The sequence below is a fragment of the Elephantulus edwardii genome, unplaced genomic scaffold (genome assembly GCF_000299155.1).
Source record: "Elephantulus edwardii isolate Elephantulus edwardi_28Jun2011 unplaced genomic scaffold, EleEdw1.0 scaffold00453, whole genome shotgun sequence".
Taxonomy (NCBI): Eukaryota; Metazoa; Chordata; class Mammalia; order Macroscelidea; family Macroscelididae; genus Elephantulus; species Elephantulus edwardii.
The window spans coordinates 779,820-848,045 of NW_006400203.1; the positions used below are offsets into that span (position 1 = coordinate 779,820).

The 68,226-nt window shown below is 39.7% G+C and overlaps 2 protein-coding genes and 4 pseudogenes across 3 annotated transcripts in view; 2 read left to right on the forward strand and 4 right to left on the reverse strand.

Moving 5' to 3' along the window:
- Positions 1-534: 534 nt before the first annotated feature.
- LOC102872166 lies at positions 535-794 on the reverse strand (annotated as a pseudogene).
- Positions 795-8,480: 7,686 nt separating this feature from the next.
- On the reverse strand, positions 8,481-40,402 carry LOC102873378 (DNA-directed RNA polymerase II subunit RPB4-like). The gene is made up of 4 exons (XM_006902800.1): positions 40,333-40,402; positions 28,341-28,521; positions 19,170-19,265; positions 8,481-8,569 (listed from the first exon to the last, which is right to left on the reverse strand). The coding sequence occupies exons 1-4, from the start codon at positions 40,400-40,402 to the stop codon at positions 8,491-8,493; spliced, it is 426 nt and encodes a 141-aa protein (XP_006902862.1). The 3' UTR covers positions 8,481-8,490.
- Positions 14,519-15,094, forward strand: LOC102872971 (annotated as a pseudogene).
- On the reverse strand, positions 30,160-32,418 carry LOC102872563 (annotated as a pseudogene).
- LOC102875663 lies at positions 34,273-34,987 on the forward strand (annotated as a pseudogene).
- Positions 40,403-64,363: 23,961 nt separating the features above from the next.
- Positions 64,364-68,226, reverse strand: part of AMMECR1L (AMMECR1-like) — a 43,520-nt gene continuing 39,657 nt past the window's right edge. Inside the window, exons 7-8 of one of the 2 annotated variants that reach the window (XM_006902801.1) lie at positions 67,132-67,228; positions 64,364-65,470 (exon numbers count right to left, since the gene is read on the reverse strand). In XM_006902801.1, the coding sequence (XP_006902863.1) occupies positions 65,359-65,470; positions 67,132-67,228 (209 nt within the window). In that variant the 3' untranslated portion in view covers positions 64,364-65,358. The remainder of the gene's footprint in view (positions 65,471-67,131; positions 67,229-68,226) is intronic. The other variant, XM_006902802.1, reaches the window with a different exon arrangement.

Genomic DNA, 68,226 nt, shown 5'->3' on the forward strand with positions numbered 1-68,226 from the left:
GAGATTTTTGGTGATCTAGCTGTTGGAAGTTGTGCAGCTAGCCCAAAGGCTGAGCCTCTGATACTCAATCCACTAGAGGCCCAGTGAGAAAATGATGAGTAATTTCTTCCTAGGTAATTTATAGCCTTCAAATACAATGGAAGTTCAGCTATATCTCAGTTCAAATTCAATGACAATGTGTGAATGAGCTTATTATTACAAATGAAAAATTACAAAGCAGACCCTCAATAAAAGATATTAACATTTTTACCATTCTCGTGTTTTTTAAAGTAACTTTCATAATTTTGTCAGAACATTAGTAATAAAAACAGAGGTTTTCTAAAATATAAAATATTGCTTACATGATACAGGGAAATAAGACTTACTGATAAGATTTTTTTTACTTTTTTTATTTTAATAATTATAATGAACATTTACAGAGATTTTGGTTTTCCATTCATTGCTACACTTCTCTCCCGCCCAGCCCCCGCCCCCATAAGATTTTTTTTAAAAAAATGTTTATTGTCTACAAATATATATTCCCCACAAAAGATGCTATTCTCTCATTTCCCCACCTTCTTCCTCTTCTTCAACAATTCTGATAGAAAGGACATTATTACATCTTATTAAAACTTACCGAGATGTCCAGATAATGCTCCATCTATGTATTCTTCTGTATTTACAAGCTGCATGTTCATATAGCCATCTACAGATACGAGGTAGCCCTTGTACTTCATTCCCCATTTACGTTTCAACATCACTGGCTTTCCCGTTAATCCATTCAGAAATGGTTTGGGATTGAGGGGTAAACTCATCGCAACTACAGGCTAATGATGCAGGCTTCTAGCCGCCAACCCAGCTGTCATCTGACCCTCGTGACAGGAGCAGCAGCCTAGGCCCCAAGAAGCGGTGCTCTCAGAGAAAAATCAATAAGCAGATTTTGAGGCTGATTTCCCCCTCTTTATTTTCACCTTGCTTTCAGAATTTTGCAGAAGATTTATGCGGGGAGCTAAGGGTTGTGCTGTTCAGTTCTGTAACCAGTGCTGGTGTTTTGTTCAGTGGAGTCAGAACTGCCTTATAGCTGACTCCCCAGTGTTTTCAAAGGCCGTAAATCACAAAGAGATTACTCATCTTTCTCCTGAGGAGAAACTCATGGATTTCAACCATTAGCCTTTGGGTTGGCAACACAACTCCCTACCAACAGGTTACCAGAGCTCCCTCCAGTATCGACTGTTGTTAGGTGCTGACCACGACTCATAACAACATTATGAGCATCAGAACTATACCATGTGCTTTCCAGTGCTATCTGATCATATATACTTGATATAATTGAGCCTATTGCTTCAGCCACTATATAATTTCATCTTACCTCTATCTTTCCAACCATAATGTACTTTAACAACATGCCCAAAGGACAGGAGATTGAATTCCATCATCTTTCCCTCAAAGGAGCACATTGGCTATACTTTCTCCAAGACACAAATGTTTGTTCTTTTGGCAGTCCATAAGATATTCAGAACTCTTTTCTACTACCACAACGCAAAGGTATTTATTCTTCTATTGTCATGCTTGGCCAGTCTCTGGTCCTATTTATACTTTTTATTAAAATGAGATGGAGTTTTCAATCCAGATCCTTAGCCAATGTGAAGTTTATCTTTCAATAAGATTTTTCCTATTATTGTTTGTCTTTGCTATGTAGACGGGTGGAAATATATGAATGGGACATATTAGCCTATACACTAGGAGATTGGACATCTATAATTCTTCAAGGGGATTGGCCACTCTCAACAACCTACAAGGGGATTGCCTAGCCTCAACAATAATTTAAACATCTCTAGCCACAGAGAAAGATCTTCTGGCACAGTTAAACAAGCAGCAAGAAAATGTAGCACTTCTAATCTTGTTCTAGATACTGAGCAACTGTTGTGTGCCTACGCAGCCTCAGTGTACTCCTCTGGCCATTTTAAAAATTCTCTTGATGCACATCCAAAAACTTCTCCAAAAGGGTAAAAAGGGAAGCCACAGACTGGGGAAAAGTATTTGGTGATGACATATCAGATAAGAGACTTATATCCAGAATTTATAAAATACTTGAGCACCACAACAAGATAAACATAAATAATCTAATTGAAAAATGGGTACAGCATATGAACAAACACTTCACCAGAGAAGACATTCGGATGGCTAACAAGCACATAAAGAAATGTTCAAAATCCCTAGCTCTAAGAGATGCAAATCAAAACAACTAAGAGATAATCATTTCACCCCAGTCAAAATAGCAAAATTTAACAGAACATCAAGCAACAAATGCTGGCGAGGTTCTGGAGAAACTGGAACCTTTATTCACTGTTAGTGGGAGTGTTAAATGGTGCAAGCCCGGTAGATGTTTTCTCAAAAGTTGGAAATAGAGATACCATTTGACCCAGCAATTCCACTACTGGGAATATACTCTAAAGACACCATAACTGACACCCAAGCAGATATATGCACATGGATGTTTAATGCGGCTTTGTTCACAATAGCAAGGAGTGGGAAACAACCTAAGTGCCAATCAACAAGCGAATGGATACAGCAGCTGTTGTATATTCACACAATGGAATACTACACTGCAATGAAAAACAAGGAACTCATGCAATATTATTCAAATGGGTGACCCTGGAGAAAAGTATGCTGAGTGAAGTATCTCAGTCACAAAAGGACAAATACTGCATGGTGCCACTGTTGTAAAACAGGACTGACCTCGGGGTGGGGGGAAACTGAGAAAGATGGGTTCAATAATGTATACTGCATTGAAACAGATGAGGGAGAAAACTGTTTAAAAGGGATATGTGATTAGGTATTTTTGTCAAGGAGGGGAGTCGAGAGCAAAGGCTGCATAGTGGAGTGGACCTGGGGGTGGGATTGTAAAACAATGAAAAATTTTTTCTTACCTTTCCAAGAGGGTAGTGTTCTAGAGGGGAAGGGTGGGTGGAGAGAAAAGTGTAACAAGGAATGAATGGAAACCCAAAGTCTCTGTAAATTTTCACTGAAATTAGTAATAAATTTTTTTTAAAAGAACAAAAAAGAGCAATGATTCTGAAAATTACTACATATCTTAGGTGAAACTGGACAGCATTATCCTGCGTGAACTAATTTGGTCTCATAAAGACAAATATTGCACAAGACCTTTATGGTAGAAATAGAAAGATAGCTATAAAACGTGTCTAAGGATCCAAAGGGGAGTGAGGGAGCAGGAGTGAGGATGGACAGCGAGGAACTTGAGGGTTACACAACTTGGTGGGGGTGGGGTAAAGGAAATGGGAAAGATCTGGTGGGGATCTGGAAAGACAGATGGGCATAATTCAATGGTGATTAATTTATAAAATGTAATTAATGTATTAAATACAATGTGAATAAAGGGTAGTGTGGAACATAATGTATATGAACAAATCAATAGAAAATAAAAATTAAACCAAAAAGATTATCTTGGGCAGGATTTTGCTTGCAGAAGCAGATGAAGGAAGGCCAACTTGAGTGCTATCTCACAGCCTGGCTTCAGACAACTTTTTTTTTTTACATACTTCACCACTCTAGAAGCCCCTTCTCCATTTGTGTAAAGTTATGTATGTACTTTGAGTTTAAATTAGCCCACTTGGTAGAGAGGACAGGGGCAATGATGATGGCGCTAGAGCCATAAGTGCTGTCCCTGGCTGTGGTCTCTAGTAGGGTGCAACATCTGGACATTGAAAGAGCTTTGGGGTGGGGGTGGAGAGCCATCTGGCCCCTGGGTAGGGTCACCCTGTCCCTGGGTAGAGCTGTCTGGTATGTATGAGGAACTTTATCTAAGCCTTTCCTCCATCTCCTCCTCCAGTACACCTGTAACACCCCCAAAGCCCTTTTCTTTGTAATTCACAGGTTTGTTCTCTTGGTTTGTTCCCTTTCTAACAGGTAACTTGAACCCTGAGCCCTGTTTCAGAGACAAAAGGGAAAATGTAACTGAGAGTTAAGGATGTGAAGGTGGATGGAGCTTCAGCCAGCCACTCCCAATGGACTCACGCACACAAAGACCTTGCAGTCCAGAGAACAGAAAACGTCATAAAAATCTACTCTAGCCGAACAAGAAAGTATGCAGGTTCAAATCAAAACCACCAATAATTCAACTTATGACCACCAGCAAAGTGTAAAAGTAGCCCCCCTTCATCCCAACGCCCCTGTTCAGCATGAAGCAGCCAGTCATCCCCCTTTTCCCAAATGGGGAACCCACAAATAAAAACGACAATCTCTTCGTTAAAAAACCAACCAAAAAACCCCCAACTAATCACTATTGGACTATGTCTACCATTACCCTGCTTTTTCCAATCCCCATTGCATCTTTCTCATTTCCTTGACCCATTCCCTCCACCCACCAAATTGTGCAACCCTGTGATTTTTATCCCAACCAGTGTCATCCTTCTGCTCCCACCTCTTCCCCATTTGGATACTCATACAGGCATTTTTACAATAAAAAAAAATTTAAAAAACAAAAAAGGGTGTTTGAAATGAATGTATATGTTATCTCCAGCTTCACTAAGGCCATATTCTCCAACTCCTAGGTTTAGGTGTTTGCAACATGTGCACTCTAGTCACCAATTATTATTAATCTTGATTTCATGTTCCATCAGTGTCAGACTGCAAAATTTGGTAGAAATTCTTAATTCCTTCATCTGTGGCTTCAGTGTCTAACTATTGTCTTCTCTGTATAACAGTATTCTAACACTCACAGCAATAACCTTCAGGATCATGAAATGCTCTTAACAACAGTGAATTTCCTACCATAGCTCCACATTTTGTCCTTCTCTGCATGAAAGATCTTATCAATGGTCTCATTCATAATGGCCAATAACACTTCATCTGAGCTAACGAACATCTAAGATGTCAACATTTGTGTTTCGCTTTTTACAACTTCCAACAGTTTCTAAATGCCTATCTCATACATTCCATGTTACAATTATTAAGGAGCGTTTGTACTTGATATTCCTCATTTTTTTAGTTTCTTGTAACTTGTAAGGCTCATACTTTGCCACTAGACATAACAATATTCCTGTTAGTCTGTTAGGGTTTTTGAAGGCCTGTTATTTCAGACACGGAAGGCCAGATCTGCTTTTTAGTCTTAGTCTAAAAACTGCATTGAAACCTATTCATCATTAATAATTTTCTCTACAAATCTAAATCCCCTCTGCAAATACATGGGCACACTCCAGTGTTACTCATTTTTTGTAACTGAGGCTCAAAGAAAAGAAGTTACTCAAGGGTAAATGGTTTCCTCCTAATACTGGTCAAGAATAATGGTTTTGGTTTACAGTGAGAAAAAAAATTACACTAATGAAGTATGGTAATATCTGTCCGTAAGTCATACACTTATTAAAAAAGTTTTGTGAGCTGTGTATTTGTATCTAAATACACACATATATACAACCATAAGGTTTCTTATTTACAATCAAATACCTCTTGCGACTAGGGAGTTCCAGTGGCTTAATGATAAGGAATTGCACTGCCAATGCAAACATACGCAGTTTGAATCCACCAGCTGCTTCTCAGCAAAATGAGCACTCTCCTGATGTGAGATTTACTGCCTCTGAAAACCCACAGGAGGGTTAGCTAAAGATCAGCTCTGATGTGACAGTACACAATAAATATCACATTGATCTGATTCTTCTGATGTTTGAGTTATGGTATATATCCCAATCAGTGAGCCTAATAACCTGTTTAGCTCTGATGGCCTAGAGGCAAGAAGCTGTGTTATAATAAGAAAGGCATGTGGTTTAAGGTCACCAGCTGCTCCTTGGGAGAATGGACAATCTCCTCTCGTGTGATTAACTGCCTCTGAAAACCCACTGAAGGGTCATTTACGACTTTACAGTACTCAATAACAATAATATATTTAGTGCTCCTTTTTCTATCTTTAGTTTTCTGTGTATATCTGATCTCTTAAAAGCTTACAAGCAATCACCTAAGGTACTTAAGTCTCTCTACCCAATAGGGGGAATGAAAATGTTAGAAACAGGAGGAAGAATATTAAATATATTGCTAACTACCTGCACAAACAACATAAACCTTTGCCATCAGTCTAGAAAAGGATCATGTACTACAACTATGACTGAACACGTTGATAAAAGAACAAAATTTCAAGGTGTCATAGATTTCCAATTTTCAGGAGCTAAAAGGGCCAGAATAGCTCTTGAAACTACTGCCCGGAGATAATTTTAGTATTTTTAAAGTCTTAAGAACCCCAAACACTCTTAAGTCTTTTTAAAACTGAACAGTATTGTTGTTATTTACCGTTAAGTTGGAACTGACTTATAGCTGACACGTCAATGGGTATTCAGAGATTGTATATCACAAAGAAAGAAATTGCCTATTTTTCTTCAACACTCAATGACCAGAGAACTCCTAAGAGATAGAGGAAAGAAAGTAACTGTGCAAAAAAAGGGCAACTACTGAGGTTGTTCCACTACACACCCAGGCTGCCAGAAGTGAGGAAAGATAATCAAGAAAATCTTACCTTGAAGCCTCCAGGGAACATCCTGAATCCTGACTTCTAGTCTCCAGAAGTGTGATACATTTCTGTTGCTTCATGTCCCAGTTCACAGGAACTCCTCATGACATCCCTAGTAAACAAATGTTCTACAAGAATTTCTGTGTTGTTGTTCTTGTCATCGAGTAGATCATGACTCATAGTGACCGTATAAACAAAAGACCTGAAGCCTTTCAGTAACTATTGTCATTTCTCAATATTCATAGTGTTTCCAGAGGCATGTTGTTTAGGAAGGGGATGCCATTCCTGCTCTTAAAGAATTTCTATACATATGGAAAAAAAGCTAATAAACATTCATAATAAATGAAATACAAATTAAAATTATAAACATACTACTTTCATATGACTAAAGATTTAAAAGGGGAAAAAAGTATTTCTATGTAACACTATAACTTTTTGCATACACCCTTGGATTCAGGAATTTATTGCAAGTATATATTTATACATGTCATAATCATTAACTTTTTGTTTGTAAACTATGATAAATCCAGCTACTCAAAAAAACCCCAAAAACAAGCTAATACAAGAAATATGCTATAAAACATGTTTTGCTAAAAAAAAAAAAAACAACCACCATGTTTTGCTTTGTTTTCAGTTCAATGAAAGGGAGACTTTATTGAGGGCCCAGAACCACGGGGCTCAGAATGTGGCCACCTGCAAGAGGCAAGGGAGCCAATGAAGAGGGAGCTCCTATTTGACCTTCTTGGAGTGCAGGTTGTTTGGTATACCCACACTTCTTCTTGCAGCAGCTGATAGCATGGGGGTGCAGGCAAGCAGAACACCGGCAGCAGATCATTTTGTCAGTTATACCTCTGTGCGAGCTGGCACAGGGAGGCTCGAAAATGCCACCACGCATATGCAGCACCAATGCAGGTGGACTCTATTGGGATGCTGTAGTCAGAGACTGGGTCGCCATCCTCAAGCTGTCTACCCGCAAATACCAGATGCTGCTGGTCAAGGGGGATGTTCTCCTTGTCTTGGATTTTGGCTAAATGGTCTTATCAGTCAGGGTCTTCTTCACAAGATGTGCATCTCTGAGTCTGTTACTCAACTGCCTTGTTGAAAAGAGCTAAACCATGTTATTTCAATAACTACAAGAGAGTATGAAAATGAGAATATTTTATTCATTACTTAACTAGAAATATAAGGTCAAATATGCTCCTTCCCCAACCTTTTTCTTGAATATAAGTGTAAAAAAAAAAACCCAACACCAAAACCTTCCAAAACTGTGAAGGAAATGGTCTCATTTCCTTGTAGAAAAATCAAAGCAAGAATATGCAGTTTTAAAAATGTCTATCACAGACAGCTGGAGGTCAAATGTCCTCCCTGCACTGGCTCAGGAGCATAGAAAGTCTCTACATCCAGGTCTAGTCCATCATACAAACTTCTGCTCCTGAACACATGCAGACATTTAAAATGGACAGACCTTCCCAATGTAGTGATAAAATCCTAACTTAGGGTTACAAAACGAGTTAATAATAAACATGTTCTCCAAATTCTCATTCTGTGACTGACCATGAAAAAGGTAAAACTACCTGCTCATCTGAAGGTTAGAGGCCTCACAATGCTCCACAGGTTAATCATGGTTCTAACTGCTTTCTGTGGTAAGCTTTACCTCATGTTCTTGTGTGGTTTAAATAATTAAATCACTTTTATAAATTAAAACATGAATTGCTAAGAATAAAAAATAATAGAAGCCAAAAAAAAATAATAGAGGCCAAATAGCAGGGGATGAAGCAGTCATCCCACCTCATATTTCGCCAAAGCTGGAGGCCCTGCAAAGCCTCTTAAAATGACATAATTACTGGGGTTTACCAGTTAGGTTTTAAACACCAACCGAACCAAAATCAATGTTTCACTCTGCCCAAAGAAGATCAAGTGTTTTCTGAAGTAAATTTTCTGTGTTAAGTCAGTCCAGATCCTGCGGAGGAAGCATTACGCTGAAGGGTATCTCGAGATTAATACTGGAAGCTACGCTTTGTCTGGATATCATCAAGAATCTGCTGCAGCTCCTCATCTTCAAATCGTCCCTCCAAGCTAAGAGAAGAAAACCAAAAGAAATAGGTGACTTAATGGGTGAATGAAAATTCGTCAACATTTCAATACATTCTTATATTTGGGGGCTCTGGTGGCCTAGTGGCAAGAAAGCTGCACTGCAATCCCAGAGGTATGCAGTTCAAATTCCACCAGATGCTCTGCTGGGAAAAAGGGTCAATCTCCTCCAGTACCAGTCAAGTCTGATTTGACAGTACATGCACAAAAATTAGTAAAATTTAAAAAATTTAAAAAAAATTCTGAGGGGAGCTCTGGTGGCCTAGTGGCAAGAAGCTGCACTGCAATCCCAGAGGCACACAGTCTGATGAATCCACCAGATGCTCTGCTGGGGAAGGAGGAACAATCTCCTCCAGTACCAGTCAGATCAAATTTGATGGTACACACAAAAAAATAATAATTAAATTTTTTTAAAGAATTATAAATATTTAAAAAAAACAAGTTTTAAAAAAAAATTCTGAAATACTTGATTACTAAGACCTTTAGGGGAACCTTAAATCCATTTCTAGAAGCTCTGATGTCATAATTAGATGTTCTCTACTAATCCAAAGACCACAACTCAGAGAAAGATAAGCAATCTCCTCTCAAGCAATGTATGACCACGGAAAGAAAAAAGGGTGAGAGGGTGAGATAGGAGTTGGTTCTCACATGGTAGTGAGTTTACAGCTTGAGAACTCCCCTTCTCTTTACCTCTAGTTCTCCCTGACTAGTGAATTAGTGATGTGATTTTACTCACAGGAAGGAGGGCTCAAAGTAAATAATAATCATCAGGAACAATATTTTAAAAAGAAACACAACTATTCACTGCCAAGTAGACTCTGACTCGTAGCAACTTTCTTACTAAGGCTGTAGTTTTTTTTTTTAAAAGCAAATTAAATTTTAAGTAGTTTGGGTTTTTTTTAAAAAATTCATCTATACTATATAGCATTGTGCACATTTCTTCATTCATATTGTGTTTCATATGCTCATTCCCATACCTAAGGCTGCAAATCTTACTGGAGCAACTGGCCATCATTCTCCCTCGGAATGGATTCAAACCACTGGAGATTCTAGCTGCCTTGTTTAGCAATGCAATTCAACACGTCACAAGAACAGCATTATTGTTATATGTTGTTCAGTGAGGTATGATCCTATGAAACAACAGATATGAACATTACCCTATCTTGCACTATCCTCATCATCACTGACACAGTGTTACAGTCACATGACAATCCATGTCATAGAGAGTCTTCCTCTCTTTGGCTGACCTCTACATTTCCAAGCATGATATACTTCTCTAAGGACTGCTCCCTTCTGCAACATGCCTGCAGTATGTGATATTGAGTTTCACTGTCCTTGCCTGTAAGTAGCCACTTGGTTTCACTTTCACCAGGACAGACCTGTTTGATCTCTTGACAATCCAATTCAATACTCTTATCTAACACCAATTCTAAAGAGTCTTCTTTCATCCTTAGTCATTGTCCAACTTACAGATGCACAGCAAACAACTGAAAAGACAATAGCTTGGATGGGATGCAATACCTTGGTTGGTCTTTAAACATGGGGTGTGGCAATCTGTCCTTCAGGCTTGAATGAAATAACATGTCAGGTGGCAGAAGCATCAGAGCCAATATTTAACCCAATAAAATATTTACTTGTATCCCAATCAATTTATTTTGTAAATGTCTATAATTAAACCTGCAATGATAATTCTTTGTGTTCAATAATTTCTAATATATATTAACACGCTGCCGTAGATTTTTAAATTGATAACCGTGCTTAGAAACACATTTTGCTGTCATTTGTGGCACCATGTTAAATAAAAAATAAATGTAGTTTACTAAAGAAGATATTCCATTTAAAATCTTATATACAAAACATACTTCTCAACTTTTTCTATAGGAAATTCAAGAGTCAAAAAAGTGATTTCTGGTGCAACCACTGTGGAAGGCGGTATGAAGCTTTCTCAAAAAGTTGCAAATAGAGATACCATTCAACCCAGCAATTCCACTACTGGGAATATACCCCAAAGAGACCGAAACTGATATCCAAGAAGATATATGCACACCGATGTTTACTGCAGCTTTGTTCAGAATACCAAGAAGTGGGAAACAACCTAAGTGCCCATCAACAAACGAATGGATAGAGAAGCTGTGGTGTATTCACACAATGGAATACTATGCTGCATTAAAAAAACAAGGGAACTCATGCAGTATTATTCAAAATGGGTGACCCTGGAGGACATTATGCTGAATGAAGTATCTCAGTCATAAAAGGACAGGACTGACCTCGGGGTTGGGAGGAGATTGAGAAGGATGGGTTCAATAATGTATACTGTATTGGCACAGATGAGGGAGAAAACTGTTTAAGAGGGAAAATTATCAGGGATTTTTATCATGACAGGAATCCAGAGCAAAGGCTGCATAGCAAAATGGACCTGTGTGGAAACAATGAAAGAATTTTTCTTTTACTTTTCCTAGAGGGTAGTGTACAAGGGGAGAGGATTGGTAGGGGGGAAAAGTGGAACAATGAATGAATGGAAATCCAAAGTCTCTGTAAATGTTCATTGAAATTAATAATAAATTAAAAAAAAAGAAAAAGTTACTTCATTCTATAACACATAAAAATGCTTTCGGGGGAGGGATGGGCAGGGAGAAAAGTACAACAATGAATGAATGAATGAATGAATGGAAATCCAAAGTCTCTGTAAATTGTCATTAAAATTAATAATAATTTAAAATTTTTAAAAAAATGCTTTCATGCCAAAATATACTAATAAACAGAACCAAAATGTAAATCAAAGGTTTAGGAAAATAGTCCACTATCTAAAAATATGAAGGATAATAATAAATATCATTAATTTACAAAGAACTCTTTAAGATGATTTGAAAAGGCAAGGACGATCATATTAAATAAGGAAGAAATAAAAAAGTTAAGGAGCTAAACAGAAGATTCTAAGAGGAAGCTTGGAAAGACAAAGCAAAGTATTTTAATGAAATGTGCAAAGATCTAGAGTTAAAAAATCAAGAATCAAATTCACTCAGCAATTCTTTTTTTGTTTTTAAAATTTTTACTTTATTATTTTGTGTGTGTACTGTCAAACTGGATCTGACTGGTACAGGAGGAGATTGCCCCACCTTCTCCAGCAGAGGTGGATTAGAACCCCATACCTCCGGGATTGCAATGCAGCTTCTTGCCACTAGGCCACCAGAATGCCCTACACTCGGCAATTCTTAAGCTGAAGGACGTGAACAACAAATTCAAGCCTTAAGATGCAATACTTAAAGATGCTATGGGCAAAATATTGAATGATACAGGCAGTATCAAAAGAAGACTGAAGGAGTATAAAGAGTTACTGGACCAAAATGAACGAGCCGACAAAGAAGTAATGTCCTTATCTGTCAACCATGGTGATCCTGTTAGTATTTGAAATAGCAGTGGCATAGCTTCCAATATCACAGCAACAAATAAGCCACCACAAAGAAAAATGATATATGAGTAGTTGTTTGTCTTTAATCTTATGCCTACAGGGCTGACTCACTGAATCCCATGACATGACCTCAAGGAAACTAAAAGCTAGAAAGGGGATTTTCTAAGTCATCTGATTCAACAATGTACCTCGCTTACAATAGCAGGTTCTTGCCTAACAATGTCAATAGCACTCACTGCCTCTGCTAAGAGATGGCTCCTTTCCACTGAGTGGTTAAAAGCCTGTTTACCCCCACCTACCATGTGACTTCCCTGCCCCTTGCTGCCTCTCTCCAGCCCAGGTTAACGAACCTCACCCCAAGAGCTCCCAATAAAAAGCTTCCTTGCTTACTTTCAGTTTCTGTGCCTATTTTACATTTAGTGCTAAAACCCAGGAGGAGCGTGTGCCCCTGGGCTGCTCCTTCACCTCAGACTGGGACCCCTCTGGAGTCCAGCCTCCTCCTGCCAGAGTTGAGTCCACATGGTCCACTCATCCCTCCTTTCCTGCTCTGTCTCCCGGCTTCCTGTCTGCAATCGTGGTAGTGAGAGGGACTCGCATTTCCACTAGACCAGGTCTAGCCCGGGCCTCAGTGTCTGTGGGGACACCCCACCTGCCTTGCTGCCCTTTTACCTTTCCTTCTTTGTGTAGACTGATTGTTGGGACACTGACACACATTGCTCGGGGATGGGATGGAAACTGGGATTACAAGTGTCTAAATTTGACCCTAAATCACCACTAGGCTGTTTACTTTCAAAGTGGCATGAAGTACAAAACCGCTTAGACATAAAGGGGGGGAAATCTAATTTTTTCCCCCTGCTCTGTTTTTACCTGATGGCTCTTTAGACTTTGATATCCTGAAGGCCTTAGACAACTACTGTCACAGGTTAGGCAAAGACCTGGAGATCCCCTATTTCCAGGCTTTTGGTTCCTTTGCTCTCGCCCAGACCTCTGTTCAGTCTATTCCAGTGCACATGTGTTTCTCTCCTGAAAAATTAAAAACTTTCTTTTCCTTCTGTTGCCGCTCCAACCTCTGGCTCTACCCCCTCTGACCTGGATCCTCCTGAAGATTTGGCCTCTCCCATCCATATCTTCTCCTCCCACTGCAGTACCCTATTTCTCTTCTCTCATTAGCTCTCATACACATACTCATGACTCGCCATCCAAGTGTTATCCACTCTCCCCATCTCCTGCATTACTCTGCAGGCACCAAAGATAGAGTTGTTTGTGTCCATGTTCCCTATTCTCTATCTGATTTGTCCATTACTTAAAAAATGCCTCAACATTAAAAAAAAATTAAAAAAAAAAAGCCCCAGCTTTTTTTTCATCTAACCCACACATCACCATAAAGAATTCTGCTAACACAAGCTTATGACCTTACCTGGCATGATCTCCACGTTATTCTCACCTCTACCCTCACACACACCTGACAAAAAAGACTACATTTTAGCAGCTGCCCACACATACACAGACCAGACACACCTCATAGACCAGACAGTGCCTGAAGACACAGTAGCCATCCCAGATGCAGAGTGCAACTGGGACTATCAAAATGGTCAAGAAAATAGGCACAGGCAAGACTGTATGATTCAGTGTCTCTTAGCAGGCATGCAAAGCGCCGCCCAGAAAGTAATTAATTATAATAAACTCAAAAAAATAAAACAAGAGCCAGATAAAAAACAGGAAGTCTTTTTAAATAGGTTACCTGAAGCCTACGGCCAGTGTACCCACCTAGACACTTCAACTGCATCAGAGTTTCCTGTTTTAGCCACCTATTTCATAACACAATCTGCACCTGACATAAGGAAAAAATTCAAAAAAGCTGAGGACGGACAGCAAACACTAATCCATGACCTGGTAAACATGGCCTTTAAAGTTTTTAGTTCCAGGGAGCTCTGGTGGCCTAGTGGCAAAAAGCTACACTGCAATCCCAGAGGTACACGGTTTGATAAGGTGGGGCAATCTCCTCCTGTACCAGTCAGATCTGATTTAACAGTACACACACAAACACACACACAATAAAATTTAAAAAATTTTTTTAATTCCATGGAGGACAGAGCTGAAGTGATAAAACGGCTTAGAAGCATCAAAAAGTAGGTCTCAAGACCCAAGCCACTGTAGCTGATCTCTGGCCAGCACCACAAGGTAAAAAAATAGCCTCAGTGGAACCACCCTTCAAAATCTGATACTTTTTCTTTAGGATTTGTTCATATTATTCCACATTGTTCTAGTTCATAAACTTCCAGAAATTCCATGTGGATTTAGAAGAAGCTGTAACACGAGGGATATCATTTCTTACATCAGCTGGATCCTGGGTTAAAGCAGAGAATACCAGAAGAATGTCTATTTGTGTTTTACTGACTATGCAAAGGCAGGTGACTGTGTGGATCATAACAAATTACGGCTAACACTGAGGAGAACAGGAATTCCACAATACCAAACTGTGCTTGTGCTAAACCTATGCCTGAGCAAAGGGTGATGTGCAGCATAATTTAGGGACTGTAAGAGCTGTCGTTTTAACACTCTACAAGATGGGCTTTCTTAAAGCTATCGTTTCATTTAGAATATTGAGGTTTTTGATAAATGATGACACAATTATAAAAAGGCTTCAGGTCTTTTGTTCATAAGGTCACTATTGAGTCATGCTTGACTTGATGACAATCAAAGACAAACAACAAAATTGAGTTTGCTCCAACCAGCTCTGCTGTTGGTGAATTTCAGGCCAATCTTATCTTTAAAGTGATTGAGAAGAAGCCTGAAGAGGAAGGGGAATAGTCTGTAAAGAAAATCGGTGGCATTTTCACATTTAAGGTTAAGGACGCCCTGTGAGTAAAGAAGCCACCTGGGTGGCAGATGTGAAGAATGACTAAGGATAAGTACATCCTCCTTAAGACAAGGCTGACTGCATCATCAGGATGGCAGGCGTGGACTTGCTGGCTTTAATGACAACCAAGATCAACCCTCAGCTGGCCTTCTATCATGGGAAACAGAAAACCATTGGCAACATGGGGATGGTTATGAAACTACAGAAGCTTCAGCTTCAGGCCGACAAAGCAAAGCTGTAAAGAACTCCCTTTCAGGACTTCTGAAAAATCAAGATGAGATACATAGAACTATAATCCCTCTATTTCATTCTCAGAAGTTAAACTGAAACTAAACATTAGCAAATAACATAGGGAAGATTTGTTTTTAAATGAGTGTGACCAAGCCTGCCTTTTTTAAGTGACTTAAGAATAGAGGCTCGTGGTGTACTACGCTTTTGCTGAACTGTTTACAACTGGACAATTACAAAGTTAATACAGTAATTATGCTTTGAGGTAACACTGAATCTCAGAATAAAACTGTTGCGTTATCATGTGCTGTTGAGTTGCTAGTGATTCATAGTGGCCCTCAGTACAAGAGCCCTGAATCCTGCTCTATCCTGTGCCAACCTCACGATCTCTGACACATCTACTCCTATGACTCCAGTCACTGAATTATCCATCTCATCTCTTGTGCTGTCCCTCCACCCTCCCCAAGCATGATGTCCCTAAGGACTGGTCTTTCCTTGCAACATGCTCAAAGTATGCCAGACGAAACTTCAGAATCCTTGCCTTCAAGGAGCAGCCTGGCTTCACCCTCTCTAGGACGAACCATGCTATATCCAACACTCTTCTCCAGCATCAGAGCTTGAAAGCATCAATTTTCTATTATCCCTAGTCATCATCCAGCTCTGTGATGCACAGCTGCAACTGGGAAGACTATGGCTAGATCAGGTATACTTTAGTCGCTAGCCTGATGTTGTTGCTCTTCAGCACTCTGGAGAGGTCCCTGACAGTTGACTTTCCAAATGCAATTTGTCTCTTGATTTCCTGGTTGCTGGTACCAAGAGTACTGAGTGTGGAACGAGGTGAACTGTTAACAATCTCAATCTCTTCACCATCCATCATGATTCTGCAAATTAGCCCGGTGATGAGAATCTGTTTTCTTGATATTGAGCTTCAATCCAAATTGAAGGCTGCAGTCCTCAACCTTCTGCAGCCAGCACTTGAGGTTTCAGTTTCAGCAAGTGAATCTTCCTCCTATCCTGATGCCACATTCCTCCTTGTACAGCCCAGGATCCCAGATGATCTGTTCTGAAGACAGATTGAAAAGGTGTGGAAAAAGAATACATCCCTGACAGACACTCTTCTTGATTCTGAACCATGCAATGTCTTCTTCCTATGTTCTGACGAGCTCCTCTTTGTTCAAGTATAGGTTTCATTCTGAAGGCTGCAGTCCTGGACCCTCTGCAGCAAGTGCATCAGGTCCTCCTCAGTTTCAGCAAGCAGGGTTATGTCATCTGCATAATGCAGATTGTTACTAGATGAATCTTCCTCCTAACCTGACAACACACTTCTCCTCATAGAGCTCAGCCTCTCGGATAATCTGTTCTGCATACAGGCTAAAAAGGTATGGAGATAGGACACATCCCTGGTATACACCTTTCCCAATTTTGAACCATGCAGTGTTTCCCTGCTCTGTTCTGACGACTGCCTCTTGGTCCAAGTATAGGTTTCACATTAGCATGATCAAGTGTTTTGGGATTCCCGTTCTTATCAGAGGCAGCCACAGTTTGTTATGATCCACACAGTCCAATGCCTTTGCATAACCAATGAAAAACAGATAGACTTTCTTCTGGTATTCCTTGCTTTCAGCCAAGATCCATCTAACAATATCCCTAGTACCATGACCTCTTCTAAACCCAGCCTGGACTTCTGGCAGTTCTCTGCTGATGTGCTGTTCCAGTCATTTTTGGATAATCTTAGTAGAATCTTGCTTGCATGTAAAATCCAACAACTATATAAATAAAGCTCGTATTTTGCTTACAAAGTATATATAAGATTATTCTGCTGAAGATGCAATTTAAGATTAGTTTCTTTTTCCTTGGGAGAACAAAGGTAGAAGTAAAATGGCAGGAGCTAGCTGGCCAGTACTTAGTATCATGCACTTAAGTACATTAAAACGTTTTATATTAATAGCTCTAAAAATTTTGTGCTGCGTGGTTTTAAAAAAACCAACCACAGACCAATCAACTGTTAAACTTTGCATTTCACGTAGTCAGAAAGTTACTTTCTTCCCAAAGTAAAATGAAATATGATTAGCGTTTGGGGGATAAATTGGCTATATCGGATCCAGATTTATTTTTAAAATAAGATTATTTAATAAATAGGTGTCCTTCTTAAAAAAGTAGGGTTAAAAACCTATTAAAAAGAATTGAAAAAAATTTGCTTTGAGATGCAGAGTTTCTGAATTGCAATCTATTCATTTTAGTAAATGTATAAAGCTCTCAGTTCTTTGTGAAAGTTTTCCTTTATATTTAGTTTAACTGATTATCCTCATATCTTTTTCATAGTTTTTCTAACACTGATATTACTATATCTTATAACTTAATAAGCTATACAGAGTAAAATAATGATTTCCGAAGAATGTCTAATAGAAAACTGAAATAGGGAGGTCTGGTGGCCTAGTGGCAGGAAGCTGCACTGCAATCCTGAAGGTGTGAGGTTCGAACCCACCAGATCCTGTATGGGTCAGATCTGATTTGATGGTACACATATTAAAAAACAAAAAAAGGTTTTGTTTTGTTTTGTTTTGTTTTAAGAAAATAAACTCTTCCTGGTCAAAAACCCAAAAACGAACAATTGCTATACCTAGACCAGGAAGCTGGTGTTCAAACATACCAGTGGAATACTACTTGGTTTAATAATCAAGAAAAGTGTGCCTCAAGAGTTTTATCCTTTCTCTAAACTGTTTGGTTTGGGGTTTGTTTTTTTGGGGGGGGTGGGGGAGGGGAGTTGTTATGCAATTCTTAGTGGATTCCAACTTCTCTCTATACCAATTTAATCTGTATTCAGAGCAAATCATGAGAGGTTTGACTCTATGAAGATGAATGTGGCACGAGATTCAGAGGAAAGCTCATCAACAACCTGAAGTACACAGATTACACAGCTTTGCTTGCGCAAAGTGAAAGGGAATGTGATGTGTTTCCTGCATTAAGGTCAAAGACAGCCTTCAATATGCATTACATTTCTGCATCAAAAAAGCAAAAATCTTCACCACTGGGCTAACAGGCAGCATTATGACAGCTGGGGGAAAAAATTGAAATGGTCAATGATTTCATTTTACTTGGATCCAAAATCAACAACCTTGGGTATCAGTAGCCAGGAGACATATAGCATTAGGAAATACTGTGGTCAGGAACCTTCTTAGAGTTCTGAAGAGCTCTAATGACAGTTAAAGACTAAGGTATGCCTGATTTAAGCCTTTTCAACTGCTTCCTATCCATCTGAAAATTGGACAGTGACTAGGGATGGTGTATAATTAGACAGAGTTCAGATATGCTGTTCATAGAATTGCTAAGAGTTGTGTTGAGTCAACAGCTTTTAACAACAACAAATTGTCAGATTATTCAATGACATATACTCTTGTTCACTGGTCAGACTGTTGATGTATTTCTGTTATTGATGAAAATTCTGCAATGAATAGAGGTCTTCTTATAAACCAGCATAGGCTGCTGTAGGGAAAGTACCCATGAACAATTCTGAAGTCACCGAGAATGTGTATGCATCTGTAACTTTTCTAGATTTTTGTCAGCTTTCTCTCCAATGTGATAGTATCAATTTTTATTCTTTTTTTAAATTATTTTTAATTAAAGTTTACAGAGACTTAGGGTTTCCGTTCATTCATTGTTGCACTTTTCTCCATGCTCCCTATCCCCCAATTCACTCTTCTCCTTGAAAAGTAAAAGAAAAACTCTTCCATTGTTATGCAATCCCTCTCCCCCAAGTCCACTCCACTGTGCAGCCTTCATTCTGGACAAACATATGGAATGCTTCATGAATTTGCATGTCATCCTTGTACAAGGGGCCATGCTAATCTTCTCTGTATTGCTCCAATTTCAGTTTATGTGCTGCCAAAGCAAGCATTCGAGTTGTATTCTTATCACCAATGTATGAGAATCCAAGATATTCAATATAATTGCTAGTATTTGTGGTATAAAATATAAAAAATACATTCTCATTCAATGTGGACAATAGCAATACAAATTTTAAATGCACACATTGTTTAGATAGAGTAATTCTATTTTCAGGAATTTATCCAATACAATCCACTACTAACCTTGGAATCAAAGCCTTGGACTCCTCAGCAGTTTCTGGACAAAGATTGGCCAAACAGGCCAACTCAAATTTATGAAGTTTTTTCTGGAGCAACAAGCTGACATCGCGGGAGGAGGGAAGGAGGAGAAAAAAAAACCCCAACACATTAACTATCAATATTTTAAAATTAATTAATTTTAACCAATAAGTTATATATCAGATTTAGCTAGAAAAATAAACAAGTTTTTAAAAAGAGAGAAGATAGAATAGTACAGTAATTCTCATTTCCTACAAGTGACTACAAAATTTTTCTTTGAAATTACCTCCTGTTCCTAACTATTCCTGAAGAATATTAAGTTCTGGTAAAGTTTAATAGACAATGATAGTTTCCCAGTGCAAACCAGCCCCTCCCATCATAACCTTTGAAAAAACCAAAATATCTCCCAAGAAATGTACAAAAGTCTTTATTCCAGAATTTGATATTGTTCCCTGCTTTTATCACTCTTCCTTGCTTTTTAAAAAATTAAGTTTTATTTGGACAATATGATCTTTCAAATTTACCTCAAATTAAGTAACAAAAACTCAATGTCATCAAGTTGGAACCAAGTCATAAAGCTGAGCCTCCAGGGAGGTTTTCAATGATGTTAACACGTTGCCACAAATGACAGCAAATGTGTTTCTAAGCATGGTTGTCAATTTAAAAGTCTGTGGCAACGTGTTAGAAGGCTGTCCATCTTTTCCCATGAAGCTGCCAGGGAACACACACAGAAGAAAGGTGTTACCTTTTGGGTTAGCAGCTCCCTATGGAAGATGCCAGCAAAGTTTCCCGTGGTATATATTTATCCAAGATTGAAAAAAAGAAAACTCTGAAAATCAAGAGTGAAGTTGGAAGCACAGCATTCCCTGATCCCAAACCCTACTACACAGCTTTAATAACTAGAACAGCATAGTCCTGGGACAATGACACACACATAGACCAATGGATCAGAATCAAGAACCCAGAAATCAACCCATTAATCTACAGCAGCCTTATATTCGTCAAGGAAACAAAACCTATCAAAGGGGGAAACGACAACCTCTCCAACAAATGGTGCTAACTACCTACAGAAAGCTGAAGCAAGATGTACACCTATCACCATACAGAAAAATCAACTCAAGGTAGTACAGAAACCTAGAGCGAGTAAGCCAAGAAGGCATAACCCATGGTATAAAGAGACAGACAAATACAGACAGAAATACACAATCAGGAGAGAATAAAACTGATGGGATTAATCTAAGGATTAAATCCCTGTGCACATCAAAAACTTTTTCCAACAGGGTGAAAAGAAAATCTATTGACAGGGGGGGAAAATTAGTAATACTGTCTCAGACAAGGGTCTCATAATAGAAGTTTATAGAATATTACAGGCCTTCCACAAGGAAAAACCCGATAACCAATTACAAAATGGGCAATACATGAGAAGACCTTTCACAAAGAAGATATTCGGATGGCCAATAGACACATGAAGAAATGCTCAGTCACTGGCACTAAGGGAGATGCAAATCAAAACCAGAGTAAGATACTATCTCTCTCTCTCTCTCTCTCTCACACACACACACACACACACACACACACACACACACAAATACTATCTCAACCCATTACTGTTACTGCAGAGTTGGAACTGACTCATAGCTAACCGTCTGGAGGGCTGTTAGAAGCAGTTAATCACACAGGAGATTGTCTATCCTTCTCCAGAAGAGCAGCTGCTAGCCTTGAACCTTTGGGATTGCAGCACGGCTTCTTGCCAGTAGGTCACCTGAGCTCCCTTAGCAGTGGTAAAGTTTAATAGAACAGCAAGTAATAAATGTTGGAGAGGATGCAGACTGGAACTCTCATACACTGCTGGAGGGATTGTAAAATGGTACTAGCACTCTGGAAAGCAATGTGGCATTTCTTTAAAAAAATGAACACAGAAATTCCGTATGACCCAGCTATTTCACTGCTTGGAATAAATATATCCTGAGAAATTCAGAACTGAGACACAGAGATTTGTACACCAATGTTCATGGTAGTGTTATTCATCATCGCAAAAACATAGAAACAGCCCCAATGTCCAATCACATTCGAATGGATTGAAAAATTGTGGAATACTGGGCAGCACTGAGGAGCAATGATTTCGAAAATTACTACATAACTTGGGAGAGACTGGAGAGCACTATGCTAAGTGAACTAACTCAGTAAGGACAAATAGTACATTAAGACCATTACTACAGAAATAGCTTAAAATGTATATGAAGATCCAACGGGGGGCAGGGTGGGAGCAGAAAGGAAAGGATGGATGTGGGGCAGAAATCATAGGGTCACACAATATGGTGGGTGGAGGTGGGGGTTGGGTAAAGGAAATAGGAAAGATCCAGCAAGGATCTGGAAAGACAGGGTAATTATGGGAATAGTTCAATAGTGATTTGAATTTTATTAAACATAATGAATGAGAATGATTGTATGAAACACAATGTGAATGAAGAACAGTGTGAAACACAATGTATGGGGGGGAAAAGGAAAAGACTTAAAAAGACTTACTTAAAAAGACCTAGTAGTCTAAAGTGTTACACTGCTAGCTGAGAGGTTGGCAATCAGAATTCACAAATTGCTCCTCAGGAGAATGTTATATAGTATCGTCTCACAAATATTTACAGCCTTGGAAACTCATGGAAAGTCACCATGGACTGGAATCAACATGATGGATGGAATTTTGCCTTCTCAATCACTAACAACAACAACATTCTATACAATTTTCCTTCAAATTTTATTTGCCACCAGATGCTCTGCTGGAGGAGGGGAAATCACCTCTTGTGCCAGCTGGATCTGATTTGACGGTATATAACAGGGAAAAAAATTTCTTTATTTGATTGTTACTAAGAATATGTACAGTAAATTCAATAGTTTATATATAACTTAATAAGATATTATATTCTGAGTTGCACATTCTTATCCTCCTTTTTTTTAAATTAAATTTTATTAGTTTTAATGAACATTTACAGGGATTTTGGGTTTTCATTCCTTCATTGCTGCACCATTCTCTTCTTATCCTCCTTTTAAGTTATCTTCCATTAACATAAACTCAATAGCTCTAAGGTTTCTGAGTTCCAATGTTGCTCAAGTTGCAGCACTTGAGATTCCACAGAGAGAGTTCTTAAAAGATTGAACTTTTTCACCAGATAAACTATTTTTAAGGAGCTCTGGTAAATAAGTGGTAAGGAGTTCCCCTGCCACCCCAAAGGCACATAGTTCAAACTCACCAGCTGCTTTGTGGAAGAAGGATAGGCAATTTCTGTTTATGAGATTTACATCTTCTGAAAACCCACTGGACAATCAGCTATGAGTCAGTTCCAAATAGACGGTACATAACAACATTAACAAAAACAAGCTAAGCTGGTTTTTGTTTTAAAAAAATTTTAGGGGCTACAACAACAGCCCAGAATAAGAGGTACATGTAAAGAGGACTAGGGAAAGTGGGAGGGGTAACGGTGCAAAAATGGATGAATATTTTCATAAAAACAACAGTAACAAAAACAAGCTTTTTTTTTTTACAAAAATTTTAGGGGCTACTACAACAGCCCAGAATAAGAGGTTCATTGTAAAGAGGATTAGGGGAAGGGGGAGGTGGTGGTAACTGTGCAAAAAAGGATGAATATTTTTTTAATAAAGTGAATTGGGGAGGGGGAAGGTAGGCAAGGGGAAAAACGTGCAACAATGAATGAATGAAAATAATTTTTCTGTAATCTCATTAAAATCCCAAATAAAATTTTTTAAAAAAAAACTTTTGTGGACCCTTTTTAGTTAAGGTCTTAAGATTATTTCAGAGGCTCATCTACAACCTATGGCTCCAGAGTCAAAAATCTATGAGAACTCTAAATTCTGTTCTGTATTTTCCATCTTCTAATAATGAGCTCTGGTGTCCTAGTGGCAAGAAGCTTCACTGCAATCCCAGAAGTATGCAGTTCGAATTCACAAGATGCTCTGGAGAAAGAGGGGCAATATCCTCTTGTACCACTCATATCCGATTTGACAGTACACACACAAAAACTAAAAATAAAAACAAGGAGTCTTCTACATAATCTTTGATCAAAATATTCTGTAATGTTAGATGGGGATTAAACAGTTGTTACTGTAGGCAATTAGTCACTACTGTGCTTTGAATGGCTGCTTGTAACATTTTAAGATCATAAGCTCTAAGCAACAAAAGCACTAAACATATCAGGCGAATTAACTGATATGATCCATGAAACCATGATCTTGAACCTCCAAACAAAAAAATCAGATTTCACAATGTGTTTGATAAGCATAAGCAGCCTAAACAAATACTTTCTGTCACTAAATGATATGTGACATACTTCTGCCAATGCAACTTTTTACACTCCCAGAGCCTGTCAGCAGCAATTACAATAACTGTCCATACAACTCCATGCTTGAATAAATCCAATTTTTCTATTAGCATTAATCTCTCCTTTTCTCTTTCCTCAAATCCCAGCTAACTACAAAACTCTGGTCTACACATCTGTCTGTCTTGCATTCTTAGACAGTGAGATCCTATGACATTTGACCTTTTTCAATTGACCTGTCTCAAGTTCCATTCCCACTGCAGCATGCTCCTGGGTAGGGAGGTCTGGTGGCCTTGCTGTTTGAGGTCACCAAAGTTCTCCAGGGGAGAAGGATAGGCAATCTCCTCCTGTGTGATTAACTATCTATGAAAACATGCCAGAGGTCAGCTACAGGTCAGTTCCAACTCTACAGTACACTATAAGAGAAGAAGGCAGGAAGAAATGTAGAGGGATATGCTATGGACCCTTAATCTAGCTTCCGCCATGTTATCAACTCGTGTGTGTAAAGAGCAAGAAATGAGAGCAAATTTACAAAACAAAAATAATTTTTATATACTTCGTCTATAATGTTAAGTATAAAAGTTCTGTTTTAAATTTTATTAAGAATCATCAGTTTTCCACAGTGGCTGTAATATTTTTCACGCTTATTTCATGAGAAGTGCAGCAATGAATGAATTGAAATCCAAATTCTCTGTAAATGTTCATTAAAATTATTAAATAAAATAATTTTTAAAAAAAAGCCAGAGAGGTTTTTGTTCATTCCTCTATCTGGATTCTGACCCTGAACTTTAACTAGCAGCGTGATGGAAATGCCAACTTGACTTTGGATTCTTCAGCCTCCAAAGCTAGCAGCATGCAATGCTGTTCGCCTAGCTGACTTTGGACACATCAACTCCAGAAGGGGCTTTATCTGCAAACCCTGAATTCACTGGTCTTACCAACAGTCTTTGAGGTCCTACTCATATTTGTGCTTGTGTAAGCACAGGAGTCATTTCTTGAAAATCAATTCTGTGTGTGTGTGTGTGTGTGTGTGTGTGTGTGTGTGTGTAAAAGCATCTCTGGCTTTGCGTCTCTAGAGAACCCTCCCTTGGACAATACTGCTTGGTTTTAAAATTACTTCAGGTGTATTTCTGTTTTAAAATTTAAAGCTCATCTCAAGGTAATAGTTTCAGGGGTTCTGATACTCTCAATAACACCAAGAGGTTCTTAAATCTCATGCTTTAATTGAGAAATTCATGTACTTTTTTAGGATTACTCTATACTAGTTTATTTTCATATATACAACAAGATGGGCTGACACAATGGTTACTTGGGCTTTAACATATATCAGAGATAGTGAAGATGACACAGGAGAGGGCAAGGTTCAGATCTGTTGTTCATAAGGTTGCTATGAATTGTAGTCAACTTGATGGCACTGACTAACAGTGTAATTAATTTTTTTTTAACTTGGGTACCACTGAGTCATATCTCATTGGCACTGGAGGAGATCGTCCCTCCGGTGGATTCGAACTGCACTTCTTTAGGATTGCAGAGAAGCTTCTTGCTTCTAAGCCACCAGAGCTCCCATTGTATTTTTTTAATGCTAAAATGTTTTAAATTACTTATATCAGGTAGAACTGTTTTTAGGAAAATGTTCTCTGTGACTTCCTATGTGCCAGAAGACACTGCTGTATTCCTAAAGTACATCCAATTCATTCCAAAGAAGCTCTAAAAGTAGCTATTATGTGACATGTAACCTAAAAAGAACAGTAATCAACAGTCAGGTGTATGTGCATTTACATGCAAAACTCTCTAAGACATCACTGATCCATTTAAGAACTCTGATAAGGAGACAAAAATTTATTAAATGGAGAAACTACAACTTCTTTAACAAAGGGTTAACAAAGTGAACATAAATGCAAACCAATTCAGATCTAAAATTTAAAGCGTACTCCAGCACTTCAACAAAAAAAAGACAAGCCAAATATGAGATATCATCTCACCCCAGTAAAAATAGCGAAATTTAACAGAACAGCAAGCAACAAATGCTGGCTGAGGTTGTGGAGAAACTGGAACTCTTATTCACTGTTGGTGGGAGTGTAAAATGGTGCAACCACTGTGGAAAGCAGTGTGGCGCTTTCTCAAAAAGTTGTAAATAGAGATACCATTTGACCCGGCAATCCCATTACTGGGAATATACCCCAGAGAGACCATAACTGCCATCCAAGCAGATATATGCACACCCATATTTATCGCAGCTTTGTTTACAATAGCAAAAAGTTGGAAGCAACTTAAGTGCCCATCAACAAACGAATGGATAGAGAAGCTGTGGTATAGTCACACAATGGATTACTACGCCGCGTTGAAAAACAAGGAACTCATGAAATATTATTCAAAATGGGTGAGCCTGGAGGACATTATGCTGAGTGAACTATCTCAGTCACAAAGGGACAAATACTGCATGGTACCACTGTTGTAGAATTGGACTGACATCAGGGTTGGGGTAAGACTGAGAAAAAAACTGGATAAATTATGTATACTGCATTGAAACAGATGAGGGAAAGAACAGATTAGAGGTGATATATGACTGAGTATCATGGTTAGCACAGGAGTCCAGAATTAAGGTTGCATAGAGAAGTGTACTTGGTGCGGGCGTGGGGGGGATTGTATACCAATGAAGGAATTTTTTTTTCCTTTTCAAAGAGAGGAGTGAACTTGTGGGGAGGGGTGGGCAGGGAGAAAAGTACAGTAATGAATGAATGGAAATCCAAAATATCTGTAAATGTTCATTAAAATTAATAAAAATGGGGGGGGAGACAAGCAAAATTCAATCACAAAAAAGGGCAAAATATATGGAAACATTACAAGAAAGAAATTTCAGATGGTCAACACACACATGAAGAAATGTTCAAGATTTGTTGAGTACTGCTGAATGGGAACCTACTAATAGTTGACCCTCCAGCAGGTTTTCCAATACTGTAAATAGCAGAAGACTGCCCCTCTTTCTCATGTGGAACAACTGGCAGATTTGAACTTGGTTAGATTTGAGCTGTTGTCTTTCTGGGTTGGCAGTGCAACTTCTTATCACTAGGCCATAAGAGCTCCCTAGCTATTAGAGATGCAAATAAAAACAACAATGAGATATTATTGGCTCTCCCTAGCAACAACTGAAAAGTTCAACAGGACAGCAACCAAACAAGTGATAGCAAAGACACAGAGAGGTTAGAACTCTCATGCACTGCTAATGGGAATGAAAAATGGTATAACCACTATGGAGAGCATTCTAATAGTTTTTCAAAAAGCTGAAAACATATTTCTATTTGGTATGGTATTTCCATGTCAGATTGAGGACTAAGGTGCATCTGATTCAGGCCATGGTCTTTCCAATTACTTGCTATGCATCTGAGAGATGGACAATGAGTAGGATGTCAGGAAAGGAATTGACACTATTGAGCTATGGTTTTGGAGAAGAGCACTGAACATCCCATGGATGGCCAGGAGAACAAACAGGTATGTCTTGGATAGGATGTGGCTGGAGTGTTCTTTGGAGGTATGAATGATGAGGCTTTGCCTCACATACTTTGGGCATGTTGCTAGGAGAGGCTATTTCTTGGAGAGGAACATGATGCTGGGAAGGGTGGAGAGTCAGGGAAGGAGAGGAAGACCTTCAACTACGAGGACTAGAGCAATGGGCTCTTATGTTGTATGTCAGGCAATGTGAGGATGGCACAGGAAAGAACAGGATTCAGATCTTTTGTTCATAGAGTTGCTGCGAGTCAAATTTGACTGTGTCTGACAACAACTGTATTTCTCACTTAGATCAAGTGATCTCCACTACTGGAGAATATACCTCAAGGAAATCATAGCTTAGATACAAACAGATGTATGCACACCCATGTTTGCTGCAGCATTATTCACAACAGCGAAAAAATGGAAATAGTCCATGTGCCCACCAACATCAAATGGATAGAGAAACCATGGTACAGGCACACAATGGACATTACACAATCACTGTAAAACAATGATGAACTTGTGAAACAATAAACAACCTGGATGAATCTAGAGGCATTATTCTGAGTGAAACGTCAATTACAAAAGGACAAATAATATAAGACCACTGTTATGGGGATAATGGGAAAGAATGGATAGACAGCGAACACTGCTGTGGAAGAGCTGACCACAGCCCATTCTGAAATGACTGGATGATCAGTTATGTTGTGTTATTTGTTGAGTTTATCTTTCAGTATAACTTTCCTAGCCCTCGTTTCACTTTTTCATTTAAATGGGTGGGAAAATGTGAATAGGGTATGTTTAGCCGATCCACAAGAGGATTGGCTATCTACCAATCCAAAAGAGGACTGGCTAGACTTGCCATTAAATTGAGCAACCCACCAGAAGAAAAAGAGACTTCCCTGCCACTAGCTAAGAAAAGAAATCTCAGTACCAGGAAAAGAGCAAATAGGGCCTAGAGGACGAACAGGCATAGCACCCACTATACAGCAGGGAAACAAAGACCTGACATGAGACAAGAGAACCAGAGACCTGATGTGAAACAAGCCCTTGAGACTGTTGCACCACTAGAACCAGAGCTAAGACACTGTCACTCTTCCCCCAAAGAACTGGTAGTAAGTAGATTCATACAGTCAGAAACAGGCATCATCTTCAGGTCAGCACTGCAATTCCCCTACACCAGTGAGTTTACATTTATCTGATAACACTCTTGTTTGTTACAATGAAAAAAACAGTGTTTTAGATGCATTAGACTCAAAATAATGTGTTTCTGTAATGACAAGGGCAGCATTCTCCACGTAGATATCCAATATTTGGATAAATTTATTTTAGCACTTACCTTCGGACACTGGCAATGGTCTCTCTGTTTTTGAAACGACTGAAACGAGCTGTGTAGTTTAAAGTTTTCATGAAGACTTCTGACAGTTCTTGTTCATCTTCTGCACTCTCATTCTGTTGCTTTCGATGCTCTAGAAGCATATGAACTTCTGAATTTAAAAGTGTCTCAGCTGTTTCAAACTCTGTAAGAATCATTTTAGAAAGTTATTTAAAAAATTGGGTTCTAAATTTTCTGTCTCTAACTCTTTAGAAATTCAGAGACTTTATACTTCATATCTTCAACCTCCTCCCATATTAGTGTACACTGAAGTTGACTAAAACCACCATTTAGATAATCAGTTTCCGATTATGAGCCCTAACCTGGATACTAAATAATGCTCTATCACAATTTTATTCTAGTTGCTATTTCAAAGCACAGTGTAACCAGAAATTATTTACTTCTAGTTTGTATAAGCTCAGAAATTTTTCCAATTCCATAGTGCTGTTACACTTCTCCCTGGATATTCTTATTTTTATATACAAAAACCCTAAACACTGGTCAAACAGGCAACATCATGATAGATGGAAAAACAACTGACGTTATCAATGATGTCATCTTGCCTGGCTCCATAATCAACACTCTTGGTATCAGAAGTCAAGAAATTTTAAGACATGTTACCCTGGGAAAATCTGCTGTCAAGGACATTTCCAATGTGCTAAGGAGCAATAATGCCAATCTACAAGGTAAGGGGAACCAATTTCAGCCATGGTCTTTTCAATCACTTGCTGCTGAGTAGTGAGTAGTGGGTCTATTGTTTAAAATGGCTTTCCTAGGCCACTGTATTTGACACACTAGTATCAAATACATCATCTCACACATTCTAGGCATATTATTAGGAGAGACTATTCCTTGAAAAGGGACATCATGCTTAAAAATGTGGCAGCTCAGCAAAAGAAAAGATCTTAACTAGATTGATTGACACAATGACTAAAGCAATAGCTTCTAGTGTGCCAGAGAAAATGAGGATGGCACAGGATAGGACAGGGTTCAGATCTGTTGTTCACAGGATTGCGATTAGTCAGACTAGACCTGACAGCACCTACCAACAGCAGGCCACTGTTCTTGACTGTGCCGTAAGGCCAGGGAGTAACATGCAGAATGGATACATCCTGAGTCTATCCACCAGCACTCTTATAAAAAAGATCCCATCTGTCTCTTTTTTTCCGCTCCCCTGGGATAATGGTGATACCTTGATCCAGCTGACTTACTCTTGCTTGCCTTGAAAACACATGGCTGGCCTTTACCAGTATCTTCAACCATGTTCATTGGCCTATATTAGAAACAGCTGTCTGAGAAGTTTTTTCATTTCCCTCCAGTAAATTACAGAACAAAAAGGCAAAACTAAAGACGGCTGGGGAGGGGAAGCAGTTTCGAAGAGGAACAGTTAACATCAGAAATGATGGAGTGATACAGCTGACTGGACACTTAAGGCAATTTTGGCCTCAGTATTTAGTAACTAATCTGGTACTAATCTTTGTAGAACAAATTCTTTCTTTTTTTTAAAGATGGAATTTTTTTTATTATGCATATTATGCAAACTAAGATCTTGATAAGCTGCCAGCAGGCTTTCTCAAATAAGTCACACATCCGTGTGTTACAGGGACCAAATAAAATACATTCAGGACAACGAAATTCAAATTCAGAAACAGAGTGTCTCAGGGGCCTATAAAATACAAAAGAATTTCTTAAAAATATTGCAATGCAGTAGCTCTGGACAAATCATCTCATTAGGTGGTTGCTGAAGCCTGGGTCTGACATTGGGCCTATTGTTAAAATAATTCTATCTTGAGGTAGAAGTTGTAGTTTGTGAATGGTGAACAACAGCCTTAATTCTTGGAAAATAATAGATGTAGGTTGGGATGCCTTTTGCAGCCACATGTTTCCGAGTAAGTCGCTCAGTGCCATACCTGTTAAAACTTCTCGTGGCATGACCAATTCGTGGAAGGTGGACACTTGCTTTCTTTTTCTTTGCTGCTAAAAATATCTTCTTCAGGCCTTCTTCTAGGGCTGTCATCTTAATGCCAGACAGGACATTGGATTGATCACGGTGCTGAGCCACAATCAAGGGCAACAAATCTTGTACTTTGTTTCTTGTTTCTTTATCATCAATAGGAAAAAAAAAAGAACACCTCCTAAATGCAAGTCTTTCATTTTCCCTGCCAGCTCATATACTCTTTTTGGCTCTGCTGAACGTGTTTCCAGAGCTGTCAACAAACCACCTCTGCCCCAGTGGCCAGAGTCATCTACACAGTGAACGATGAGCGCGTCCTGAGCACCGGCATGAGGGTGGGTGACATCACCACTAACGTACTTAATGGAGGTCGAGTCTGGGTCTTGGTAATCCAGTTCAGCAGGACTCTCATCTTCCCCATCCTCAGAACCCTCTAGCTCACTCTCTTCAAAAGAGAGGCAGAATGACTGGTAATTGTTGGACTCCCACCAGGCCATCTTTTCCTTATATTCAGCTTCTTCTTTTTTCCTCTTCTACTCTTCTATTAGTCTCTTTCTCTTGGCCGCTGTCTCCTGTCTCTTTTTCTTTCTGTTCTCTAGCTCTTCTGGGCTCAAGAGTTGCTTCCTTTTGGTGGAGCCCTCCAACAGGCCTGGGATGACAGTATTGCCTTTATTTCGGAGTGACTGGCCCTCGTGATTAGTTTTCTCCAAAAGGGTTTTCTGAAGATACACCAGTTGCTCAAATGATTTTCTGTCTTATTTACTAGGCTCTTTAGAATAATCTTTACCTTCAAATAAGTACATACAGTTTTCTGCCCTGGTACTCAGAAGGAAAATAAAAGTGGGCTGCTGTCCAAAGTTCTTGATCGCCAAGTGTATCTCTTCTCCTCTCACAGAGCCATCCACACACTCATAGCTGTAGCCTCTGTAATCCATGTAATCCTGGAGAATATCCAACATCTGGGTCATCTGTGAGAAAAGTAAGACTCTATGGCCCCTAGAGTAAAGGAATGCCAGCAACTTATCCAGCAGGTGAAGCTTCCCACAGGCATCAATCAGGTGATCTCCTATTTCAAAAGGCTCTGGCTCAACACCATCAAACAAATATGGGTGATCCACACACTTTCGAAGCTGCGACAAGATGTTCTGAAGTTTAACTTTCTTTGCTGTTTCATTTTCAAAGGCATCGAGGTCTTTCAACAAAATGGCCTTGTAATATTTTTTCTGCAGTGCTGACATGCCGTGATATATCACTACTTCTGCCTTCTTGGGAAGGTCTGTAGCTACTTCTGTTTTCATTCGCCTTAGCAGAAATGGCTGCAAGAGTTTGTGTAATTCATTTGCTGACTCAGATTCTTTTCTTAATGTCATGATAACACTGAATAAAATCTTCCACTTGCTCCTTAGGAAAAACACCAGGTTCCACAAAACCGAGGAGGGAGTAGAGTTCTTGCAGGTTGTTCTGGATGGGAGTTCCAGTCAGGAGAAGACTGAACACTACAGAGAAATCTGACAGTGTCTTATGCAGCAAGGAGCTTTGGTTCTTCAACCTGTGGGCTTCATCCACAACAAGAACACTCCAATGGAAGGATTTTAGAAATGATGCATCTTTCAAGCAAACCTCATAGGTAGTTAGCAGCACATGGAAATGTGACTCTTGTTTTAGGTCCTGCTGTAGGCGGGCTCTCTCTTCCTTGTCACCTGTATATATGGCACAAGAAAGACTTGGAGCAAATCTTGCCATCTCTTCTTTCCAGTTGCCCAAAACAGATAAGGGACAGAGAATTAGAAATGGTCCTTCGTCATTTAATCTTCCGGCCAAGTAAATGAGGAGAGCAATAGTCTGGCAGGTCTTACCCAAGCCCATCTCATCTCCCAGGATACAGCCATTTTGGAAATGGAAGCAATGGGTGAGCCAGTTTACTCCTTCCAGTTGATAGGAGCATAGATTTATCCCTTTCAGGCCCCCCTGTTTTAGGTCCTGCTCATCTACCCGCGCCTGGGGCGCCTCGGTTCTGTACTTAGTCTGAAGCGCGAGCAGGAAGTTGGGCATGTCGTGCTTGCTCGTCTCGATGCCCACGCGCTCCATCGGTTCAGGACCTGTAGAACAACTTCTATACACTTGCTTTATATCTGAAAGTTGGACAATGACTAAGGATGACTGAGGGTGAGTTGATGTGGTGTTGGAAAAGTAAATAAAACTATTTCAATTACAAAAGAATCTGAAAGAAGAAAATATGTAGGAATAAATTCAACAAGGGACATTACAATGAAGAGAAAAAAGCTTTCTTTGTTTATGGATTAGATTTAATATTCTCGTATTACCAATACAACCCAAAGTAGTAATTACAGATTCAACTCTGTTATGTTACAAATATAAAATGGCCCAGAGCACAAGTTATTCTGGTGAATGCTAAGAGAGTAATAAAAGTTCTCTGTGTTATGTTTGGTTGGAAGGGACTGTCTGTTGCCTTTTGTCTTGTTTCCACAAGAAAAAAATGGTAGCATGATATTCAGTATACTATTAGAAATATAGAATAAAGTTTAGGTTTAGAATATTAGAAGTTAATAAGCATGTATGTATTAGTGTTAAGACTATATTATAACCTACAACCAGGAGAAAATAAAACAGATGAATAGGACCTTCTAAGAATCAAATCCCTACGCACATCCAAAAATTTCTCCAACAGGGTAAAAAGGGAAGCCAGAGACTGGGAAAAAGTATTTGGTCATGACATATCAGACAAGGGACTTATATCCAGAATTTATAAAATACTTGAGCACCACCACAAGAAAAAGGTAAATAATCCATTTGAAAATGGGCACAGGATATGAACAGACACTTCACCAAAGAAGACATTCAGATGGCCAACAAGCACATGAAGAAATGTTCAAAATCCCTAGCTCTAAGAGAGATGCAAATCAAAACAACTATGAGATTATCATATCACCCCAGTCAGAATAGCAAAATTTTTTAACAGAACAGCAAGCAACAAATGCTGGCTGAGGTTGTGGAGAAACTGGAACCCTTAATCACTGCTGGTAGAAGTGTAAAATAGTGCAACCACTGTAGAAGGCGGTATGGCACTTTCTCAAAAAGTCACAAATAGAGATACCATTTGACCCAGCAATTCCACTACTGGGAATATACCCCAAAGAGACCATAACTGACACCCAAGCAGATATATGCACATCCATTTTTATCGCGGTTTTGTTCACAACAGCAAGGAGTCAGAAACAACCTTCAACAACAACCCATCAACGAATGGACCGAGAAGATATGGTATATTCACACTGCATTGAAAAACAAAGAACTCATGCAACATTATTCAAAATGGGTGACCCTGGAGGACATTATGCTGAGTGACTCAGTCACAAAAGGACAAATACTGCATGGTGCCACTGTTGTAAAACAGGACTGACTTCGGGGTTGGGGAGAGACTGAGAAAGATGGGTTCAATAATGTATACTGCATTCAAACAGATGAGGGAGAAAACTGTTTAAAAGGGATACGTGATTAGGTATTTTTGTCATGACAGGAATCCAGAGCCAAGGTTGCATGGTGGAGTGGACCTGGAGGGAGGGATTGTAAAACAATGAAAGACTAGGGGGAAGGGTTGGGAGGGGAGAAAAGTGCAACAATGAATGAATGGAAATTAAAAAAAAGTATATTCTAAAATACAGAAAGAAACTTGTAAAGCAAATGTTTAAAATGTTAGAAATTGTAAAGAACATGTGTTGTCATGACCATATTTTTAGGCATATGGAATGAAGCTTAGAAAGCTAAAGGTTTAGAATATAAAAAGCAAGCATGTGCCAGAGCATTTTCAGAACCTCAGTTTGAGCTAGAGAGACTAAATGTTAACCTAAAAATATCCTATCACAGGTATGCCACCAGGGCACTGACCAGCTAGTGCTTATCCACCACAGTTTGAGCCTGGAAATGGGGGAACTGATTCAATGGCTGGGAGAGGCCAGCCTGAGCCCATGCCCCTGCGTGGGGCATGAGGAAGCAAAATATGGAAGGACAGGCACTGTGAGATGCTGGCTATGAGTTTAACATTTGCTTTACCTCAGTGTAGAAGAGAAAGCTCTAGATGGTGCAGGATTGTCACTGACCAGGTGTGGTTGCGAGTAGGAAGGAGTTGGCATCTCAATAACTGGCATTATGGGGGGTTCTGACTGACCTCAACAAAGCAGAAACTGCTGCCAAGCATGCTGAGGATCAGGCAAAAATCTGGAGGCACTGCTATGATGTCCCAACCATCAATGGAGCCTGACAATCCATTCTACAGCAACATCAGTAAAGACTGCAGGTAAACAGACCTGACTGAAGATCAGCTGCCGCCCACCTATGAGAGTCTAAAGGACACTATTGCTAGAACCCTACCCTTTTGGAATAAAGAAATAGTACCTCAGATCAAGGAGGGGTGGATAGTACTGATTGCAGCCCATGGCAACAACCTCCAGGGCATCATCAAACATCTGGAGGGTCTCTCTGAAGAGGCTATCATGGAGCTGAACCTGCCCACTGGAATTCCCATTGTTTATGTATTGGACAAGAACTTGAAGCCCATCATAAGCCTACGCAGTTTCTAAGAGATAAACGCATGATTTGCAAAACCATGGAAGTTGTTGCTGCTCTGGGCGAGAACTGAAGCAGGCCGTCTGCTGTCCTAAGATGCACCTTCCCTGCCCTCCAATTCCTCTGCACTACTCCCCTGCTCCTGTTACACTGACTATCTGTAGGCATGTTTAGTTGTAGCCGTGGATGGGGGGCCGGAAGCTCCCATTTCAGGCATTTTGACTCCTGCACCTCTGGGCCAGGGTCCTCAGTGCAATGTGTAGAGGATTTGTCATCCAAGAAAGGTAGTGACTCCAAGGGTTTTGCTAGTAGTTTATTTACTAAAGACCTGAGTAGGGATAGGAAGGAGCCATGCTAGGTATGACCAATAAGGGGACGCAAGAAAGACTCATCCTATTGCCAGGAGCCAGTATCATGTCAGTTGTCCTCCAGATCTCTTGGTACAATTTGATGAGCACCTCCAAGGTAGTATTGTTTGTTGAAATATGTCAACTGGCATTATTGGGGAAAGAATAAGGTCACTCCCCAGGTTAAGAATTTACAGACAGTAAGTACTTAGCAACAGACTGCCATACTGATGATTATTGTAGTCAGAATCTGAAATGAAAGACAATGTTCCTAGTAAAGAAAGAATGCTGGCACTACCTTTATGTTGCTCATTAGAATATAACTGGTCTATTCATTGAAATTAATAATAATAATAATAAAGTAATTTAAAAAAAAAGAATATAACTGGTCTAGGTTCAGGGAGCTCTGGTGGCCTAAGTGGTAAGAGGACGTGCTGCAATCCTGCCTATGCAATTTAATGCCTCTGAAAACCTGCTATGGTTCAGTTCTGACTCGATGGGATACAACAAGGATCAGATTAGTTTTTAAAACTAAAGCAAAAATAATGGAATATGTGAAAGGCTCTACCCTAAGGAATCATTGTTAATAAACCACTGGTTTAATTTTGAAATACAAAGACTGCTACTTATTCAGTTAGTAAAAATCAGTGTAATATTCTCGTTGTTGTTTACTGCTGACTCTGAACCAACCTGATCCTCTGTTGGGTTTTCAGAGGCAGTTAATCAAACAGGAGGAGAATGCTCATTCTTCTCCCACAGAGCAGCTGGTGAATTCAAACCACATGCCTAGGCCATCAGATCTCAATATTCTTATTACTCTTATAAAAAAGAAAGCTCTAAGCTTTTTCAGTGATTAAAATGCTGGATATGTAGAAAATGAAAATAACTGATAATTTGGCTCAAGTAGGAGTTAGAATGATCATTTACATAATATTGAAATTACATAAAAGTGAAGTTCTAAGTGCTGGTGTGAGGGTGTTCTGGTAGCTTATTAGTAAGGAGGTACACTGCCAACTCAAAGAAACATGGTTGGAATTTGCCTGCTGCTCTGTGGGACAAAGATGGGCAATCTCCTCCCATCATATTTATTGCCTCTGAAAACCTGCTAGAGGTTCTGCTGCTATGAGTCAGTTCCCACTTGAAGATACATAAAAATAAGAAGTGCTAATATAAGAGCTGCAAGTCATTTTTCAGAAATGCTGAAAAAAAATCTGAGTAGGGAAGTTATCTGCAAGATCACATAATGAATACAGCTAAAACAAGCTTAGGAAATTTTTCTCAAAGAACATGGACTAACATGTATTCCTCCTCAAACACATGCTCATAATACAATGTGGAAGCTTTGCAATGATCCCCCATGACCAACTAAACCTAATGTTAAGAGAATTAAAGGTAGAATACAACACTCCCTAAAACCATCATAACCATCTGATATAAGGGCAGTTTCCCTATGGGTATGGTCTATAATATCTATTCTCTCATTAGAAATAAAATGGTAAGAAATCAAGAAGGGAATAAGGAGAACCACTTTCAGTGCAAAACAATCATACATGCTGTCCAGCACCAACAGCTGTTGAATACTGAAATTATTTTGAAATCCTCTGGCCTTTAGAAAATTCACAGAAATTTCCATGCTGTCAATTCTTGAGTTTCACCCACCCTGCTGGCAAAGCTCCTTTACCTTCTGTCATCCTTAGTCACTGCCCAGCTCTCAGATGCATAACCAGTGACTGAAAAGACTATGGTCTGAATCAGGTACACCTTAATGCTCAAACTAACATCAGTGTAATGCACCTCACTAATATGCAGAAGTCCTTGACTGCAGACACTCCCAGTGCAGTCGTCCCTTGATCTCCTGACTACTGATACCAACTGTATTGACTGTGGATCCAAGTAAGATCAAGTCACTGACAGTTTCAATCTTTTCTCCACCTATCACAGTGTTCCTTATTGGTTCAGTGGTGAGCATTTTTTTTGTTTCCTTGACATTGAGATGTTGAAGGTTATAGTCCTTTACCTTCCACAGCAAAAGCTTTAAATGTTCCTCATTTTCAGCAAGCAAGGTTGTGTTATCTGCATAAAAAGGTTACTGATAGTCTTCCTCCAATCCTGATCCCATATTCTTTCTCAGAGTCTTGCTTCTCAAATAGTTTTCTCAGCATGCATATTAAACAACACATAACAACAACAACAGTCATTGTTCAGCTCTCTGACACATAGCAAGTGATAGCAAAGACTATGACTGCAGAAAGTCAAGGACTACAGTCTTCAATAAGGACTGAAGCTCAACATCAAGAAAACAAAGATTCTCACCACTGAGCCAACTGGCAGCATCAGTACGGATGGTGAAGAGATTGAGATAGTTAACAGTCTTATTTTACTTAGCTCCACAGTCAACACTCTTGGTAACAGCAGCCAGGAAATCAAGAGACAAATTGCATTGGGAAAGTCAGCTCTGAGGGACCTCTCTAGAGTACTGAAGAGCAACGACGTCAGGTTGGAGACTAAAGTGCGCCTGATCCAGGCTATAGTCTTCACAATTACGTGCTATGCATCAGAGAGTTGGACAGTGAATAGAGATGACAGAAAAAGAATTGATGACTTTGAGCTGTAGTGCCGGAGAAGAGTATTGAAAACGGACTGCTAGGAGAACAAACAGGTCTGTCCTGGAGAGGGTGAAGCCAGAAGGCTCCCTGGAGTCAAGGATTCTGAAGCTTCGTCTGACGTATACTTTGGGCATGTTGCAAGGAGGGACTGGTCCTCGGAGAGGGACATCATGTTTGGGGGACGGCATAGGAGAGGAAGACCCTTGATGAGATGGATCGATTTTGTGACTGGGGTGGCGGGAATGGGTGTGTCAGAGACAGCAAGGTTGGTACAGGATAGGGCGGCATTTTGGGCTCTTCTTGTACATAGGGTCGCTATGAGTTGCAAGCAACTCAATGGCACATAACAACAACAAAGGCCCTTGTCACCCTCTGAATCTGGAAGCGAAGAGCTCAACTTTCAGACAAATAACAGACATGTCTCTAAAGTTAAAAGTCAGTATCAGAAAGGTATTCAGTCTTTAGAACAACCAATCATCCATGATCAAAAAGGCAACATTTGTCCAGGGATAATACAAAAGGCACAGAATAGAAAGATGAATGGAAACAAGAATGACAGACTGTAAGGAATGTAAGGAGATGAAAATCAAAAGCAAGACAAAATATTTTTTCATCAATGTTGCTATGTACCAGCAATGACTCCTAGCTCACCTTCCAGTGGGTTTTCAGAAGCTGTCAATAGCAGAAGTGATTGTTCACGTTTGTCCTGTGTAGTAGCTGAGTGGTTCAAACTATCTGCACTGTTCGTACATTGAGTTTCCGAAGGCAAGCCAATTCTGGAAGTGGATGCCGCTCCTGCTTCCAGGCTTGATTTAGTCGGGAAGCTCCAGCCAACACTGTCCACCATGGATGCCCATTACCACGATTGGCACATCACTGTCACAGGCTTCAGCATCACAACAACCATGAGTTACCTCTGGCCATAGTCTTTGCAATTGCTTGCTATGCATCAGAGAGCTGGACAATGACTAGGGAGGATACAAGGAGAATTGATGCCTTTGAGCTTTGGTGCTAGAGAAGAGTAATGAATATACTGCTAAGAAAATGAACAGGCTCATCCTGGAGATGATTAAACCCAGCTGCTCCTTGGAGGCAAGGATTCTGAAGCTTCCTCTGACATACTTTGGACAGAGTGCAAGGAGGGACCAGTCCTTAAAGAAGAATGTCATGCTTGGGAGGATGTAGGGACAGCGAAGGAAAGGAAGACCCTCTATGAGGTGCACTGACTCAGTGACTGGAGTAATGGGGATAGGTTTGTCGGAGACGGTGAGATTGGCACAGGACAGAGCACGATTTAGGGCTGTTGTACATAGGGTCGCTATGACGAACTGGACCGCACATAACAATGGTCAGAAAAATGGAAAATGACAAGTGTTAGTGAGTAAGCGGAGAAACTGCTGTGGGAATGAAAGGTGGTCAATTATTGAGGAAATATTCTGATGATTTCTCAAAATATTAAACTACTTTATTAACCAAAAAGCTTACCACTAAGAATATATTCTCACAGGCTTGAGAGAGAAACTCAAATGGGTTCACCAATTTTCGCTGCAGCATTAACAAAAATTTACTAAGAGATGGAAACAATTCAAAGATCCATCAACAGATGGACAGATTTACAAGATACGGAAAATACATACAAGGGGACAGTATTCAGATGTGAGACGGTTAAATCTGAATACACGCTAAAGCATTGTGCTCAGTGAAAAAATAACTTGCAAAAAGTTAATGATAAACTGTTAACTATGAAGCTGAAGGCTAGCGTTCAGCCAGAGATGGCTCAAAGCCAGAATTAGTGATCTACTTCCAAAATATCAGACACTGAAACTCCACTCCACATAACATGGCTGGCACACGTGCGAGCACGTGAGGTGAAACAAGACAGACGCATAAGGGCAACAACTATGTTACGATCACTATATTTATAGAAATACAAAACGAAAAGTTTATCAGTAATTAGCTCAGTAATGGAGGACGGATACCGAATTTGTGTGGCAAAAAAAAATTTTTCTTGGAAAAGAACAGTCATGAAAATTGCACCGCCACAATGGTGACTGTGACTAATGATACTGTGCAGTTAAAACGGCATTTATTTTTTTTTAAATCCAGCATTTGTGATGAATAAATACAACAGGAAGCCAAATCTACAGCGCGCTGCTTTTAAGTTTCTAAATAAAGTACGTTCCACAAACGGAGGAAACTCTGATAGTTTAGGGTTCTTTACTGTCACCTCTTCTCCCATAAGACACGTGGGCAATTTTATAGAGGGCAAGGGGGCGGCTCCCATCTCTCAGATCAAGGCGCACCCCTCACGTTCCGTGCGCGGTGACCACGGACGCAGTGCCCGGCGACCACAGACGGAATAGCCAGCGATCACGGACGCAGTGCCTGGCTCGCGCCCAGAGCTGCGAGGCAGAGGAACAGGATCGAGCCGCCCAACCCTTTCTAAGGCACTGCACAAGTCTCACCTTTGGGAAAGATCAACTGCGAGGCGTCCTCCTCCACGTCCCCAGCGCGTAAATCACCTCCAGACGCCATTACAGCAGGAAGTAGGAGTGCCACCGGAAGCGGAAATGCTCTTTCTTCCCGCCTCCATGGTAACGGGGCATGGCCTCGGGACGGAACGAGGAAGCAGCCTGAAGGAAGTGATGTGAGCTGTTAGGTAGGTTTTAGGAGCTGGGTGAGAATGGTGTGGGACCAGCCCGCGTTCTCTTTTATTGTGGCAACCAACTCCATGGCCCCAAGCCACCTGACAGCAGAATTCCCCAGCGACGCTGCTGCAGAGTGGCCCTCACGCGCTGGTGGGGCCCGGGAACCGGGCTGTATATGTAACAAGGTACATCTAGTACATCTAGGATGGGTCTTGAGCCCACAGCTTCACTTGGCAGGGACAGAGTGGGGGCACTGAATGACCACTTTCCGTTCTCCATAACAGCAAAGAAAGCTTACTAAGCATTTGTAAAACTAACTGTCTTACACGTTTTTTCATAACCTGACTGCAGCATATTTCCGGTTAGAGACGACCTAACGCTGTCAATTTGAAACCAACTTACAGCTGACCTTTCAGGGGTTTTCTAAGGCTTTAAGTTTCAAGGAAGGAGATTGTCCACTTTCCCCCCTTGGAGCGGCTCGTGGGTTTGAACTGGATTTGGCACCCTTTGGGTTACCGGTACAATTCTGTACACCAGCACATTTAGGAACCAATTCTTAGCTGCCCTCTAGCGAGTTTTCAGAGACTATCGCACCCGAGGAGATTGCCCATCTTCCTCGCGCTGAGCAATTGGTGGGTACCAACCTCTTGCCTTTCGCTTGGTATGGCCGCCAGAAGCCCCTCTGACCTGTGAGAGAGCTGCAAATCAAAACATAAAGGAGATGTCATCTCACTCTGCCAAAAATCTCATTGTTCAAGAAGACAGCAAATGACAAAAGCTGATGAGGACAGGGAGAGATTAGAACTCTCAAACACTACGGGTAGGCATGAAAACAATTTGCCACTTCCTTAAGAAGTTAAGAATAGAAAGGATATTTGTTCTGGCAATCCTACAATTAGGTAAATACCCCAAGGATACAGATACAAGACACACACACACAAACAAACACGTTAGTTTATTGCAGCATGATTTACAGTAGCATACAATAAGAAACAACCCAAAATGTCTAACAACCCACAAATGGCAGAAGAAAATATAGTATATTCACTGTAAAATATGAAACAAAATATGGCATAATTATCACTAAAAAATGTTCAAGAATTTGTGAAATACTGCACCACATAGATCAATCAAATTATGCTGAGTTATATATCCTTTTGTCAGTTATGAAAGGACAATTTTGGCATAAGACTATTAACACAGAATCAGTGTTGGAAAGTTAATGGAAATGAGAAGGGAGTGAAAACAAATAGTCTAGGTGAAGTGAAAAGCAATATGTGAGAAGTTTTACTAAACTTGTAATAAATTATTTTTTTGGAAGCAAGAGTGGCATCCGCTTACTAAATAACATGCCTCCAGAAACCCTATGAACTTTTTGATAAATGTTGATAGTTGTAGCGAGGCTTCAAGCCCTTTGTTCATAGGGTTGCTATGAATCATGCTCCACTTGAAGGCAATCAACAACAACAATCAATAGTAATGTTACAAAGCCAAGGGCCTATGACTGAATAAAAACTCAGTATGGTTTTTAAACTTTTGCTCAAATAAAAAAAGAAAATTAATCTGATTCTTCCATAGTAACAAGGTGGTGGTTTTTTAGTACCATAGAGTTGGAACTGATGCATAACTTACCTTCCAGGAAGTTTTCAGAGACAGTAAATCACATGGTAGAAGATTGCCCATCCTTTTCCCACAGAGCAAATGGTGCATTCAAACCATGTGCCTTTGGGATTGCAGCACAGCTTCTGTCCACTAGGCCACCAGATCAAAAAAAGAAATATTTACGAGTATACCTAACCCTAGATAAAAAAGACTTACACAAAGAATACTAAAAGGAACCAAAACAGCTATATAAATGGAATATACCATGCATAATATTGTAAGACAGCATTGTGAAAATAGCAATACTACCCACATGTCTGAATCCAGATGTTGTGATTCTTCAAAGAGATGGGGAAAGACAACCTCATATGGAAAGAAAAGAGACCCCATATTTGCAAAAGTGCTTCTATAATAAAAGTAAGAGGCCTTACATTTACTGATCTATCTCAAGCCATACTACACAGCCCTAGGAATAAAAAAAAAATTAAAAAACAAACACGATACTGGTGCAGGAACAGACAAACCAGTGGACACAATATGTAAATAGGAATAGAAGCTAAATTCCTCAGCATATTTAAAAGCTGTACTTGGACCAGGAGGTATTTTGTTTGTTGTGCAAACAGAGCAGGGGAACACTGCATGGTTTAAAATTGAGAAGGGAGTGTGTAAGGGCTGTGTTCTCTTTTCATACCTAAAAAGTCTGTATGCTGAGAAAATTATCCAAAAAGCTGGGCCCTAGGAAGAAGAGTGTGGCATCAGGATATTAGAGGAGATTCATCAGTAACCTGCGTTATACAGATGCCACAACCTTGCTTGCTGAAAAAGTGAGAACTTGAAGCACTTGTTGCAGAATATCAAGGAATACAGCCTACAGTATGGATTGCATCTCAATGTCAGGAAAAAAATTTTACTTTAAAAAAAATTTACCCTTTCTACAAATTTTAGTCTTTAAACTGATATTGTTTGTCCTTGGCATCCTGGAGAGGTCCTTGCCAGCAGACTTTTCCAAAGCAACACAAATTTATTGACTAATGGGACCAGTGAGATTGATTGTTGATCTAAGCAAGATGAAAATGTTGGCATCAATCTTTTCTCCATCTATCACGATATTGCTTATTGCCACAGTGGTGAGGATTTATGTTTTCTTGATTTTGAAATGTAGTCTATATTGAATTCTGTTGTCTTTGATCTTACACAGCAAGTGTTTTAAATCCTCCTCAGTATTAGCAAGGAAAGTTGTATCATCTGGATAATACAAGTTGTTGGTTGGGATGTAAGAAAAATTAAAGTCTTGGGTTTAGCCAAACACTTCTTGCTAAGAGTGAAAAAGATAACCTACAGAATGGGGACAGATATTCAGCAATTATCATTGCTGAATGACAAGGGACTTGTCTCTGAACTTTATAAAAAATTCAAACACTTCAAAAGGGAAAATATAAACAGCCCAACTACAAAGTGATAGAGTATATGAAAAGGTACTTCACAAAGAAGACATCCAGATGACACACACGAAGAAATAAATGCTCAAGATCATTGGCTATTGTTGTTATGTGGCTTTGAGTTAGAACCAATTCATAGCTGACCTTCCAGTGGGTTTTCAGAGGCTATAAATTGCATAGAGGAGGAGACTACCCATCTTTCTTCCATAAAGCAGGGGATAGATTTGAACCACATGCCTTTGGGTTGCCAGTGCAGCCCCTTGACCCCCAGAACTCCCTCATTAGATATACTGTTTTTGTCATCATTACAATACCTCAAGTTGAGTATGACTCATGAACCCTATGAACAACAGATCTGAATCCTAGCCTATCATGCACCATCCTTATCAGATCTAATACACTTCCTTTTGCAGTTGTCACTATGTCATTTCGTCTCATTCAAGGTCTCTCTCACTGACCCTCCACCTTTCCAAGTTGGATATCCCTTTCCAAGGAATAGCTCCTCCTCACAACATACCCAAAATATGTGAGATGAAGCTTCACCATCCTTTCCTCTAAGGATTACTCTGGCTGCACTTACTCCAACACAAATGTTTGTTCTTTTGGCAGGCCATGGTACATTCTATTCTTTTCTCCAACACCACAACTCAAAAGCATGTAATCTTCTTTTGTTATCCTTAGTCATGGTCATGGTCAAGCTCTCAGATACACAGGAAGTGACTGAAAAGATTGTGGCTTGAATCAGGCAGTCTTTAGTCTCCAGACTGAGATAATTGTTCCTCAGTACTTTGGAAAGTTCCTTAACAGATTTTCCCAATAGAATACGTCTTTTGATATGTATCAAAACTTTGGTTGGAGCCAAGAGTGTTGATTGTGGATTCAAGGAAAAGGAAATTATTGCTGACTTCAATCTGTTCTCTATCATGATGTTCTCTATTGCCCCAGTGGTGAGTAAGTTTGTCTTCTCAATGTTGAGATATAGTTTGTATTGAAGGCCACAGTCTTTGATCTCTCACAGCAAGCATTTCAAGTCTTCCTCATTTTCAGGGAGCAAAGTCATGACATAAGCCACATTCAACTTCATTTCATCTTCATAGAGTCCAGCTTCTCGAATTGTTTGCTTAGCATATATATTGAATAGATATGAAGAGAGGCCCTGATGCATACCTTTCTTAATTCTAAACCATGCAGTGTTTCCTTATTCCTTTAAGACAACATATTGGTCTACATGTAAGTTTCGTATGAACACAAATGTTCTGGAATTCCCATTCTTCTCAAGGTTAAACAGTGATGATACACACAGCCAAATGCCTTTGTATTGTCAGTAAAACAAAAATAGACATTCTGGTATTCTCTGCTTTCTGCCGAGATTCATCTAACATTAACAATGATATCCCTGGTGTCACACCCTTTTCTAAACCCAGGTTGACCTTGCAAAGCTCTGTCAGTATGTACTTCTAACCATTTAAAAATTAACCTTCAAGATTTTATCTCCATGTGATATTAATAATGTTGCTGTTATTGTTGTTAAGTGCCATTGAGTGGTAGGCAACTCATAGTGACCCTATGAAGGAAGGTCCAACACTTGTGTGACTTTCATCCTCTCTCCAGGTTTATAGGGTTTCCAGAGGCAAGCTATTACGGAAGTGGATGCCACTCCTGCTTCCAAGCTTGTTTTAATTGGGGACTCCACCAAAGACTGTCTGCCATGGGTAATCATTAACATATTTGACACATCATTGTCCAGTGTTCAGCTTCACAACAACCACAAGTTACCGCTGTATGGCAAGTGGACACACCAGGGCATTAAGACCTAGAAGAATGTTTGAAAAAAAAAATGAAATAACTTCAGTATTTAACCACCGTTCCAGCACACGCAAATGCTGGCAAACTCTGGGCCAGAGACCCCTAGTTCATCTGGCCAATCTGCTCTGCCAGTGCTCACTTGGGCAAAAAGAACACCACACACAAGCACCCGGAGCCTTCCATACCTGCCTCTCCTCAAGAAGCCAGAGGCAAGTCTCCCAAGACACTTGGTGTGGCCCAACATTTCAGTATTTTGCCAGTCTAGCATGCCCAAATGCTGGCAAACTCTGAGCCAGAGACCCCAGTTCATCTGGCCAGTCTGATACTGTTTGATAATTTCCACATACTGATGGATCCTCTTTCTTGAAAATGGGAATAAATACAGATCTCCTTCAATCAGTTGGCCAGGTGGCTGTCTTCCAGATTTCCTAGCACAGACTGGTAAGCATGTGTAGGGGTACATCTGTTAATTCAAACATGTCAGTTGGTGTCCCATCAATTCCTGAGGCCTTAATTTTTGTCAGTGTCTTCAGTGGACCTTGAACTCCTTCCTTCATTACCATTGACTCTTAAGTATATACTATTGTTGTTGTTATGTGTTGAATCACTTGTGACTCATAGTGACCCTACATACAGTAGCACTGAAACCTGCTCTATCCTATGCCAACTTTACTGTCTCTGACACAGCTACCCTCATCGCGCCAGTCACTGAATCAATCCATCTCATCGACGGTCTTTCTCTCTTTCTCTGCCTTGCAAGCATGATGTCCGTCTCCAAGGAATGGTCCTTCCTTGCAACATATCCAAAATATGTCAGATGAGACCTCAGAATCCTTGCCTCCAAGTAGCAGCCTGATTTCACCTTTTCTAGGCTGAGTCGGTTTGTTTTCCTGGCAAAGGCATCGAACTGATCTTTATATCATCCCTAGTCATTGCCCAGCTTTCTGACGCACAACAAGCAACTGTGAAGACTATGGCCCAGATCAGGCACACCTTAGTCTCCAGACTGACATCATTGCTCTTCAGTACTCTGGAGATGTCCCTGATAGCTGACTTTCCCAATGCAATTCTTGTCTTGATTTCCTGCTGCTGTTATCAAGAGTGTTGATTGTGGAGCCAAACAAACTAAAGCTGTTAACAATCTCAAGTCTCTTCACCATCATAATGCTGCCTATTGACCTAGTGGTGAGAATCTATTTTCTCGATGTTGAGCTTCAATCTGTATTGAAGACTGCAGACTTTGACCTTCTGCAGCAAGCAGGGTTGTGTCATCTGCATAACACAGGTTGTTAATGAGTCTTCTTCCAATCTTGATGTCACATTCCTCCCCATACAGCCCAGCCTCCTGGATGATCTGTTCTGCATATAGATTGAAAAGGAATGGAGACAGCATACATCTCTGGTCTGCACCCTTCCTGATTTTGAACCATGCAGTGTCTCCTTGCTCTGTTACACTGCTTCCTAAAATATTCCAGTGTCATCCAATTATTTTTAGTACAGTGACTCTGTGTATTCGCTCCGTTTTCTTTTTTTAATTTTTTTTTTTAAGAGACTTCTAAGACATCCACTGTCAGACTTCCCCGAACCACTTTAAGTAGCCTTCTCCCTTAAAACCCAGAAACAATTTAGCTATTACACCAAAACTTAAAATCAGCGTACCCAGTAAGACTTGGTGGATACCATTAAGTCAATCTAGACTCAGAGGGACCCATGTGACAGAGTCGAACTGTCTTGTGGGGATTTTAATCTACAACCTTTATTTAGGACAGCAGATCAACAGGTCTTTTCTCCCACAGAGCAGTGCAACTCTTTACCATTAAGCCACCAGAGTCCCACTAGGCATGTAGAGCCTCCATATTTGCTTTGAGGGGCACAGCATAGCCCCTGAAAGGCGACAAGGTCCAAGTGCTGCTGTGTGCAGCACCACTATTTAAACCGCTGCTACAGCTCCATCTTCTTTTGATGTTTCCTGGATCATTCAATATTTTTCTCATAGCATCTCTCAGTATTGAAAATTGAGGCTTGAATTTTGCAGTTCTTTTAGCTTGAAAAATGCTAAGTGAATTCTGCCCTTTCTGTTTTCCAGTTCCAAGTCTTTGCACATTTTATTATGATACTTTGTTTTTCTTTTTGTGTTACCCTTTAAAGTTTTTTGTTCATCTCTTTAAGTCAGAAATTCTAGCCTTTTATTTGGCTTCTTACAGTTCTAGTGCAATTTTCAGTCTCCTCTGACATACATTTTGATCTTTTCTTTGTCCTTTGTCTTTGTAATGAACTTTTGTTTTCTTTATAGGTGTTATCCTTGATGTTGTGGGCCAGGTTCTGTGCCATTGTCACCAAATGTCCCAGCCAGGTAGCTGGTGTGATATGTATATGATGAATGTACACTGCTAGTTTTTATGGTTTACTATGGTGTACTGGTAAAGAGCTGTGCTGCCAACCCAAAGACATGGGATTCAACCCAAAGACAAGCTGCTCAGTGGGAGAAAAATGGAAAATCTTCTTTGGTGTGATTTACAGCCCCTGGAAACCCACTGGAGAGTCACCTATGAGTTGGTTCCAATTTGACAGTACACAGCAACAGCATTAGGGAACAACATTTATCTGCCATTTTGTTGTATTAGAAGAGTGATTTGCATGTTGCTGCTTATTTTACAGTCTTGGTTTGTATATACTTGTTAATTGTTTGCTTTATGAGTACAGCACTTGTCTATCATTTTGCTGTACTGGGATGACTTTCAGGTTTTTGTGATGCTGGAAGCAATGCCACCAGTATTTTAAATACCAACACTGACATCTATAGTAGATAGCTTTCAGTGCAGATTCCAGATTAAAACAATTTAAGAAGTAGAACTGGCCTTTCTACAAGGATAGCACTAGAGTGAAGAAGGAAGAACCTGCCCCTCCCAAATCTGAAGCCAAAGCAAAGGCATTAAAGGCCAAGAAGGCATCCTGAAGGGCATCCACAGCCACAACAAAAAAGGAAGATCCACATGTCACTCACCTTCCGGCAGCCTAAGATACTGGGACTCCAAAGGTAGCTAAAATACCCCTGAAAGAGCACCCCCTGAAGAAACAAGCTTGACCACTAAGTCATCATCAAGTTTCCCCTGACCACTGAATCAGCCATAAACAAGATAGAAGATAAAAACACACTTATGTATATTGTGGATGTCAAGGCCAACAAGCACCAAATCAAGCAAGCTGTAAAGAAGCTCTATTACATTGATGTAGCTAAGGTCAATACCTTGATTAGGCCTGATAGAAGAAGGCCTGTCTTTGACTTGCTCCTGACGTTGACTTGCTTCAGATGTTGCCAACAAAATTGGAATCATCTAAATTGAGTCCAGCTGGCTAATTCCAAATACAAATATTTCTCACCATAAAAAAAGAAAAGAAGCAGGATTGGCTATCCACTTCTCAAACGACAGGCCTTGGAAAATCCTATGAAAAATAGAAGAATGCTGTTAGATATGGTATTTGAGGTAGACCTCCAGATAGAAGTCACTAAAAATTGAGGGGTAACAGCTGCACATACCTATTTGTGGTGTTAAGGGTTGGTTATTAAAAAACAGCTTTCCTAACTATTGAGCTTGACTTTGCCATGTTGATGGTTGGGAATATGTGGATAGGGTATGTTAACCTAGCCACAAAGAGATTGCCTAGAGTGACCATTAAATTAAGCCGATTCAGCAGCAGATTGGGAGAATCTGATCACCAGCATAGAAGAAGTAAGAGAATGTTGTGCTCCTTTTGGGGCCAGAGAGTTGCAGAAGCTGCAGCTGCAGCAGAAAACAAGAAATCTGACATGAGATGGAGTTGACCTTGGTACTGTTATCCCATGGAACCAGAATTAAGAGCACTTTCCTAAGGTTTTTTGAGGATTGGGAGAGAGAGCCATAATTGGCAGGACTAAGGGCTGTGTCAAGCCACGAGCTGCAATACTTAAGGATCCTACTGGAAGAATATTGAATGATCTAGGAAGCAATAAAAGAAGATAGAAGGAGTATACAGAGTCCCTGTAATAAAAGGATTTGGTTAACACAGAAAAATATAAAGACACAACATATGATCAAGAGGTAATGATGATGAAAGAGGAAGTGCAGGCAGCTCTGAAGGACTTGGTAAAAAATAAGGCCCTGGGAATTGATGGAATCCTAATTGACATATTTCAACACACAGATTCTGTCCTGGATGTGCTCATCAGGTTGTGCCAAGAAATCTGGAGGACAACTACCTGGCCAACTGACTGGAAGAGATCCATATTTATTCCCATTCCAAAAAAAGGTGACCCAACAGAGTGTAGAAATTATCAAACAATATCACTTATACCATAAACAGAAACCTGCTGAAGATTATCCAAAACCACTGGAACAATACATAGAGACCTACAAAATGTGCAAGTGGGGTTTAGAAGAGGCCCTGGTACTAGAGACATTGTCACCAATATCACATGGATTTGGCAGAAAGCAAAGAGTACCAGAAGACTATCTGTGTTTCATTGACTATGCAAAGGCATTTGATTGTGTGGATCACAACAAATTATGGCTAACCTTGAGGAGAATGTGAATCCCAGAACACTTCATTGTGCTCATGTGAAATATACTTGGACCAGGAAGCAGTAGTCAGAACAGAGCAAGGAAACACTGCATGGTTCAAAGTCAGGAAAAGAGTGTGTCTGGGAAGTGTCCTGTCCCCATACCAATTCAATCTGTTTGCAGAACAGATATTTGGGAGGCTGGAATTTATTAGGAGGAATATGGCATCAGGATTAGAGAAAGAAAAGACTCATCAACAATTTACCTAATGCAGATGACACAACCTTGCTTGCTAAAACTGTGGAGGATCTGAAGTGCTTGCTGCAAAGGTCAAGGATTATAGTCTTCAATATGGATGAAAGTTCAACATCAAGAAAACAGAGATTCTGAGCACTGTGTCAATTGGCAGCACCATGATAGATGAAGAAAAGATTGATGTTAACAATTACAGTTTCCTTAGCTACACAATCAACAGTCTTGGCACCAGCAGTCAAGAAATCAGAAGGTGAATTTCACTGGGGAAATCTGCTCTCAGGAACCTCTCCAGAGTACTGAAGAGCAACCATCTCTGTCTAGAGACTAAGGTACATTCAATCCAGGCCATAGTCCTCACAGTTAATTTCTATGCATCAGAGAGCTAGAAAATGACTAAGGATGACAAAAGAAAAAAATGATGCTTTGAGTTGTGGTACTGGAGAAGAGTCTTGAAGATACCATGGACTGCCAAGAAAACAAATAAGTCTGTCTTGGAGAGAGTGAAACCAGTTTTTCCTTGGAGGCTTCATAATACATATTTTGGGTACATGGCTAGAAGGGACTGGTCCTTGCAGAAGGACATCATGCTGGAAGGGTGGTGGGACAGCACAGGACAGGAAGACCCCAGATGAGATGGATTGATACAGTAACTGTGGCGATAGTGGTAGTTGTGTCGGTGTCAGTGAAACTGGCTCAGAATAGGGCAGGCTTCAGAGCTGTTTTACATAGGATCACTATAAGTTGCAGGTGACTCAATGACACATAAAAAAAAAAAAATACAGGGCTTTGTAACACTTGCCTTAAAACACAAGGCTGAAGGCTCAGGTGCTTTTTGGAAGCTGTCCTGACTGATTACATATGCTGTTGTTATGTGCCATTGAGTCACTTGTACATAGTAACTCGATTTACAACAGCCATGAACCCTGCTCTATCCTGAGCCAGCCTTATTGTCTGACACACTTACCCTCATTACCCCAGTCGCTGTATATGTTACCAACTTGAATTATAGCCTTTTGTCATCCCTAGTATGTTTTTATGGTCTGTGAGCTATCACAATGGATTTCAGACCCAAAGAGCAATTAAGATTGGTGTTGGGATGAGAGGAAAGAGGAGCATGAGTATAGGGGACATGTCTGATCTCATGAAAATTGATGTTGTGTTGTGGGTGCTGTAGAGAGGGGTAGTTCCCCATTGTAGAGTTGGTAAAGGTCAGATATGGCCTTGCTCTTTTAAAAACATTAATAATTGGTATGTGGAACATATGATACATGGATATAGGAAAATTGGAAGTTGTATAAAAGAAATGAATTAATAAAGATCAATCTTTTCGGCATTAGGAGACTGAGAAGGACTGGACACTGAATCAGACTATTATATGATCTCTTATGCCAGGAATGAAATATTGAGGAAGAATGGCATTGCATTTATAATCAAGAAGGTTTTACCATCCTTGTCTCCAAGGAGCACCCAGATTTCACTTTCTCCAGGACAGATCTGTTTGTTCTGTTAGTAATCATGGGATATTCAGTACTCCTCTCCAGCACTAAAAATCAAAAGCATCAGTTATTTTTCTGTCACCGTTAGTCATTGTCCAACTTTCAGATGCATCTTGAGTAATTGAAAAGACCATGGCGTGGATCTGGTGCAACTTAGTCTTTAAACTCACATTGCTTTGACAGCAGATTTTCTCAATGCAACTCCTCTTTACATTTTTTTAAATTATATTTTCATGTTATCCCATTGTTGTCTTATGTTCTTCTTCCTGCTCCCCCAATCCATCTCTTGTTCCAGACTGTTGCCATACATATAATGCATAATCATATATTCCTTCCTGACATTCCTTCCCCTCATCTGTTCTAATGCAGTGTTCATTATCTATCCACTTTTTTTTCCTCTCCAACCCTCTCACGTCTGTCCTATTTTATAACAGCAATGTTATGCATTATTTGTCCTTTTTTGACTGAGATATTTTATTCAGCATAGTGTTCTCTAGGCTTTCCCATGTTCTATACTGTTTTATTGGTTGTTTTTCAATGCTGCATACTATTCCATTGTGTGACTATATCATCGTTTTTCCTATCCATCATTTGTTAATGGGCATTTGGGTTGTTTCCATTTTGCTATTTTGAATAATGCAGCAATAAATATGGATGTGCATACATCTGTTTGAGTCATGGCTCTCATTTCTTTAGGGTATACTCCCAGTAATGGATTTGCTGGGTCAAATGGTATTTTTTATTGCCAACCTTTTTTTTTTTAATGAAAGGTTACAGAGACTTTGGATTTCCATTCATTCATTGTTGAACTTTCTTCCTTCCTGCCCACCCCTCCCCCACAGTTCACTTTTCTCTTTGAAAAGGAAAAAAAAAAACACCCAAACTGTCATTGTTATACAATCCCCCCACCCCCCTAATCCACTCCAATTTGCAGCTCTCATTCTGGACTCTTGTCATGACAGTAATACCTAATCATATATTCCTCTTAAACAGTTCTCTCCCTCATCTGTTTCAATGCAGTATACATTCTTTTTCCTCTCTTAATTTTCCCCAACTCCAATGTCAGACCCACTTTACAGCAGTGGCACTATGCACTATTTGTCCTTTTGTGACTGAGATATTTCACTCAGCATAATATCCTCCAGGGTCACCCATTTTGAATAATATTGCATGAGTTCCTTATTTTTCATTGTAACATAGTATTCCATTGTGTGAATATACCAAAGCTTCTCTAGCTATTAATTTGTTGATGGGCACTTGGGTTTTTCCAACTCTTTACTATTGTGAACAAAGCCCAAATAAACATGAGTGTGCGTATCTATTTGGGTGGCAGCTGTGGTTTCTTTAGGGTATATTCCCAATAGTGGAATTGCTGGGTCAAATGGTATTTCTATTTCCAACTTTTGGAGAAAGCACCATACTACCTTCCATAGTGATTGCACCATTTTACAGTTCCACCGACAGTGAATAAGAGTTCCAGTTTCTCCACAACCTCATCAGCATTTGTTGTTTGCTGTTCTCTTAAATTTTGCTATTCTTACTGGGGTGAGATGATATCTCATAGTTGTTTCGTATTTCCAACTTTTTGAGAAAATTCCTTCCATAGTAGCTGTACCATTTTACGTTCCCACCAGCAGTGCATATAAGAGTTCAAGTTTCTCCACAACCTTGCCAACATTGTTTGCTATTCTGTTAAATTTTGCTATTCTGACTGGGGTGAGATGATACCTCATAGTTGTTGTAATTTGCATCTCTCTGGGAGCTAGGGATTTTGAACATTTTTTTCATGTGTTTTGTTTGCTATCTGAATGTCTTCTTTGGTGGTGTCTATTCATATCCTGTGCCTCTTTTGCTTGTGTTGTTTACCTTTTTCTTGTTGAGGTGCTGGAGTATTCTATAAATTTTAGACTGAAGTCCCTTATGAGATATTGCCAAATACTTTTATCTAGTCTGTGGGTTTCCTTCTTACTCTGTTGGAGTTTTTTATGTGCATAGGAATTTAATTCTTAGAAGGTCTCATTCATCTATTTTCTCTTGTTCATTGTTAAATTTCTTGACTGCTAGTATCAAGGGTATTGATTGTGGATCCAAGCAAGATAAAGTTGTTGACAAATTCAATCTGTTCTCCATCTGTTATAATGTTGTCTCTTAGCCCAGTAGTGAGGAATTTTTTTTCTTGACGTTGAGATGCAATCCATATTGAAGGCTGTAGTCCTTGATTTTGTGCAGCAACAATTTAAAGTCCTGCTCAGTTTTAGCGAGTAAAGTTGTGCCATCTGCATAATACAGGTTGTTGATGCCTCTTCCTCTGATCCTGTTGCCACATTCTACTTTATAAAGCCCAGCTTCACAAGTGATGTATTCAGCATACAAACTGAATAGGTATGGAGAAAGGATGCATCCCTAACGCAAATCTTTCTTGACTGAAAACCATGCAGTGTTTCCTTGCTCTATTTGGACAACAGTTTCCTGGTCTAGATTTGGGGTTTGCATGAACAAAATTAAGTATTTTAAGATTTCCATTCTTCTTAATGTTAACCATAATTTTCTATAGTCCCCCAATTCCTTTGCATGGTCAATAAAACAAAGATATCTTTGTGCTATTTTTTGCTCTCTGCCAAGATTCATCTGATATCAGCAATGATATCCCTGGTGGCCCTTCCAAGTTCACCTTCAATTTCTGGCAGTGTCATGTTGAAATATTGTTCTAGCAATTTTTTAATAATCTTCAGCAAGATTTTGTTTGCATGTGATATTAATAATATTGTCTTAGAATTTCCACATTCTTTTAGATAACCTTTTTTGAGCCTAGGAATAAATATTGGATCTATTTCAGTCCACGTATCTGTCTGTTCTCTAGATTTCTTGGCACAATCCGGTGAGCATGTCCAGAGCAGCATCTAATTTGTTGAAATATGTCTACTGGTATTCCATCAATTCCTAGGGACTTAGATTTTGCCAGTTTCTTTAGAACAGCTAGAACTTTCTCCTTTATTACCACTGGTTCTTGATCATATGCTACTTCCTGAAATGGTTCCATGTCAGCCAATTATTTTTGGTAGTGATTTTGTGAATTCTTTTAATCTCCTTTTGATGCTTCTTGGATTACTCAAGATTCTAGCCATTCGCAAGCTGAGAGGGATTGACAATGGCCACTTTGAATCCTATGATCTACTTTGTTAGTAATGAAAAAAGTGAGAAAAAATAGGGTTGCTATCAGAATTAAAAGGACCATGTCAAGATCTCTCCTGAGGTACAATGGTGTGAGCTATAGGATTCTACTTACATGCATACAAGGAATATATGTTAACAAAACTATTATTAAAACATATGCAACAACTAAAGCCAAAGAGTAGGAAATAGGATTTATACCAACTTTTGCAACCTGAAATTGAACATGCAATCAAGATTCATTAATAATAATTGGTGATTTAAACATAAAAGTTGGGAACAAGGAAAAAGCATATGTAGTTGGAAAGGAGGGAAAGACTTGGTGGCAGAAATGAGACTGAAGATCAAATGATTTAATTTTCTACAATTATTTATTCATTGAAAAGACCATTTATAAAAAATAGAAATGGACCTTACCTGATGGACTACACAGGAATCCGACTGAGTACATTTGGGGAAAGAATGGGATATATAAGTCCTCCAGAATCTAAATAGAGCAATCAAATTCTGGGCCTCCTGTTTAGTCTTGGCAGTAGGTAGTGACAGCAGCTTGGTTTTGGCTGCCTGTGTAATGTCACAGGGGGCTCCTACCCAGGTTATTCCCAAGAATTTTACTGTTTGGGCAGGGCCCTAGATTTTTGCTGCATTTATCAACCAGCCTCTGTTGGTCATATGGGCAACCACTGTTTTAAAATCATCCTGAGCCTGTTCTTCTGTGTTTGATACTAATCTGGTATCATCAATGTAATGTATAATTACACTGGATAGCTCGACTAAGTCTAAGTGTCTTCTAACCAGATCATGGCAGTAGGCTAGTGGGTTCACATAACCTTGTGGTAAAACCATAAATGTAAACTTGGATCCTTCCAAGGTGAAAGAAAACTGTGATTGGCTCTTTTCAGAGACTGGAATGGAGAGAAACAGTTGCAAGATCTATCACTGAGTACTAGTTTCCTTTGGTCTGCTGTATTTTCTGTACTGATGATACCATGTCTGGAACAGCTGAATGCCATCTGACTTTTTTACAGGCCATACATGGCTGTTAATCAGAGAATTTGTTGGTACCAGTACCCCAGCCCTTGGCAAGGCCTTAATCAAAACAATTATCTCCTTTTGTCCACCAGGAATCCTGTATTGCTTCAAATTAACAACCTCAGTGTGCGGGCTCAGGCAATTCTATGGTTCTCATTTAGCAGGTCCTATCAAAACTGCTCTTAGGGCAGACATAAGCCCTCAGTTTTATAGTATCTGGTAGAAGGGGTGTTCCCCACTTATATGTAATATCCATAGCAATAATGCATTCAGGTAAAGGAGCTGCAACTACTTCATACAACATTTATTTATATTTTCCAATTCTAATCCAGACTTTCTCTCTAGTTCTGTTAATTGCTGCATTTCCAAATTCTCCCAATAGAGCTTTAGATTCCTTTAAGATTTTATCAGTAGGCTTAGGAATTATAGTACATTGGGCTCCTGTGTCCAGAAACCACAAAAAAGTTTTTTCTCCAACCCCAGACCATTTTACCCGTACATTTGCATATGGCCTCAGGTTCCCTGTTGGGGATTGTACCAGAAGATCCTGGCCTTCCAACCAATCTATATCTTGCTCAACTAGCTGAGCTTCTGTTTCAAGTGATTGATTCTGAGTGGTTTCCTCATCATCAATTACTTTATGAGTGGGATGAACAGAATGGACATTTTAGATCTTCATGTTGGGGGAACAGAAGGACCCTTCATCAGTCCTAAAGTGCTGCCTTAGAACCTTTGTCTCAACTCCATCAATGTCCACTATATTTATCTCATTCCTGAGTAACCGTCTATAATCTTCACCCTACTGATATAAATCTTCACCCTGCTGATGTAAATCTTTTCCTCAAGGTCTTGTCCTGGTCACCTATGAATCATCCTGAGGTTCTTAGTATCCTTAAAGCCCACAAAGGGAAGTGTTTTCAATAAAGCTTCTTCAGTTGTTGTCTTGTTTTCCAGTAGCAAAGCTACCTGAGATTGCCATGTTGGGGGAGTCCCAGTAATTACCATCTCTGACATCGCTTCTGTAAGGGATATATTCATTGGATGAGTATCTTGAGTGCCATAAAGTCACTCTAGCATCGCTTGCATATGTAGAACATCAACAGCTTCCTCTGGAATATCCCATTTGTTACTTAGGAGATGGGAAGGAGCAGTTTCCCTTGGAGGGATAAACTCTAATCAAACCTTTAATCCACTCTTTCAAACTCATCATCCCCTCTGGGAAAATCTGCCGTGATTGTATTTTCCAGTGCCATCTGTCTCTGTTGTATAGGTAATCATGGGTCCAGCATGTTCCTTCATTCTTCAGCATACAGAAATAGAAGATGTCACTCTCAGGACACTGTCAATAACGATCTACGAACTTACATATTTCCTGTATGTCCTATTCCCTGGTTGCAAGAGTTTCTTCATCCTGTCCATCTGCCTCCTGAACTACTTTTTTGTGACCACAGGTCTGAGAGGTATTTCTGGTTGATTCCACATGGTTTTTTCTTTTCTGGTAGAGCCTGAAATGAAAGAGCATAACCCTGTTTTGGTAGAACTTTGTTCAGTTTTTATTTCAGTCATTTCAGTTCCTACATTCTTTTCCTTTGCATTTGCTGCCACTACTGATAACAAAACCCAAGGAAGTTTAACTTTCACTCTTTCCATATCTTCCTGTTATTTTGGGCTGTATTAAATTAACCAGCTTCCGAGGGATTGCAACACAGCCTCTTGCCACTAGGCCATCAGTGCTCCCTTAATCAACTTCCCACGAGTTCTGTCCACTAACCTCATTAAGTAAATTTTGCCTTTGGTGACTGACTGTAACATAATAACTGCATTATTCCATGGCTTTCTCGTTGGAGGCTAGGATTTTAAAGCTCTGTCTCACATACTCTGGGCACAGGGCCGTAAGAGAACAGTCCTTAGTGAAGGACATCATGGTCAGAAGAGTGGAGGGAAAGCACAGGAGAAGACCACACACAATCACAATAAGATGGATTGACACAGTAACTGGGGCAATGTGGATTGGTATGTCCGAATTAGTGAGCCTGGCTCAGGCTCAGAACTGCTGTACATAGGGTGGCTATGAGTCACAGGCAACTCAACGGCACATAACAACAACATACCTTAATTCACCCAGAACTCAAAGGTTACTTATTTTGCTTACTGCTTTTTCTCTAAAGACTTAATGTTACAAAGACTCTGGATCTTTGTAGTGAATCCCAGTTTCCTCACATCAACTGTTTTCATAATTTGGGCTGACATCCATCATGATGGATGGTGAAGAGATTGAGATTGTTAACAGCTTTAGTTTGCTTGGTTCCACACTCTACACTCTTAGCACCAGCAGCCAGAAAATAAAAAGACAAATTGCATTGGGAAAGTCTGCTGTCAGGGACATCTCCTGAGTACTGAAGAGCAACAATGTCAGTCTGGAGACTAAGGTGCACCTGATGCAGGCCATGGTCTTCACAACTACATGCTATGCATCAGAAAGCTGGACAATGACTAGGGATGATATAAAGAGAATTTATACCTTTGAGCTGTGGTCCTGGAGAAGCGTATTGAATATACTGTGGACTGTTAACAGTTTTGTCATGGAGAGGGTGAAACCAGGCTGCTACTTGGAGGCAAAGATTCAGAGGCTTCATCTGACATGCTTTAGGCATGTTGCAAGGAGGGACCAGTACTTGGAGTGGGACATTATGCTTGGGAAGGTGGAGGGACAGGGCAGGAGAGGAAGACCCTCAATGAGATGGATTCACTCAGTGACTGGAGTAATGGGGGTAGGTATGTCAGAGACGGTAAGGTTGGCTCAGGATTCAGCATGGTTCACAGCTGTCGTACATAGGGTCACTGAGTCTCAGGTGACTTGATGGCATATAACAAGATTAAAAGCAGACTTTAAGAAGTCTCAGGTCAGCATAGTGCCAAATGCTTAACCTACCGTGTATGTCCATGAGTTCTGACAGTAATAGTTTCTCCTTTTCTCAGTTTCCTAGTTCCTCTTTGTCCCTTGGGTTCAATGATTTGCTAGGTCTCCCAGAGACTCAGACCAATTAGAGGAATGGCTCACATGACAGTCGGTAGCAGGCTTTGGAGAAACTGGTAAGGAAAGGGCCAGAATCCTGTAGACTGGCGTTAATGGGACAGCTGTATGGGGACTGTGGGTGATGCAGACTGGTAAACACTTGAAGCTATGTCACCAGCAAGTGAGCTTTTCCAAAGGAAAAGGTCTTATGAGTTTATATAAGCCTCTAGTAGGGTGGGGCTTGTATTCCATCCTGTGCCCTTTCCTTAATGCAATAATTTATCACAAAATAAAGTTAGTAATTGACTAGAGAAGATGCCTAAATGGTAAACCATAGGCACTCCGACTACATCATTTTACATTCCTACCAATAGCAGTGAATGAGTTCCAATCTCTCTAAAGCCTTGCCAGCATTTGTTATTTGCTGCCCTGTTGAACATTTTTATTGTTGCTAGGACCTTTCCTGATTTTAAACCTTATGAATCTTGTTTAAATAACTGCTTCTTGGTTTGTGCATTGTTTTGTTTTTTGTTTCTGTTATATTTTTTGTGCATTGGTTTTGCATTCACAGAATTAAATGTTCTGGAATTCCAATTCTTTTCAATGTGATTAATAAGTTATTATGATCTACACAGTTCAATGTTCAATCAAGAAAACACAAGCACATGTTTCTGTTTTCATCTAAGATCCATCTGACCAGGAATCTCTGTTTCATAGTTTTTCTGAACCCAGCTTGAATTTCTGGAAGGTTTATGTTAACATACTGTTCCCAACCATTTTTTAATATTCTTAGGCATAAATATACTTGCATGTGATAATGATGTTGTTTGATAATTTCTACCTTCAGTTGGCTCACCTTTTTTTGGTGCTGGTAACAAACATGGATATTTTCCAATCAATTGTCCAGGTGGCATAGATTAGTGAGCAAGTCCAGGGCTGCCTCTGTTTCTTACACACCTTGGTTTTGCAGCCTTATTTTTTTTGCTAATGTCTTTGCATTGTGGACTTTATCCTTTAGTATTATCGGCTCTTGATCATTTCCTGAAATGGTCTCATGTTGACCAACTCTTTCGGGTACAAAAGAATTGTAGGATTTGAGTATTTTTATTGACTTCTTGCTAAAATAATCTTTAAAACAATTATTCCTTGAAGTCATATTTAAGCCAAACAAATTTAGCTTAGAACGGGATGTCTGACTCAAGCATAGTACTTTATTTGAATGAAAGTTTTGAAAGCATACTGGTTTTTTATTCAACTATTTCTAAACTTTTTTTTTCTGACATTAATTTCCATAGACACATTGTAACCCATGTTCTCCATGTGATTTTTTTTTCATTAATTTTCAAAGATCTGAGCTCTATCACTCAGTATAGTCTATGTGTACCTGATGCATCTAAGGTAGACAATAAGGATTACAGAAAAAGAATTAATGCCTTTGAGGTTTCAGTGTTGGAGAAAAGTATCCCATGGACTGCCAAAAGAACAAACAAGTGTGTCTTAAAGAAAAGTGCAGCCAGAATGCTTAGAGGCAAGGATGGCAAAGCTTAGTCTCAGATTCTTTAGATACGTTGTTAAGAAGGACTATTCCTTGGAAACTGACAAGCTTGGAAAGACATGGTCGGTGAAAGAAAGGAAGATCCTCAACAAGATGGTTTGACAGTGTGACTGTAGCAATGGTCTCAAGTATTTAAGAGATTATAAGGATAGGACAAGATTCAGATTTGTTGTTCATGGGGTCACTATGAGTTGTACTCTATGGCACCTAACATGTGCCCCCCCCCTTTTATTTCATTATTTTTTGTGTACACGGTCAAATCAGATCTGACTGGTACAGGAGATTGTTCCTCCTTCTCCAGCAGAGCATCTGGTGGATTCAAACCACTCACCTCTGAGATTGCAGTGCAGCCTCTTGTCACTAGGCCACTAGAGCTCGCACATGTGCCCTTTTGATCTGTGATTTTTTTTATTATTTTTTGGTGAGCTCTGGTGGCCTAATGGCAAGAAGCTGCACTGCAATCCCAGAGGCATGCAATTCAAATCCACCAGATGCTCTGCTGGAGGGACAGTCTCCTCCTATACCTGTCAGATCTGATTTGCCGGTACACACATTAAAAATAATTTTTAAAACTTAATTAAAATTTTGTGTGTGTGTACCATCAAATCAGATCTAACTGTTACAGGAAGGGAATGCCCCTCCTTCTCCAGCAGACTATCTGGTGGATTTGAACTGCACGTCTCTGGGATTGTAGTGATGCTTCTTGCCACTAAGCCACCAGAGCTCCCTTGATCTGTGATTAAGGAATGCTTCCCTTGTGTCATGTTCACCTCATAGGCCTGATTTTTTTCTGAATGTTAAGCCAAGAGCTATTTTATTCCAGGCTTAAAGGGTGACTAAAAGCCATAATCTTCAGAGATTTCACCAGTCTCTACTTGATCTGTAGACCTGGTAATTTTTTAGCTTTATACGTTTTCACCCACTCTATCCGGGACATTCTAATGTGACCCATTTTTGATTCGACAGTGGTACCTAAGCACCATTTAGTAGTGCTGGTCTCAGGGTTGTGGTTAAGACTAATATTTTCTATGCATCTTTTTCTTTCCTATTCTTTGTTGTAAATAGGAAGAGATTAAAAGCCTCCAAGCTTTTAAGATGCCAGTAGGTACTTAAAGTCTTTGTGGACTTTCATGCTCATTCAACATGGTGCTCTTTTTAAAGAACCAACAACAACAACAACAAAAAAACCTATATGGAATTAAATTAACAGCAACTCTGCTTTTGAATTGGGACCAACTCATAGCTGATCCTCCAGCAGGTTTTCAGAATGTCAACCTTATGGGAGAAGACTACATATCATTCTCTCCTACATCAGCTTAATGGATTCAAACTGCCTGCAGTTTTGTTTGGCAGCTCAACTCTACACAGGAAGAAATGGCCCATCTTTCTCCCGTAGAGTTGCTCAATTCGAACCATCAAAGAAGTGCCATCAGAACAACTAGTAGATGTTATGCAGTGAATTTATATTAGTGGTGTTAATAATAAATTAGAGACAGTGAGAATGTCTGCACAAGAATTAAGATAATGTACATGTAGAAACGTTAGTTTAGTATGTTTTGTGGTGTATATTTCAATAAAAAAATAAAATTTATAAAAGATGGTTTTTTCAGTCATAACTTCTTGAACAAGGTCAGTTTCATTAGGCATTTCCACAATCCATAGAAAAACAAGCAAGGTCATTTGGCTCCATAAAATAAAATATGCAGACTAAAAATGATAAACTAAAAGGTATAATTTTTCATATACAAATCATGTGGGTTTAAAAAAAACCAACAGCCCAGCAAGACAAAGAACAATTTTTTACCATTATGATTTATTCTCTATAATACTTTGTTAAAGAGTTCAATGATTTGCACTCAGAAGTTATATAGCCAAGAGGCAACCAAAAGTAATACAAAGAATTGGTCTGAAGTCATTGTAATGAAGGCCATACAAAGTCTCTGCTTCAGGGAAATAAGAAGGAAAACAAACAACACACCGGCTTCCTAGGTTCCAGAATTCCAGTAGAAAATAACATCAACAGTTAGTGTAATTGTAGATGTTAACATATAGATCTTGTGCAAATATTAACACCCAGGACTTCTGTATATTATAAACAATAAAATAATGTAATATCTCAACTACAAATCTTTCTTGCTGAAAGGATCTCTATTATGCTTTACTATTATGAAAAGTTTTTAAGGACCTCACAGTGGAAACAATCCAACACCAACAAACTCTAGTGATCAGACGTTTTCTTTCAATGTAAAACAAAGACAATTCATAATTACACAAAGAGAATGTCCTAGCTGTGAGTTTATGAACCACCACCAAAAGGCACAGCTAGGGATGAACAAACTCTGAACCAACCTAGAAAAGTTAGGTCGGTTCCTTAGAAACTGGTTATCTACTCTCAGCTTCAACAACCCAATGGCAAAGGAAACACTAGCAGAAAACATTCCGTTTCTCAAAAACCTACCAACCACACCATTAACTGACCACTTTCTTCACTGATTTGGTCAAGCATGCGGAAGACAAAGCTTCCCAATGCAAAGCTGCCACATGGATGATCCTGAGCCATGAGGCAACCACGACTCTTCACGTCCGGTGTGCTTTCTAACTAGACCTACTTCATAACTGACCCCAACAATGCCATTCCCTACAAGGCCAAAAAGTTATCCTTGGTAAACATAAAACTCAAACATTTCCACTGTTGGACTTGGGTGATGAAAAAATGTGGAGAGAATAAAGATTTACTCTAATGCCCAGAGCACACTTTAGTGTGGTGCTGGACTTTCCTAGCCTGATTCTTGTGCATTGATTGCCCTCCTCCCAATCTCATGTGTTTTAAAAGTTCCTGTTCATTTTCTTAAATGGCAAGTATCCTACCACATCCTCAATAAAATTAAAACACATTAAAAAACTGTATATTGGGGCAGACAGACAAGATAACGTTTGTACAGGGCATGAGAAGCATGGCACTATAAACGCTTGCATGACCAGTCTCACTGAGCGTGCTCAGGGGTGAAAGTTTAGCACCAATTTTTTTTTTGCTTTTTCAATTTTTAGAAATTAAACACAGCTTTTGACAGAGAACACGTGAACATTAATGAGTGTAGCCCTATGTGCCAATACTGTTATACAAATTAAAAATGGATGGTTTAGTTCAGAGCTATCAAGCCACAGTACAAGACTGATTGATTATTCTCAGCATGAGGAAATCCTGAAACAGTCACTTCATCTTCAAGGAGTTTTCAAGAGAAAAATGGCAGCATGGGCAAACCCAACAGTTAAAACAGGTGACATGACATGGGTGTCTGTTGTCAGTCCACACTTCCCTCATTCTTGTCAACAGCAGAGGACAGTGACAAGCAAATCCACTCTCTCTTGCTTTTCCCCAAGAACAGGAGAGTGATGCCTAGAATAGCATGATGATATTTCTTACATGGTGCCCCTATTCCCCCTGTCCCATTCTGATAGACTGAAACTCAAAAGAGCTCTTATATATCCATTTTGAAAAGCTACACTATCACCACATAAACTTTAACAAATACATGAAATCAATTGTGTTTGCTGGATTGACATCCAATCTACTCCATGAGTTCTCTAAACACACTGAAAACCAGTATTAACATCCTTAGGATCCTTTCTTCCAACTGGCCACCTCCTTCTGTGAATGACTTTTGCAGTGCCTTGTTACAATGTTATCAAAGCAGCATCCAAATCCCTTAGTTCTATGAACTCTGCCTCCAAGTGAGTAAAGAGGGAGTAGGAGAGATACCTGCTGGACTGGTATTTGGAAATCAGCAACAATGGGGAAAGGAATAAATCATATGTTAAGTTTGAATATTCATAAATAAAATAAGTTATTTAGGAATTTCCCCTGGAGGGGTGAAGAGTTCCAGCATGTTAGGCAAGATTAAGATTCATCTTGTTATAGTTTTGTTTTAAAGTCTCGTAGGAACTCTCCTGTTTAAAGGTCCTTTAGAATGCTTGCCTGACATGAAAAAGAGTTTGGAGACCCTGGATTCTTTCCTATGCTAACATGTGTTGGGAAGCCCATCCAGCTCGTTGTCTGACTCTGTGATTTCTGAGAACCTACGTACAGATATAGGCACTGCTACCAGTACAGGAGTGAGGTAGCCTGGTGATAAGGAAGAGTGTTCTCCTTTCACAGGTTCACAGCGATGATATCAGGCCGCTCCATAGGCCTCTTCATTCCATTCTTCAGCAGGCTACATTACTGTGCTGTGTAATAACAGGAGATTCAATGCAGAAAGAATGCCAGAAAATCAAACTGACAATAAAATGAGATTTGCAACATCAGCCAAAGGGCTTCTGATCTTGAAGTGGGTCTCTGTCCAGAAGCCTCCAAGAACTCAAGGTGCCTGCACTCAACCCTAACATGGCGTCTGGTTATGAAGCATGGTGGTTGTGATCAACTCTTGGTGTGCAATAAACTGGAAGTTTTTTTAAAAAGGAATTTAAAAGAACCTAAAAATGTTTCTTACTGGTCTCCGTTGCCCAGACTGCCAGGGGAACATATCTACTTGACCTGGGAGGTTTATAAGGATGTGAGTGGGATAAGCTTTCATGGACCTTCAATTCCAGCTCCCACTCTGTGGTCAATGCACACCCAGCAAGTCACAGTGGCACCTACATGTCAAAGGTCTTCAGAACCCAGAATAATTCTTACTAATTGTGGAGGAGCCCCAAATCCAACTAAACCCCATACTGAGGAAAGGCTGAGATAAGGCTTGGGCCCCTCAAGTTCTGTTTCATTCCATGTAACCCTGCCATCCCCTCAGTCAGAGGCAGACTTGGCAACGGAAGCTAGCATCATAAAATGGTGCAGTAATAGAAGTAACTGGACCAGGAGGAGGAGGAGTCTGCTCCAATGATGTCATAGCCATTGGTGGCCACAGGGGGATGGGACTGGTCATGCAGCCGTGTGTCAGGAGTAATGATTGTAGAGGGGTGGGGCATGAAGAGTGCCATTCTGGAAACAATGTTGGCGAGAAGCAATATACTCTGCATAACTGATTGTCACCTTCTCACTTCGGTACCTGTATAGGGAACCAGGAGAGACTATCAGGAACCAGACACCATTCATCTTGTAGAGTTACTCAGCAGAGAAAACCAAAAACTTATTCTATACATTTAAAAGAATAAAATGGGCGACCAAGAGCAATCTTATTTACAGAAAATGAAAGACAGCACAAGAAAACAATGTTATTATTACAAATGAACAAGATGAAAAAGCACAATCACAATTCACACCCGAGAAATGTCTTTTCAGAACATCCCACCTTTAAACACTACATATGCTTATCATTTCAGGGTGCTCATAAGCAATCTGCTATTAGGATTTGGATGATGAATTTCAAAGGTGGTATATTTGAAGACAGCTGCACCAAAGCCCAGCTTAAACTGCATATCTACATATAGGTTAAAAAGTAATCAATTTGACAGAAATACAGTATGTACCTCAATTTGCAAAACAACAACAAAGATGTTATTTTACAACTAAGAGGGGGACAGATACCTAGTTCTGGGTCAAATTCTGATGAAGCAGCTTCAAGGATCCTGGGGCTATAGAAAAACAGGTCTAAATTCCCAGATGAACATGTCATATCACAGGGCCATCAGAACAGAATTCAGAGCACTTTGGCTTTGCTCTTAGAAAAGAGCCATGAGTCAGGATGCAAAGCATGGGGTGTTACAAACCTATGGAGCCTACTACAGACCACAGGAGCTGGGTGTGACAATCCTTACCCAGAGCCATCTCTTTCCCACTGTAATCACTCCTCCACTGCAAGGTGATTATTCCTGAATTTTGACAGGGAAATGGCTGTTCAAATAAATTATAATAATAATAATAATAATAGTAATGCTTTGTATTTGAAGTGTTCTTTTTCTCTTTTTTCTTTTGGAATCCAAAGCATTTCAAAAACACTTGGTTATCTTCCAAACAGACCTGTGAGGTTAGTATATGATTATCAGCATTTTACAGATGAGGAGGCTACAAAGGCTCACAGACTCTAAGCCCTCAGTACTGCTGATGTCATATGGATGGGAACAGAAGTGACATCCTGTGACTACTTATAGTGTTGTAAGACCCTGGGCTAAAAATTCTATTTACATTATCTTAGCTTGTCCTAAAACAACCCTGAGGTTTAGAAGTGAATTACTTGCTTAGGTTATACAGCTAGTAAGTGATAAAGTTTGGGTTCAAATGCCAAAGTTATCATGCATTCTAACATACTAGGTAGCTTCCCCACAGAAGTATACATCCCGAATAAGGGAGGTACTTCCTTCTAATTTCTGTTAAAAAGCATTTCTGATTATTCTGTTAGTATGCCCAGCCACCAGATAGCTTGAGCTATACAGAGGTCACTGCTTTATTTCCATACTTAGAGCCTTCTCTCCTAACTTCATTCTCTGCCCTCAGAACTCCAACCAAGTGGGGCCTGCAAAGCCATATGCCAGTTGCTCAGCAGCCCAAATCCTGCTCCAATTCTGGGATCAGGTAAGCTGTGGCAGTGCAGAGGGTGCTGTGGGAAGGTCTTTACATGTGTGGCTACTACTTTCTCAGACCTTAAACCTTGTCCATACTTTAATTCAGGGACATTAGCAGAGAAATTTCTTTTCTTTCCTTTTCCATCAAGTTTCTTCCATCTAAGCCCAATTAAACTGAAATAACAAGGAATATAAGACAATGTCTTACCTGGTAAGTTTGATCGTTTTTCTGAATTCACTGGTTATCGGAGCTTTAAAGCCACCTTTCCTGAGCAAAGAGTCTATGGTCTGTATCTGATCCCAGTCTGAGAAGAAAGATAAATTCCACAGAAGTCAGTGCCTTCTGAGTAATGAATGTTTCATAGTAAGGGAAATCAAGCAGCAGTTCCACCTAGGGAGCAGGCAAACCTTTTGAACAATCCCATAACTATCTGGAACCCTTGCCAACCTCTCTTAACAGTTTGGTGGAGTCTCTGAAACATGAGATCAAAATCTAACACAGGATATTACTGTTGTTTTCAGGTTCCCTGCACTTGCACCATTCTTGTCAGACTTATCCATCTATTATCATTTACCAACAAATAAAAGTCTCAATTTAAATAGACCAATTGGCCTATCCTTGGTATTCAGGCTGTTTTATGGGAGGAAATTATTGGAAACCTACACATTTTAGTTATCTGTGCAGCTTCCAGGAAAATTTGATGATGTTTAAGAATGCTATTTTCTCATCCATGATCTTCTCCTGCACTGACCCGCTACCTTTCCAAGTATGATGGCCTTCTCCAGGGACTGGTCCCTCTTCGTAACATGCCCAAAGTATGTGACATGGAACTTCAAAATCCTTGCCTTCCAGGGAGCAATATGGTTTCATGCTATCCAGTGCAGTTGTGTTTGTTCTTTTGGCAGTCTGTGGTATATTCAGCACTCTTCTCCAGCACCACAAATTATTGGACAGTTAAGAGAGAAATCAGTATTGGCAAGACTGAGAACTTGGGAACACGTTGAGACAAGAGGCTTGAGGCTGAGGTGTCTGTGTGTACATTTTGGGAGTTGTCTTGACTGCATTTTGTTATTAACCTGAATTATATATAACCTTTTAACTCCAAAAAAAAAAAAAGAATGCTATTTTCAGGGGAGCATTGGTGGCCTAGTGGCAAGAAGCTGTACTGCAATCCCAAAGGTACATGGTGCGAATCCACCAGATGCTCTGCCGGAGAAGGAGGGATAATTTCCTCCTGTACCAGTCAGATCTGATTTGATGGTACATGCACAAAAAAATAATAATAAAAAAAAAATTTAAAAA

Coding starts and splice junctions, on each gene's coding strand:
- LOC102873378 (XM_006902800.1), bottom strand. CDS start 40,402: ATGGCGTCTGGAGGTGATTTACGCGCTGGGGACGTGGAGGAGGACGCC. Junction 28,522..40,332: donor GCAGTTGATCTTTCCCAAAG/GTGAGACTTGTG, acceptor TGATTCTTACAG/AGTTTGAAACAGCTGAGACA. Junction 19,266..28,340: donor ACCATTGCCAGTGTCCGAAG/GTAAGTGCTAAA, acceptor CCGCGATGTCAG/CTTGTTGCTCCAGAAAAAAC.